Source organism: Protobothrops mucrosquamatus, unplaced genomic scaffold (assembly GCF_001527695.2).
Source record: "Protobothrops mucrosquamatus isolate PMUCROS unplaced genomic scaffold, P.Mucros_1.0 scaffold1019, whole genome shotgun sequence".
Lineage (NCBI taxonomy): Eukaryota > Metazoa > Chordata > Lepidosauria > Squamata > Viperidae > Protobothrops > Protobothrops mucrosquamatus.
The window spans coordinates 1-52,500 of record NW_015387255.1 but is presented as its reverse complement, the minus strand read 5'-3'; the positions used below and the strand labels follow the sequence as shown (position 1 = coordinate 52,500).

The window sequence follows — 52,500 nt, the reverse complement described above, 5'->3', positions numbered from 1 at the left end:
GGCACTCTGTATTAAGCCTGCATATTTCTAACACTCTCTTGAGGAGGCAAAAACATCAAGGGGGAATCTTTATTACATTTGTGCTGGAGAAAATGGGGCATAAATGTCCCATTTCCAGGGGAAAGAGCACTGAATGCACACACAAGAAAAGTCGCTGATTGCATACTGCTACTGTGGAAACTGTCTTGTAGCACATGCTCAAAATTGCCTTTTTGTTACAATTTAGCTTTAAAATAAAGCTTCCCCCTTGTTGGCAAGGTTAGATGTGCTGGTCCTGTCAGGAAGGGCTGTGGTAAGAACTGAAACAATGTGCTTAATAATCTTTTTATTTGATCAGTAAAAATAACTGGATTTCACAAATCAACTTCTATATCACCACAAGACTGTGATCCTGGCAGGCAACATCCATTCCTCAATGCAAGCTGTGCTACACACCAAGCTTTCATCAACACACTGACCAGAACACACAGGACAGACAAGCAATTTGGCTTACAAAACCGAGAGCTTTCTGTACTATGCACCAAGAGCAGTAACTCTTTTTCTGTATTCAACTGTTAAATACTCTTATTCTGAAAATTATTCAATTGTATTTCAAGGTGGCTGTAGCATTCTCAATAAAATGAAGCATGGTGGATTTGCACTGCCAGGATTTGTTCTTTCTGCGTGATTTATTGTATACAGTACATCTTTCACAGAAGTTTAACTACTTACCTCACTCCGTGTATCAGGAGCAGCTTCCAGAGGATGCAGACAGGCATGAGTAACCTTGATGACATGCTCTAATTTTCGAGGTTGCTCCTCCACCTTGGCTGCCAAGAAAAGGGCAGCTGGTGCCACAGCCTTTATAGAGAAGAAATGTATTAAATATACCATACCATCTTTCAAATAGCAAATCACACTACTCAAATGTGCAAAGGAAAAGAAACATACATGTTAGAACCGAAGGGGAAAAACTGTTTGCAAACAGCTGAATTAGGAATGTTTCATCACTTTGAATTTAAATTAGCACCTTTTTGGTCTGCAAACTTTTTTTTTCTCCTTAGAGAGTAAGTTATTAGGACAAGTTATAAAAATGCACTGTGAGCATAATTTTGTGAGCATATGTTGATTATTGAATGAGAATCACAAAATATAATCTTAAAGAAAATAAAATCTTATAAAATAATTCTTAGTAACAACATCTGCACAAATCCAGCTAAAAGTCCTAAGTCAGAATATGCAGGTTTATTACAAACTGTTTATGAGAAACCATAAACCAATCATTCTCAGTTGCAATGTTGAGAATTTAAGATGTTTCCCTCAGAAAGTAAATTTCCTTGTCAGGCATCCAATTAAAGTGTCAGTGCTCTAGCATTTTATCAGTAATGCCTGAAAGTTTGTCACATATTGTTTGCCCATTGTTATTGTTATATTCTAAAGTAGCATTGTTTATAATTGTTTCCTTGAAAGCCTCTTACTTTTTTTAAAAATAAAGAACCTCATTATCACTTGTAAGCATGTAGATCTAAGCATAACTTTGATGGAACCCATTTCTGAAGACTTCACAGAATATTTTTTTCTATTAAAGTTCTACTGCTTCCATATTATGCACACACACACACACACACACACACAATAAATCCATTCAGAACTCAGCTGAGAAACACAAACTGTTAACATACTTACATTTCGATGAAAGTGGGTAAAGGACTGAACCATGTAGAATCGATGCATATAAACAATTGCAGTATTAATAGTCAGTTGAGAACTATGGTTCATCATTAAGGAAGATGTTAAAATTTAATAGTGCACGATTCTTCTTAAGGAAAGGTTATGTGAAAGCTAAGTATTATAAAAGTTGACTTTCTTAAACTAAACCAAGAATAGAACTGATTTTTGAGTAAAAGTATACATGGATTTACACAATTAGAGAGACTCTGACTTAAGACCTAAGACCCTAAATATTTTAGCCAGTGTTACAATATTATATAAATATATAAATATAAACACTGCAAATATTTTCACATTAAGCCTGCTAAATTGTGTCTTTAAAAAGTTGAACCAAGCTTTGTATTACGGACTTCAAAATTTATTCAGCCAAAACTGTTAAAATACCAATAGGCTGGGGGGAAAAATGAGGCTCAAGAGTAAATTAATATTAGCGTTCAAATCAAACTCACGGGGGAAGGATGGCTCACTTTTTCTCCCACCTCAAAACATCACATTTCAAAATTACGTTATCTAAATAATGCAACGCGCAGACAAATGCCCGTTAGTAACGTGTTACTAACCGGTCTCTTGTGCTTTTGCAAATCAACTGAGGACCACTTCAGAGCCCATCCTTCAACCTAAACCGTAACAGCATCCCAACACCCTGCACAACATGTGCGTTTAACATTCCACAACCACCGAGCAAACCTATCTGTTTAGCACAGGGGTAGTCAACCTTGGCTCTTTTATGACTCGTGGACTTCAACTCCCAGAATTCCTGAGCCAGCCATGCTGAGGGGAAAGGGAGAGGTTTCCAAGCTGAGCCATGCTGGCTCAGGAATTCTGGGAGTTGAAGTCCACGAGTCATAAAAGAGCCAAGGTTGCCTACCCCTGGTTTAGCAGTTCCAAGTCAAGCTCCTTCGGAGACATGGCCTAAGGCGCTCCGGCCATATAAGCACTTCCCTGCCTACAGAACGACGACCGCGAGCCCCGTCTCTTTTAACACTTCGATTCCCCCCGTTCCCGGTAAGCTTCAACCTAACAGGCGCCCAAGTAGTTTACGAGAATCTCCGGCGGGCCTTGTCCTCTTTCCGTAACCCTACCCAGCCCCAATCCCTACTGAGGCGCGGCCTAGTTGCCGAAGGGATACACATTGAGGCGCTGGCCCATATCCTGAAGCAGGTTAGCTGCCTGCTGCCGGTACGATAACTCTTTGTCCGGGTCGAGTCCTAAGCGCCAGGAAGGACTCCGAGCGAGCTGCTCGCGGGTGAAATACCAGCGTCTTCCACCCCCCGCAGCCGCCGCGCTAGACACCGCCATGATGGCCGTCGTCGCCGTCGACAACAGCGCATGCGCTGGGCAAGGCACGCACACACCGGCCAGCGTTCACGTGATGGCGTCTAAATCCGCCGACGCGCGCGCACTTCCTTCCCAGCACCCAGCAGGGGGTGGAGTCTGCCTACCGAGCTTCCGGTTTGGCCTTGCCCAGTTCATTGGAAGGCGATCGGTCTTTTTTTCACCGTTGACGGCTATTGATTTGGCTCCTGGAAGGATGAGAGAGAGAGAGAGAAAAAAAAAACTAAACAAGGCTTCGTGGTTATAATATTCTTCAGCCAGTTTTTGTTTTCTGTCTCCAACTTCCCTATTCTCTATGCTTTGCTCAATATCTAGCCCCATAACATTTTCTGGATGAGCTCACTGACTTATTTTGTAACCTTTGGGCTCTTAAAAAGAATTTTTAAAACTCAATGGACATAAAAGACCCTGATTTCCGATGAGATTTGGCAGCCATTGTTGCTGTGATAGAATCAGAAGATGGCTGCGTACAGCAGAGTCCTAGATTCGAGCTGCTTTGGGCAAAGTTGGATTAGATTTTTTGGCATTTGGTAGCATTGACTTGCTCCAGAGACTCCTGCACAAACTGATTGGATTCAGCTTTCAGGTTATTGGATATTTAATAGAGTCAAATAAAGATTCCCTCAAGACCAGTGTTTCTCAACCTTGACACTCTTAAGGCATGTGGACTTCAACTCCCAGAATTCCACAGCCAGCAATGCTGGCTGTGGAATTCTGGGAGTTGAAGTCCACATGCCTTAAAATTGTCAAGGTTGAGAAACACTGCTCAAGACAGAACATGAAACGTTTGAAACTAGTTGCTACTGTCTTTTTCCAAGATGCTTAGTCTTGCCTGCAGAGTTACAATTTCCTGGTAACCTTTCTTCCAGTGACTGACCAGGCCCAACCTTGCTTCACTTTTCTGAGATCAGCCAAGGCTGGCTAGGTGTTGCCAATTGGCAAGCAAAAGAAATATGATCAACCTTAAATCAGCTGGGAGTATTTTTGTTCATCCTTTGATGTTGTATGCAAATAAGTGCAAGTTGATGACACAACAATGGGGAATGGAGTTCCAAAATACATAATTTCTTAAGTTATATCAGATTATATTGCCTTAAGGCTTAAGGCATCACGAACTGCTTACTTAGGTAATGTACTAAGTTCAGCAGTATATCACCATGGTAACAAAGCAAACATGCTTCAGATGCCAGGAAATAGAATACTGCAGTTGGATACAGTTGAATCTAAGTACTAAAACAAAGCTCAGGTAATGGCTTTCTTTGGATTAACTTTTCTAGGTCCTCAGGATCCCTTTCGTGATAAAAAACTATCATTACCAAAATATGAAGTGCCAGGTAAGGACATTATCTAAATAAAGTTAGAAAGGTTGTCTTTTTCTTTCTTAGGATTTATTAAGAGCTGTTATTCTGCATGCATACCTGTGCACCCTTCAAAAATTTAAAGCAATGTAACCATCGCTTACAAAATTACTGTATTCAGATCAGACAATGTATCATTAATTCCCAGAACCACAGTTCTGGGAGTAATCACAGTTGGTGCTATTCATCTTTCTAGGCTAGGGAGTCCGTGTTGTTAAAATGAGTTACTCACCAACATAAACTTTAAATTTGGAGCATAAGTACTGAGTATTCAATAATTTGTATGTCCATGACATGTTTTAAAAGGCGAGATTTCAACACAGAAAATATCAATCAAATTATATTGGTAAAATTGTTGTTCCTAGGCTGCAAGAAACAATTCTGAAATTCTACTATTTAATACTACATGTGCACACACACACACACACACACACACACACATTTATACATACATCTGTGCACTGAAATATTTTAGTGAACGAGAAAGTGGATGAGTTTCATTCTTCAACACAGATTTCAGTTTTTAATTATGAATACGTTGCTATTGCTAGTAACTATAGCTACCTTCCACATTTGTACTGGTGCAAAAAAGAAGGAGGGTCATTACTATTGCCCAGAGGATTATTGGCTGCCTTCTCTTCCCCCCAGACGAACTGTACAGTTCCTGTTGTCTTAGGAAAGCTCAAAATATTCTTAAAGATCCATCTCATCCCATTCTTTTTTTTGAACTATTATCATCTGGCAGACGGTACAGGAAAACAAAAACAAAGACAAATAGGTTGAAAAATAGTTTCTATCCCAGAGCTGTAACCATATTATATATCACAGTATACTGTGGTGCAACATTGAAGTGCAATATTAGGGGCAGCGCAATGGTGAATAGAATGTGAAGGATGTGTGTATATAATGTATGTTCTTATTTGTGGTTTTTATCTGTGTTTAGTGTGCACTGTGGACAGCACTTAATTTAGTTGTGAGTTATACAGTGACAATAAAGATATTCTATTCTATTCTATATATATATATATCTCAGAAAAAATTGTTAAATTTTAGATTATAAGTCTGTCAGACAAGGGGCTTTATTCAATGAAATTGATACTATATAGACCAGCAATAAAAGTGGCTAATCTATAGTGGATCATGTTAATTAACCCCCAATTTGAATATTACTATTTCATGAACATGTGGAACAGCATGACTAAATAATTATAGTTTTTAAAACCCTGCAATTGGAAGTCTAGGGGAAAGGATTTTAACCAGTATTTCCCCTCAACTCATGAGTTTGCTTCAAAATTGCAGTTGCACACAGGAGATTTTTTAGGTATATTTTCCGCTACTGCAATCTGGAATACTGCATCCAGAAACATCTGAAGAGTAAATATCTAGACTAGGCTTCAGACCAAAATATGAATATTATCTAGTACAGCTGTATTTCTGTTAAAATATATGCATTCCAAAAGTTGTTAATTGCCATAATGATACTATGGTCTTTATTTTATAATTAACATTTAAAAATGCCTTGAAAAAGTTAACTGTAATCTGAGTAGTGGTATAAACAGGTTTTCCAGACAGTCTCTTATTAATATTCTTACTTTAAGAAATGGTACAGGTAATCCCCAAGTTATGAGGGTTCACCTAGTGCCCAATTGAAGTTACGCGATAAGCGCCCCCTAGTTCTTATGAGCTAGTTCCCAAATCATGAATCATGCAGCACCACGGCCATCGTTCGACCATATGAACAACTGCAGAGCCTCTGCAACATTTACCCTATTTCCCCCCTCCCCACAACTGCTTTGCCCTTCCTTCCTACCGCTCCGGATTCACCTTGCAAAAATCCTCTCTGCCACGGTTTCTTTCCCTTTGAGGGAGAGAAGAGACAGCTTGGAAATGCTTTTTGCGCCGAGAATGGAAGTTTCTGGAGTCCATGATCTCGTGTGAGTGTTTGAAGTTGCACCAAATCACGGACTTCAGAAACTTTCATGCAAAAGGTGTTTGCAGTGCCTGTTTCCTGCTCCTGCCCCCAACTCCTCTCTGCCTTACGGCAGGCCCAAAGCCTTCAACTGAGGGAGAAGGCCAGGCTCCTCGCACCCACATCCAGCCTGCCAGAGCTCGCCGTGCCTGGGGAGGAAGTGACCCCATTGTCCCCGGAGCCTCAGAGGCCTCCTCCAAGTACTCTGGAATGGAGGCCGGGGGAGGTTTTTGGTAGGATCCAGGCCTCGGAGGCATCCTCCAGCCTGCTGCCGCCTGGAACGGAGGTTGGGGGTGGCTTCTGTTTCTGCTTCTTCTCCCCCGACCTCCGTTCCGGGCGGCAGTGACCTAGAGGAGGCCTCTGAGGCCTGGATCCAACCTCCGGAGGCACACAGAAGCCTCCCCTGGCCTCCTTTCTGGGGGCAGCAGCCGTCTGGCTCCGGAGGTGGGGGTAGTAGGAGGCAGGCACTGCAAACAGCACGAGAGTTCAGGCACCCATTTGCCGCAAAACAGGATTGGTGCCTGAACATGTGCAATATTACGGCACCCAGGAGCTTCCATTGACCAAAAGCAGAAACCGCGGTAGAGAGGAGATGTATTTTTTCAAGATGAGTCAGGTGCGGCAAGAAAAGAGGGGGAAGCATGAGGTATCTTAGTGGGTCGGGGAGACCTTGGGGGCCTGTTCCATCACTAGGCCCCCCCCCATGGCCTTCCCGACTCTGAGATATCTCGTGTGCACTTAACGAGCCACGTGCATCTTAATGAGCAGGGAGTGATCTCATTCGAGGTACGAGATTCGCTCCCATGAATTTTCGAGTTACGAATGGAATGGGCAGGCTCCATTGCATTCATAACTCGAGGACTACCTCTATTATATACTGCAACTTCAACATTGTTGAAGTATTACCATGTTTTCACGAAAATAAGACTGGGCCTAATATATTTTTGAGGGGACCAAAAGACCCATTAGATCTTATTTTCGGGAGATGTCTTATTTTGCAGCTGCCCGCCCGCTCCCTCCCACCATCTGCTTGCCCACGGCCGCAACGGCTTACAGGGCTTTCCAGGGCAGATGCACTTTTCGCCTGGATGGAGAAATGACAGAGACTGGAAACTTTGTCTACTCGCAAATGAAGCATTTTGAAATGGAGCGATTCACAAGCAGACGAAGCTTCCAGTCTCCCTCTGGGCAAAAAGTGTGCAGCGGAGCCAGACAGAGACATCGGGGGGGGGAGGCAAGCGATCCAGATGTGCTGTGTGGCTCACGGGAGGCTTGCACAGTGGCACTGGCAGCAGGCTGAGGCAGAGGCATGGTGGGAGGCAGGCGATCCCGATGCACCACCCACTCCGTCCCACCTTTTCTTGGCTTACTTGCAGCCAGGCCGGGGTCACCTGCCTCCCCCGTGCCTCTGCCTCCGCCTGCTGCCGATGCCACCATGCAAGCCTTCTGCGAGCCTCCCATGAGCCAGGTGGCTGTGCAACATGTCAGCATCACCTGCCTGCCCCCCGCCTCTGCGCTCGGACTTACCTGCACTGCGCCAAGGGGCCGGCAGGCTGCGGCTGCTGTCGGACACCATCGGTCCCCAGGCAGTCACTGCCTCTTGTGTGGCCATGCCGATCCCCCCCCCGGGCTTATTTTTGGGGTAGGACTTACATTAGACCCACCCTCCAAAATCAGGCTAGGGCTTATTTTCAGGGTGGGTCTTATTTTGGGGGAAACACGGGTATGAATAGTAAAAAAAATATATTTGTGTAACTTGCTCTGAATCTTGTCTGGGAATTGCTTTCTTACGGAGTGACATTTTTTTCTGTCCATCTCCAGTGGGAACAATCCCTCCGAAATTGGAACTTTTCTACCCAAAGCTCCCACCCATAGGACAATTTGGGTACAATGACGACACTGAATACCAGGGTAGCCATCAGAAATATCAAGAGGCTATCAAACAGAAGAGGCTCAAGAAATGTAGGTGAAGAAATACCAAGAGTCAGGTTTAAATCAAAGTTTCAGTAAATGCAGAAATGCTCACAGCAGGAACAGAGGAACCTATGATTCGTCAGAAGTTTAATCACAACTGGCATCATTTGTGATCGTGCAGCTTATTGGCCATGGGTGAAAGAACCCCATAATATCTGTAAGGCTGCTGGTTCCCTGTTCCCCCAGGGAATACACTGCAGAGGGGTAACCGTACTCACAATTGACAATATACTTCAAGTCTTTTGGGTTAAGAGCAACAGCGTGGACAGAGACAACATAGTTCAAGAGCATGCTAGGAGACAATGTGGACTGAACCAGAAGAAAACCAGATGGTCCCTGGGTTTCCTGTAGGAGAGCAAGTCCCAAAAGTCCATCTTGTAGCTCAGTCCTTCTGTATTCACTGCCAGCTATTTGTGCAGTGTGGGAAAGAGGCAAAAACCTTCACATTGACATTCACTTCCAGTTAATTGATCATTAAATAATTTAACAATCAGCTGCAATAGCCTATAAATAAGTCTTCTTTGAGCTGAGCTCAATTCCTGGTGACTTCGTGACGTATTCATAGCAGAGAAATGAAAATTGTTTGCCACCGTTTTCCTCCATACTACCCCTATTTTCTGGTAGTTTCTTATCCAAATACTAACCACCCCTGACTATTCTTAGCTTCCAAACCAGAAAAGGTTAACCAGGTGCTCTCATCTTTTAAAGCTACCCATAGATACCGGGTTGAATACTAATTTTTAGCCAGCTATTTGAAAAAAAATGAAACCATCACCATTAATACTAAAAGTATTAATGATGCCATACTAGGTCTAGCAAGTCTGGCAAAATACAGGAAAGAACAGCCCTGGATTTCCAGGGAATAAAGCAGTTAGATAAGAAACAGCAGGAGGGAGAAGGTCGCTTCAAATAGTAAAGCCATGCTTGGTCAAAGGCGGTTTTGTTTAGAGATCCTACCTTGCCTTGCGTACAGTGTTTAGGCCAGTGATGGCGAACCTTTTAGAGACCAAGTGCCCAAACTGCAACCCAAAACCCACTTATGCATCGATGGGTGCCGGGTGGGTGTGGCCCATTGGCTGGGTGTGGCCAATTGGGTGGGCGTGGCTGCAGTGGTAACGGCTGACTGGGTGGGGCTAAAAAGTTCAATCAATCAATTCCAACTTTGCAAGATCTTTTTTTTTCCGCGAGAAGTTGAAATTGACTGATTGATTGAAACTTTTTTTTTTGTACATGGCGGCGGAGGCCTAAAGCGAAAAGGTTTTATAAAACCCAGCTGAAGGCCTAGGACTGGGGCGACGGTGCGCGTGCCCACAGAGAGGGCTCTGAGTGCCACCTCTGGCACCCGTGCCATAGGTTCGCCACCGCTGGTTTAGGCCTTTTCCAAGCAATCAGAAGGCTTAATCTCTTTTGTAGACCCCAATCAAGAATACAGGGTACCACTGACTTGTGGACAAGATATTGGTTGGTGGCAGCCCAAGAATTCATCAATCAAGCCAGAAGATACATTACCTTGGATAAAGGTGCCAAGGTACCCACTGATGCGGAGTCCCATGACCAAGTAAGCATCCAGTGAACAGCAAAGAATTAATTCTTCCGTCTAGTCTAAAATGGGCACTCTAACTTCCTTCCCTTCATCTGAAACTGTTTCAGTATAATATGTGATTTAAGACTGCTTTTCACATTTTTTAGAGAAATCTAGTTAAGAGTCAAGGCCACGGTACTGGTAAGCTTAAGTTCATTAGTGAGCAGACAAGAAAGAGATAACTTGAATATATTGAGCCATGCATCTTGTTTTAATTCAATAGGAAGAAAAACTAGGTTCCCCCCCCCAATTAAATAGTTGCACAAAGATTAGAAAAATCCTCACCTCCAGACTTGGGGGGTGGGGGGTGTCATTTATGTGTGTTGTGCAGGTTTTTTTTTTAACAAGTAATATATTTCTTGGGGTAAAAAATGTATTTTTATCAGAAGCACGAAGGCCCATTTTCAGTGTTATGGTTATGTTAAGAGAGTGAATTATCAACAAAGGTAGGGTAAAAGACCAAATATGTAAGAAAGGCAAAAAAAACATATCATTTCTATTTGGGTAAAAAATACAGTTCAGACAGTGTAAGTTGTGCCAAACTGGTAATGTAGTGGCAAAGTGAAATTAACAAGTATATGTAATTAAAAGGACAATAACTTTCTGCACTGAAGTAGCAATTTCAGATTTGCCTTTAGTTTGACCGAGATGCTCAAATTAAGAGATATGTACTGAGAAGAGACCAGATTCAGACTGCTGCTTATCCTGTCACACATGCAGGAGTAACTAAATGCTTCTTGTCTATGGAGATTTTCAATCATCCAGGACCAGGTCATAGTTGTCCCAAAGGTGCTTTCTTGGTTTATTTTGGTTTTCAAGGAAAAAAACCAAGAAAGTCCACCTGTCTCTTGAAAAAGCATCTTTGGGACTAAATGCTTCTTGTGCTGCAACAAGAAGTCTTATATACAGTAGGCAATTCATTGACAGCATATCCATGAAATGCTTTTCTTAGCCTAATAGCCCTCTGACTAAATATGTTTCTCTCATCCCTATCATACTGTCCACCAGTTAAAAATGGGAAAAAGAGGAATTGTAACCGTTTATCTGTGAGCTTGTGCTTTAGAAGAGAGCTCCCCAACCGTTCCGGGTTGGCGGCCAGGAGGGAAAGGGAGGAGCAGGGAAATGTGTGCGTGCGCACGTGCGCAAGCAGGTGCACGCATGGTGGCGACACTAGAGCTGCACACATGTGCGAACAGGCCACTAGCGCCCGCGTGACGCTGGTGGCAGTGCGCACATTCGCCAACCATTCCGGTGGCCAACAGGCCCCAATACTGGGCTGTTGGAGACCTCTGAAGATACCGTAAACATTTGTTCTCAAAAGATACAGGTAGTCCTTGACCTAGGACTAATGGAGCCTGCTCATTATGGTCACCTGTTGTGATGGTTGTTAAGCAAGTTCACCTCACTAGATGACCCCTATTCTCCCTTATGTGGTCATTAAGCAGAGTGCCGCAGGAGAGGGGGAGGCCCTGGGAGGCCTAGTGCAGGAGCAGGCCTGCCTACCTCAGGCCTGCCCCACTCCTAGAGACACTCTGTGCTCCGCTTCCATCCCTCGGGGTCGCCACACCCCTACTATCCCACTCCACCAGATCCCCACAGGACTTTCCCCACCACCACCAGGTCCCTATAGGCCTTTGGCCTGTTTCCCTCTCTGCTGGGCCCCATATCTTCCTCCCCACCCACTGTCACTTTTCGTGCACTTACTTTTCAAACATGGTCCAGTGACGTTGAGGGACGGAGTAGCCTGCTTTCCTTCCCCAACGTGAGGTCCGGAGATCTTCAAAGGGTAAGTGCGTGATGGGTGACGGAAACTGGGGAGAAAGTCCAAGACCTGAGTGGACTCAGTGAGGAGAGAAAACAGGCCCAAGTTCTGCAGGGACCTAGCAGGGCACAATAGGGGGAGGAAGGTAGGCAGGGCAGATGCTGCAGCATCCTTGTAGTCTGTCATAAGGATGAAGGACCACAATGTAATTAGGATGAAGGACCACAAACAGAGGTAGGTGCCAGAGCACCCGTAACTTCAAAAAGGGGTCATAAATAGGTTCTGGGAGGAGGATCTGTCATAACTTCAAATAATAACTAAGCAAGGACTACCTGTACACAATTACAGAACAAACTTAAATTGTAGGCTAGAATAACTACATCAACTTCATGAGACTGTCCCAAAATTAAAGGGCTTCCTATCTTTTGCAGGAAAGCTGAGAGAATAACGTTGCTTTCATTCTTTTAAAAGGAAACTAGATTTCTTGCCTCTTAACTGCAAAGCTAGAACTCTCACAAAACCAACATTGCTTATATACATACTTAAAACTAGTTTAAAAGATTTATATGAGTATTTGTACTTTGGTAAACAAAGAACAATCCTGATTTAAATGTACTATATTTTGCTATTGCTTAAGGCTAATGTTGGATGATAGAACACCTCGGGTCCTGATTCCTTAAACCTACATTCACATAATCTACTTAACTAACCCATTTTCCGGGTTTAGATAAGACATCACCATAAACTGATGAAAAAGTCTGGGTTTGCACAACATGGCAAGTGACAAAAAAACCCCACCAAACTCTAGCAAAAGTTAAAATTGACCAAATTTAGCTTAATATACTGTATCGTACAATCAATTCATTATATCTAATTCAGCATGTTGTGTGGGAAAATGTATACAGGACAGCATTTTTTTCTGGATTGTAGCCAAGGGCTGTATGTCTGAATTCAAGGGAGGGAGATTGGGGGAAAAAAGAAGCATGTCAGAGCAGCTATTCCCAACCCCTATAATTATGCCCGATTCTTCTCACAACCAAGAAATTCAAACGAACTCCTTCTCCTAAGCAGCCCAAACCAGCAACAATTCTGTTTTGTTAAATCTGACCGTCAAAAAACGGTCACTGAGTGCACCTGCGCGGAAGGACCGCCAGGGGGCATAAGGCATGCCGAATAGCTTGCAAATCTGTGGTTTCCCATCACGATATTCTCGTGCGTGTGTACGTAGACATACACGTGCACTTTTCATCATACTACGGTGAGATAGAGGCTCTGCAAAAATGGAGGGGGGGGCATTGTTTCTGAGACCTCTTGACTCCCGTCTCATCAGCTGTCCATGCAAGGTATCTTAAGGGGGTAAATATCTACTCCGGAGAAGCGGAATACGGACCAGTATGTCTTACCGTAGCAAATGAACGAACAGCTGCTGGCACCGGGCTTTAAAAACACCCTTCGCCCGGATCCGACCCCAGCGGCTCAGCAAGTCGGAGCGATCTGAGTTGGGGCAGCGGCCAGGGTTAGGGGATCACATGACACCCGGGAGCCCTTAAAGAGGTACCGCGCCTGCGGGGAAGCGCTTCCTCCTTGGCTGGACTGAGTGCGGTGGGGTTGGCGGATCGGGTTTGTGAATGTAGGTTTAAGGAATCAGGAGCCGAGGTGTTCTATCATCCAACATTAGCCTTAAGCAACAGCAAAATATAGTACATTTAAATCAGGATTGCTCTTTGTTTACCAAAGTACAAATACTCATATAAATCTTTTAAACTAGTTTTAAGTACGTATATAAGCAATGTTGGTTTTGTGAGAGTTCTAGCTTTGCAGTTAAGAGGCAAGAAATCTAGTTTCCCTTTAAAAGAATGAAAGCAACGTTATTCTCTCAGCTTTCCTGCAAAAGATAGGAAGCCCTTTAATTTTGGGACAGTCTCATGTAGTTGATGTAGTTATTCTAGCCTACAATTTAAGTTTGTTCTGTAATTGAGTACAGGTAGTCCTTGCTTAGTTATCATTTGAAGTTATGACAGATCCTCCTCCCAGAATCTATTTATGACCCCTTTTTGAAGTAACTGGTGCTCCGGCACCTACCTCTGTTTGTGGTCCTTCATCCTTATTATACTATGGTCTTTCATCCTTATGACCAACTACAAGGATGCTGCAGCATCTGCCCTGCCTATGAAATCACTTGTCCCCTTTGGATGGGATTGACTTGCGGGGTACTGCCTTCCTTTTTATTAGCCCAAATATGATTTTCATTGCTCAGTGTTAAGTTTTAAAAAATACAAGTACAGAGATGTTCTGCAGAACAAATTCTCTTGGCACTGTTATATTTTGTTCTGTGAAACAGTGCACTTTAATGATTCTAGACTAAGAACAGGAAAAGGGAATTAACAATTCCATTTATTTTTTGGCTGTAGGTTTATAGACTACATGGCAGTCACTGATCCTCTCTTCAGCCTGTTCTGAGTGAAGGTTCCTGAAGCCTAAGAAGAAGCAGGAGAGCCGGTTGACTGGATAATAAGTGGAATTAACAAGTTTGTTCTCTCTCTGTCTCTCCTGTGAAAGGGAGAGGGAGACCTTTTTTTGGTGTTTCAATAAACCAGAGGAGAACACAATCCAGCCTCAGTCCAGGAGGAGGGATGTTTTTCCTGCATTAGAAGAAAAAGACATTTTCATAGCACATCACTCATTACAGCAATGATCCTTATTATTTACTTATCGTTTATCAAACTTATGCCCCCATCGTAGGGTGATGATTCTCAATGGTTTACAATGCATTCAGTGGAATAACATTTAAATATTGATGGCAGGGTTAAAACATTTTAATAGAAAAACAAAAAATGGTACAGGAAAAGATGGTTCAATGCCATCTTTACCCCATCAAATGTTTTAAGGTAGAAATGTGGATGGCGAGTTTTATAAAGTTTCAAAAAGATCAGACCATTCTCTCTGCTTTGCTGATTTCTGGTTTACTCTGTTGAGCCAACCTGCTGACAGTCAGACACTTGCTTCCCCATGACTACTAAGTCCATATGGTTTTAACAACAAAAGTAAACTTGGGTGTAAAATCATCTTGCAAGGAGACCATCTTTAGATAGTCAAATTGCAGGCTCACATTGCCCTTGCCCTCAAATGGCTGTATTTGCATGTTCTGTTCATTAATGTTTAAAAGTCTGTCAGCTCAGAAGCCCTTACCTGCACCATTGACTAAAGCATGGGTGTCAAACTTGATCGCATCACGTGATGTATCGTGACGTATCACAATGTTTTTTTTACCTTTGCGGAGCCAGGGTGGGTGTGGCCTGTGTGTGATGCATTTGGCCTGTGGGCCGTGCCAGTTTGACACCCCTGGACTAAAGGTAAAGTCTCTTACCTGGCAGAATAGAGGTATTAGGTGGGTCCTATGTTCATTGTATTTTAACGAGCAGGTAATCGTGCTCAAAATTATCAATTCTCACCATAGCCACAGATAATATCACCCAATCCCAAATACTCATTTGAATCAAGCTCAGTTCCTGATGACTTCATCAACTCGTCCATTTAATTGTCTTGGCAACAATATAGACATTATTTGTCCCTACCTTCTTTTGGATTATTTTCCCAATCAATCCAACAACCATACAATATCTTGGTAATCTCCCTTTCAAGGTCTACCAGAACCAACCCCACAAGTAATCAGCTAAGGCTGAAGTAGATCAGGGTTTTCCAAACAGTATTCTATAAAAACTGGATAGGGTTTCCATAAGAGATTAAAAGTGGTGGGTGGGAATTCACTTGAATACAACTGTGTTTCTCTGAAAAGCCTGGGTCTTATATTTATTTTTGGTCAAAAAGACCCATTAGGGCTTATTTTCGGGGGATGTCTTATTTTTTTACCACAAGGCCCAGCCCGGCTGGCGCCCTGCCCCACAGGTGACTCAGGTTTCCCTCGGTGGGGGAGGAAGGCTTTGGAAACTGCCTTTTCATTTACATTCATCATCAATATTGTAATCCGTCTCCTTATTTTTCAAAAAAATGATTTGTATTTACCATTATTAGCCTCCTTGAACACCAATGGGAAGGCGCGGTGTGAATACTGCGCATGAGCCGTGGAAATACACTCGCACCCTCAAAACTCACGCAGCTTCCTTGCTTGGAGTGCACCACTGCTTTGCAGGTGCATTCTATTTTGTGGCTCAGCTAAACTCTTCAGCTGCGGCAGGCCGCAGTTCCCATCCGCTTAAGGAAGCCTGGGCGATGGAAACCTTAGGCCAGGCTCCTCACAGCTGAAGCAATCAAACTTGCCCAGGGTCAGGTTAGCCGTCATGGGAGGCGTGGCCCAGCCCCATCCTCCAGGTCCACCGCACATGCGGGACGAGCCTCCATGACAGCCAACCTGACCCTGGGCGAGCCGGATTGCTTACAGGGGGAGCCTGTGCGTTGCAGAGGACGACTGCAAAGGGTGCACCCAGATAACTGCAGCTCCTGGAGGCTCCGAGTGCTGTTTTTCGTGCTGCTGTTTTTGGCACCGCATCTGTGTGTGCATCTGCCTTGCTGTTTTCAGCAGTGCTTTGGATCAGCTGCAGCACGCCATGGAGAGGATGGCTGAGGTTTGGGGGATGGTCTATCCCCATTCGTAGCATGGCTGCCGTCCAAACGCCGCACCGCCTCTCGGGAGGGCAGCATTAGCTGCCAATGCAGCGGCGGGGAAGGTGGAAGGCAATCCCTCCCACCAGATCAGCCTGGTGGGGGTGGGGTAGAGTGGAAACCGAGCTGCGCCAAAAACAGCGCTCGGAGCCTCCAGGAGCTGCAGGGATGGATTACAATATTCAGTGCTTTTTTTCTAAAAAAAAAAAAAGTGCCAGAACTCTCACATGTCATACAACCCACCCTGCCTACCCTATAAGGTTCCATCCAAAAAAGGTGCCGGAACTCTGTTCTGGGCGTTCTATGAGAAAAAAAGCCCTGACAATATTAATGATGAAAGTAAATGAAAAGGTAGTTTCCTAAGCCTTCCTCCCCCACCGACGGAAACCTGAGTCGCTTCTCAGAGTGGGACGTCTCGGGATGCCCAGCTTTCTTTCCCGCCCTTCCGCAGAGGAAGAGAAAGTCGGCAAAGCCTGCGGGGCAGTGCAGGCCACCTCCGGAGGCACTTCGGGGTGAGGGTGAGAAAGAAGCTGATGGTTGAGGCCCCGGCCAATCCCCACGCCCACTTGCCCGCTGGATTCCCCAGTCCAGGGCAGGGATACAAAAGAGGCAGCCTCTGCTTGCCTCAGGCCCTGGCTGTCTTAACGTTCAGGCCATCTCACAGTGGCGGCACTGGCAGCAGGCAAGGCGGTGGGGTGGGGAGGCACATGATCCGGCCTGCCAAGAAACCTACTGTGGAATGGAGTGGGCGGGGTCTTAAGTAGGGCTTATTTTGGGGGTAGGGCTTATATTAGGCCCAACCCTAAAAATCAAGCTAGGTCTTATTTTCGGGGAAACAGGGAAGTTTGCTTTTTGATTCTTGGTTCCAGGATTTACTTATTTTTGAGTTAGCAGGTTCTGCACCCTGAAAATGTTTAAGCCCCCCCCCGAGCAGTATTGCTACTTAGGTACAGAAAGTACTAATGTGTTAATGACTTTTCATGTTGCTTTCAGTGAAAACAAAGTGCAATTTAGTTTGATATTAAAGGGCAAAGGTTAAGTTATAGAACGTGGAATAGGGAATTGAAAGATTTTAAAATACAGGCAACATTCCTACCGATGGGTCTTACTGAATTTCCATTACAGAAAATATTAAGAATTAACACCAGTTTGCTATCACAATTCTGCACCTTTGTTGCCAGCCTAATCTCCAATACAGCAATATGCATTCACTCAGCTTCAACATTATAGGCTGAAGATAGGATACTGTGAAATTTCTCTTTTTTATCTACTATATTTTTCTGTTATTTTCCAATCAGAGTATAGGCTGTATGATCACTAACTCATACATTAGGATTAGTGGGGAGGACATGAGAAAAAGATACCCACCAAGCAGGATGTAGAATTAGGACATCTAGACCAGTGGTTCTCAACCTTTTTAATGCCGCGACCCCAACCGGTCGTAAGTCGAGGACTAAACCGGTCGTAAGTCGAGGACTAAACCGATCGTAAGTCGAGGACTACCCAGCCGGTCATAAGTCGAGGACTTTCCCTACCCGGGAGCGCCGCGCATGCGTGGTTCCGCCCCCTGCGCCGGCCGAGGCATAGCTGGCAAGCGGCAGAGACGGAGCAGGCCGACCACCAGCTGGCCCAGCCCAAGGGAGGTAAGGCACCTGCCAGAAAAGGGGAAAAAAATGGCGGACCAAAAAAATGGCGGACAAAAAAAATGGCAGACAGCCTTGCTTGGCGTCCCCCATGAAATGGTCGATCGACCCCAAATGGGGTCCCGACCCACAGGTTGAGAACCACTGATCTAGACCCAGAGGTTGTCTGTGGGGTTTGAGGCCTCCAATCCCTCACCCTATGGATTCAGCCATACTGCTACACTAGCTTGTTACATAAATATTCTATATAGATATAACATTCGTCATATACTTGGGACTTCTTTCAAATGTCTAAGAGTGGAGTGGAGACATTCCTTCACAACTCAATATTTTATCATGATCTAAATAGATGCTATGTGTGTTTTTTGACTGACATCTTTATTATAAACAACTTTAAACAACTGGATTTAATGGACACTATTGGCTATAGCAGTGATGGCGAACCTTTTAGAGACTGAGTGCCCAAACTGCAACCCAAAACCCACTTATGCATCGTCTAGTGCCGGGCGGGTGTGGCCTATTGGGTGGGTGTGGCCCATTGGATGGGCGTGGCTGTGGTGGTAAAGGCAGACTGGGTGGGACTAAAAAGTTCAATCAATTCCAACTTTGCAAGATCTTTTTTTTTCCCGCGAGAAGTTGAAATTGACTGATTGAACCTTTTTTTTTTTTGCACACGGCGGTGGAGGCCTAAAGCGAAAAGGTTTTATAAAACCCAACTGAAGGCCTAGGACTGGGGCGACGGCACGCGTGCCCACAGAGAGGGCTCTGAGTGCCGCCTCTGGCACCCGTGCCATACGTTCGCCACCACTGGGATATAGCCAGAATGATAGCTAGATTTAATGGTGATGTTTAGGAGCAAATATTAACTAAAAAAGACATATTTGTGACCATCAGTACTGCATTGCAAAAAAAAAGTGTGCACTTCTTCCATTTGGACATTAAGAAAACAGCATATTATAAGTGGTAATAATGTTGAACAATAGCCTTTTGGGGTTTAGGATAGATGAAATGCTTGAAAATTGCAACTCAGACAAATAATTCCAGTTGTTCTTTAAAATTTGGTTTAAAGACACGCACTGAAGAATGGCTAAGAGAATGGGAAACCAGCAGCTATCTAGATATTGCCAAATTAAGAGTCAGGGAAGTCAGGATTTGTATACAGCAATATTTAGGACCTAAAAAATATAGCAAGACATAAATCCTGGCACAACGTACTAGTAGTTATACCCCATTGTTAATAATCAAGCATGATTTGTAATGTTTTAAAGGTTAATAAATTATAAAATGGAAAATTATGTTCTGTGAATAGCCAGGATTTTAAAGAATCCTTGCTGTTGCTGTAGCTACAGTCAGTTTTTAAAAGTCTTCACTGTTGTCATAAAATAGCATTCTACAGCTTAATCACAATTTACACTGAGCACAACCAAAGTGGGTAAAGATGTAACAAGTGCAGTTGCACTTTAAGCTTTGTTAATTTTAACCTTAGTTTTTGAGGCTCAATATTGGAAGATAGAAAGTTTGAGGATATATCATCATGGAGAAAATCTATGTTGTTGCAAAGAGTTAACAGCAATTTGATGACACATAATCAAGTTTTGTGACAGCATGTGGTGCTAACCTAACCCAATTGGTTAATAATCCAGTGTACTGCGAGGGCTAATTCAATAACTAAGCCAGGTGTGTGGTGCAAACATATTCCCTGGATGGTAATGGGTGAAAGGCTTATGTATGAATGCAATATGTGGTTAGGGATTGAGTTCCTGTATGTCTCCAAGTGGGATATGTGTGAGAAACAAGAAATCAGGTGTGAATGGGATCACTTAAATTAAATCTTAATTTCCTTAAGTCAGTTTTTGAATAAACTAAAATCGTCTGGCTTCACACATAACGCTAAGCTTTAAATTACAGATTGCAAGCCAAAAATACCCATGGTTCACAAACATGTTCAGCTAAAAGTTAGCAAGTCACTCTAGGTCTTAGCGTGAAGCTAGTGTGCACATCTGAGATAATGCGATGGAGGCCACATGTCTAACATACCTTCCTGCTACGGTGAGCTTCCTCTTCATACAGGACCAGTTAATTCAGCCTTTGATGTCAGCAAAGATTGAAAGCCAGTTGTTCCAATTAGCAAATTATCACAAACTATTTAATTTCCCACCTGTACTCACTGTTAAATAACTGCCTTAAACCATATTAATTGTATAACATGATATGAATTAATAAGACTAGCTTTGATAAGATGTCCATTTTTGAGAGGGTTTATTTTTGCCATTCATTTTATTTTGTTGTTGTTTGTATCTGAAATACAGCTTTAAAAGAGAAACCATCACACATATAGTAGTGGCCAAAATTGTGGAAACCTTTTGGGAAAAGTGTATTTTTGAGGTTTGATGGCTAATAACACCACTTTTTTTGGAGTAGTACCATAAAATTATATATCAATGGAAAGATAATTTAATCAAGAATGTAATGCAACCTAGTTTGTTCAATTATCTGTACTGTATTCTATGAAAAGTTATAGCCAAATAACCAGAAAAAGGAAGCACAACTTGCTTAGGTTGATATCGGGTAGCTTTCCTTAGTCTGATTGTAGCCAATGAGCATGAGTGTTTAGAGAGCCAATCAGGTGTCATCTTGTTGTGGCAATGAGCCAATCAGATCACAGTAGGATTCAGTTATTGATGTCATGTATTGAAGCTGAGAGGAGGACATTTGTCAGTGTGTTATGTGATCACTATCAAGTTGGTTGGGGTTTTTTTTTGTGTTCTTTCTTTTAGTGAGCTTGTAAAACGTAATAAAATTAAAGTAATGGTGCAAAGAATTGGCTGATTGCCCAGAAAGCGATGTAAAATAGTATTATTAAGTGAACAAGGCTACAGTTATAAAGAAATTAGAAGAAAAACTGGTGGAAATGTAACCAAAGGTGGCATTTCTACTGTATACTTTTCCCTAAAGGTTTCCACAATTTTGGCCACTACTGTATAACCCTTTAAATGACTTACAGTATGTGGCCTTAATAGGTTAGGCCAGGGGTAGTCAACCATGACTCATTTATGACTCATGGACTTCAACTCCCAGAATTCCTGAGCCAGCATGGCTGGCTCAGGAATTCTGGGAGTTGAAGTCCACGAGTCATAAAAGAGCCAAGGTTGACTACCCCTGGGTAAGGCAATAGATTTTTAAAAACAGGTCTTTTCATTTTAAAATATCAATCTTCAAAAGCTGATGTCTCCACAGATGAGTCTACAATAGGTAAAGTCCTCAGCCTTCAGGACCACCAGATGGATTGACTAGTTATTGTCAACATTCTGATATTTGATAGGAAAAACTCTTGAAACTAGGGATGGGGGTGCAGAAAGCAGTTACTCCATCTATCCCCTTTCTCTTCCCCATCTATCTCATTAGAGTATGCCTTTCTTCCCAAGGAAAAGAATGTGTATACATCCTCTAAATATCAAGAAGTTTTCTTATTTAAAACTGTTTATGACTAGTTACCCAGTAATATTGTCCATAATGGCTATGATTTGGAGGCTGAGAGAAGGATTGCTCAACCATGCCATGTGAGATGAAGGAACATTGTTCAGGAGACAGGCCATTGGGTCATTAGGGAAGTTAGGAACTTAATGTTGGCTCCATCAAGACCAATCAGGCAATCTGCTCAAAATGATCTATTTTAACAGGGCTTTGCATAACTTTAAGACTCGTGAACAATGAAGGGTTACCATCCTCTTCTTTTGAAACTGTTTTTATCATGTTGCACATGTTGCAACTGAGGTTGCATTTGAGTTTTGGGAACCAGTGGAATATTACAATATTAAAACAAGCTTTGTTAAATTTACCCAACCTATTGTGCCCTTCAACTGTTAACACTCAGGGAATTGCAGACGCCAAGCATCTTCAGAGCACTTACAGTTAGTCCTCAACTTAGGACCACAATTAAGCCCGAAATTTCTTGCTAAGTGAGACAGTTGTTTATCCCATTTTACCATCTTCCTTGCCAGCGTTAAGTGAATTACTGCAGGTAGTAACAGTAACGCAGTTAAGTAAATATGGCTTTCCCACTGACTTTGTCAGAACATAAAAGTTGATCACGTGACCCCAGGAAACGGCAACTGTCATAAACATGAGCAAGTAGCTAAATGTCCGAATTTTGATCACGTGACCCTGGGGCTGCTGCACCGGTTGTGTGAAAATGTCATTTCATCACTTTTTTCAGTGATATAACTTTGATCACTAAATAAGTGGTTGCAGGTTGAAGAACTACCTGTATTTAGTCAGCCTCATTAGGTTCAATGTACTTTCTCACACAGAGGCAGACATGGCCTTACAACTTGGAGCTTCCTAATTGTATGATGAAACCGGTAACAGTGTGCAAGGATGCCTGTCCAATTAAATCATACAACGTTTAACGTTGCCGTCTCCTTGCTCATAATTTCATTCTCAGGCAAGTGTATATATTGTGTGTGCATAGGACAGAGGGAAGCAGAGATGATGGATAAGTAGACACATTGAAATTCACTACACAGAATAAAAATGAAACAGCGTAATAGAAAGTGCTTTAATATATAATTTATATATAATTTATATATACACACACACGTGTGTGCATGTGTGTATGTATGTATATGTGTGTATATATATATATACACATATGCACATACACACGCAAACAAAAAAAAAGTACCAAATAAATGCCATAATCACCTACTCCACTTATTTTTCTCTCCTTGGAACAAAGCTGAGCCATTTTAGCATCAGCTCTAAATGGAGTAAGTAGATATGGGCAAGATGCTTTTTTACACCAATCACTTTTCTCCTCCTCCAGAGCCTGTCATCAAGATGGGCACTAATAACACAGAGACTATGCTGAGAGGCAATTGTCTTCCATTAAAAAGGAATTCTTTAAAAAATGTGAAGCCATTATTTTTAAATCAGCAATTTAAAATGGTCACCATCTCTCCAGCTTGCTTAAAAAAAACTCCTTCGTATCAATTCCCCCCCTCCTCTGCTTCAGAGAAACAAAACTGTTACTTTATCTTACCAGCCCATTGCTTGGATGTTCTCCTATTACCTGCCACTTCTGATCAAATAATTGACACCCCACCACACACACCATTGGTTTAAATGTGCCCACGTTGATGGGGGGGCGGACAGGTGGGGAGGGAAGCTGCAATGTGCCAATTGTAGACTCAGCAGAGGCAAGAACAAAGCAACATTAGCAGAGCCCATCTGTAAAAATATGCTTGCAGCCAGTAAAATCCAGAGCTGCTATGAGAAAGAGTTCCTTCAGGCAGAATCAAAAGAAAGTTACCGTAGTCTCTTCAGGGGAAAAAGAAAGTTGCAGGCACCATGGAGATTACAATCATACCCTCTCCATAAAGGAGAAAACAAAGGCAAAAAATAAAGCCACAGAACTGAAGCAGGCTTCATGTCTTCATCATCCGGCAAGTCTCCTTCCCTCTATTGGAGTTAATTCAGTAATCAGTAGAAGAAATATTTTTAGAATTGAGATTCATGCAGTACCAAGTCCCACTAAGTGCAGAATTTCCATCGCTGGATGGAACCCTTTTTATCTTGTGCGCTTGCCCTTCTCCAAACAGTACAAACATTTTTTTTTTAATTTGTACTGCAGTACTCAAGCTTAGCTTCTCCTATCTTCAAGCAATCTTTGGACATAGAGAACCTCAGGGCCCATCCACATTCTCCCCAATTTACACTAGTGTGTAAGATTGGCTCTTGTTGCTGATTTGTAATCCTTTTCCTCTTCCCTCCTCCTTCTCTTCCAAGGTTAGGAAGGCCAATTCAAGAAGCCGTGACATCTCAATCCTGGACCGCTCAATGCAAACATTGCAATTCCTTTCCCCAACCTAATCAGCCTATAAAAAGAATGTCAGGAAGACAATCAGAAAGGGAAATTTGAAGAAAATTGTTAGGTGGATGGGAAACAGCTGTAACAAAAGGCCCACATGGAAGGAACAGGTTCTGTCCTCCACACTTAGGAGCTAACAATTGCCATTTCTTTTCTTTGGGGGACTTCCTGCAGAAAGTGAAAGAGGTAAACCTATCAAACCACTTCCTCCGGTCATAGGTCAATCTCCTCCTTTTGCTCTTCCATACAGTGGGGTGATGTCTTTCTCTGCCTATTTTGGAAGGGCAGGGCAGGTGGAGGAAAGAAGCTGCGCCACCCCACTCCTTTTCTTTGGTATCAAAGCCAGAGTCCCAAGGTCCCTTTTTCTGAAGCACCTCAAACCTCATCATTCTTCCCTCACATTCCAGTCACAGCAGTTTGGCAAAAAAAGAACTGTACCCTCCCCTCCCCAAACTATCACCCCTTCCCAAGAAATACGCATTCCTGAACTTCACAGTGACAAATGTGTGTGCACGGTGTGTGCAAAAAACAGACGAAGCAGGTGTTGCTGTGAGAGATGCAACATTCAATAGGCATTTGAGGCAAGCAGTGTTGATGAACTTCCCAAAGTTGTGGTAAATGCCACCGCAAGAGAAATACAGCCTCTTCTCAAGAGCTTCCATGTAACCCTGGGGAGAGGCGAGTGGGAGGAACAGCCCTCTTCAGAATTAAAGTGAAAATATCAGCTTTCTGGATCCAGAGATTTATAAATCGGTGTGATTTTTAACCACTGCTATCGCTTTCCCTCACCAGATTGTTTGGTCAATGCTAGAAGAGGAGTATGTTGTACAAGAACAAGTTTGTTTTCCTGATCCCAAAGAAAGGGCCCAGCAGTGGGAGGGGCACTCCAAGTTAGGCTTTGCTCCCAATAAATAAAAAACAAGTCTCTTAAGGGGCAGAGTGATAACACCCATCTTCTCTTCGTCAATACCGTCGAGGATGCCATGATAGAAATAGATAAGTATTCTCCTTTCTAGAAGTTTGGTTCTAAAATTCAGATCAAACAGAGAGAACCAATCAACCCCATGCTGTTTAAGCCCAGCTTAAAAGTTTCCTTGGTTTCAAAGGTTCTTGCTAACTGGTAGGGCCTCCATTCAAAAAATAGGTGGTCATCTCGCCTTTGCCCTTCACTTTGATGACTCCACGGCACTCCAGCTGATAACCTTTGGCAGCTAATACCTGATAGAGGTCAGTTGTCACCTAGGAAAAAAAAGCAGAGACAAAAATATCGATTAATCAGCCAAAGAAATGTGCACTCTTAGGGTATCAACATTTCTACTTGGTACCTCTTCACCATGTGGCTGGTGTTCTTAGAACACATGGCTAAGCTCACATAGCCATGAACTTACAAATCCATTATCATAAGATATAGCCAAAGGCGCAAAACTCAAAGAACTTTCATCTTAATCCAGTCTAAAACTGTATAGATAACTGCATCCTGTCACTGCCTTTCTAAATTCAAATGAGTATTTTCCTGGGACCACACAGCTATCCTGTGAGCCTAGGAGAAACAGTTGTTGATTCATATAATAACGGCCTCCAAGTCAAATCCAAATAGAGCACATTTATTTTTATCTTCGAAGAAATTTCTGGTCCGGGTAAAAGATATACCGTTCTCTAAAATACAAAATCAATGCGATGCTTCACTCTTTGCAAAATCCCATCCGATTTTTTTTTAAATTAAAAGTAGGTTGTAATTAGTGTGAGTTTGAATAATGTGATGTTCAATTTAGCGCAAACGTGTATTTTAAGGTTAAGTGGTGGTCATTTTATTCATGATGGGAAATGGTCACACTGTAACTGGTCTCACCTGAATGCGGTCAGGGACGCCAGTGCTGTCCATACGGCTAGAAACATTTACAGTGTTGCCCCAGATGTCATACTGTGGCTTTCGGGCTCCAATCACACCAGCCACTACTGGACCAATGTTTAGTCCTAGAAGGGAGGAAAGAATCTCAAAAAGTCATGATTAAATATCAACTTAAAATACTTTGAAACCTCTCTTTTCCCCCTTGCTACTTCCAAGACTTTACTGACCAATTTTCATTTGAAAATTATTGAAAGAGTGTTCATTGATATATTTCATCTGCTCCATGAGCCTCATGGCATAGTCGGCCAGCGCAGTGATGTGCGAGCGCCCCTCTCGGTCATAGGTGCTATCATTTAGCCCCGATGCTGCCATGTAAGTACTTCCAATTGTCTTGATCTTCTCCAGCTGCCTGAACGGTTCGTCACTGATGATCTACGGACAGGAGGAAGGTTTTATATCACCATTTAAAATATTCCCAGATAGGCAGAAATGTGGCCCTGCTCCTAAAATTACTTCTTATGCTTTTGATACAGGGTCAACAAGACAGGGCAAACTTCATAAATGTGCTACAAACGTGCTTCCTTCTTAGCCTTGGACGCCTTTGTTGTGATGCTGTGGGGAGGCACTGCTACAATCTATGGCTAGTGCCTGCCAGCAGCCTTCCCTTTTGAAACTCCTGGATGGTTAGACCTCCTACCCATCACCTGGGCTACCAGCAGTGTATAATGCTGAAGGTTATCTGCCAATAATCTGATCCCAAGTTGCTCAGGGCTAAAAACAAGACCTGACTGATCCTGTCAGGAGTCATGGTGGTGCGGTGATTAGAATGCAGTATTTCGGACTAACTCACTGTTCACTGCCAGGAGTTCGATCCTCACCGGCTCAGGGTTGATATCCTTCTGAAGTTGGTAAAATGAGGACCCAGATTGTTGGGGGCAACATGGCTGACTCTGCAAACCACTTAGAGAGGGCTGTGAAGCACTCTGGACCAGTATATGAGTCTAAGTGCTATTGCTATTGGTGTCACAATAGCCTAGAACAGGGGTAGGCAATCTTGGCTCTTTTATGACTTGTGGACTTCAACTCCCAGAATTCCTAAGGCAGCATAGCTGGCTCAGGAATTCTGGGAGTTGAAGTCCACGAGTCATAAAAGAGCCAAGGTTGACTACCCCTGGCCTAGAACAACTGAAGGTTGAAAAAGGGCTAGTACAGCCATTGAATAGTCAGGCTGAGAATGCTGATGGAGCTACCTGGGTTGCAAAAATCCAGAGGTCAGCAAGGAGCACAGGTGGGCCTTGACTTATGACTATTTGTTTAGTGTCCGTTCAAAAAGTATGATGGCAGTTAAAAAAGTGACTTATGACTGATCCTCACACTTATGACCATTGCAGAGAGAAACACAAACTAACATTCACCAAGATGAATTGTTGTCCCTTTTAATACAATCTGTGACAATGGAGAGCACATTCAAGCAAGCAAGGCTTTAGAGATAACTCTTTCTTAGAAACTAATCTTCTTGATCCTTTACAATTTTCAGGGAGAAAAGCATCATATTTTTTCTCTATTTGGAACTTTGAAGATTCATATCCGTATTCAGACAGCTAGATTCTGTGCCCTTAACTAATGTTTTTCTATCAATCACAATTGTCTAAATTCACCTGACAACTGAAGGCTGTTCATTGGACCAACTAGATTTACATCTTTTCCAACATGTAGTGGCCCCTGAGGGTTGTCTACCAGACCACTTCAAGCAACTTAGATTCCTTCTGTAGTTAAAAGTGAATGAAGAAAAAGTGTACTAAGGAATATAATTGCAAGATTTGTAGATTCTGCTAAGTCACAGTTTGTTTCGCCATGGTTCAGTCCAATTGGCTAAATCCATAAACCATGCTTGACAAACCACAACATCTGAGTCCACACAATACCCAAACCAAAACATCTGGGCTTAATGTGATGTGTGAAGCCAGTCACTGTTGGATTCGCCAGCTTTCACCTAACAGGTTTCTGCTGCTGTAAAGAGCAGATAGTATTATAGAGGGAAATGACCCATACCATATTATAACATGATCTTTCTATTTTCCCTTCAATGCTATCTAAGGTAGGGTAGGCACTGGGCTCTCCAGCTGTTGTTGGACTGTAATTCTGTAATTCTTTCTTCGCCCATTGCCATACTGCTTAGAGCTAATGGGAATTGTAGTCCAGCAACACCTGGAGGGCCATGTCATGCCACTTCCTGAAAAACTCAAGACTTTTTACCCCACTGAGTTCTAGTGCCTTCCATTTTCCAATCTTCTAAAAAAATGCATACTCACCTCATCAAAGTCAGCAATGATCTCGTTGAGCAACCGAAGGCATTCAACACCCTCATTGTTGGCTTCCAGTTCCACGTAGAACTCAGAGAAATTGCTGATTGAGGCAAACATGACAGCCACACACTCACACGATTGGTGGTACAGCTCATCATTGAGGCGTTCCCGAGCCAGAAAGTGAGCTGCCACATCTTTGGGCAAGATGTTGTGTAACAACCGACGATTATAGGCCTGCAGCTCTTCCATCTCTTCCTTTTCACCTGTAGCCTGGGAGAAATCAGGTCATCACTTATGCAGGAGTTAAACAGAAGGAAATCTTAACTTACGAAGAGATCTCTCGGGGTGACTTACAATGGATCAAGAAAAGTCCTTGATTCTTGCAGTCACAAATTGAAAACTATCCTTTTGCAGAAATAAAATGGGTGGCTGGATAGGCTAAACTGGATTTCTGCACAGAAGGATAGCTTGCTTCATTTAATTTTAGTATTCATTTTTTAAAGATACTGTATATACTCTGTCTATCCTGAGTTATACAAGCTTTGTAATTTATTCATGTTCAATACATTCAAGATTGATGACTGATGACTTGGTGTTGACATTAACCCAGCCAACAGATTCGGTAACTGACTTGGTAGAAATTATTGCACAATATGGGAAAGTTTCTGGTTTTAAGGTGAATAGTAATAAGACTAAAATATTACCGAAAAATATGTCTATGAGGGATAAAGGGGGGGTTGGGGGTGGGAGGGGGGGAAATATTGTAATCTTTATAAAACTTTTAATAATAAAAAAAAGATTAATAGGAGGTGCAGTCCCATTTTACAGAAGCCTCAAAAGTTAACTCAAGAAAAAGTTGAATTCTGTAGCATATAAAAATTCTGTATGTTTAGGTGGTTTACATATGTATCTGCATTGCATCTGTTTCCTCGGAAACAATTTAAGTTAATAAGATAAATTGGTTTTCCCCAATCTGACAGTCACTGTCACATCACATACCATAGTTATTGTCCATATTACTTGAGAATAATGAGAATTGTAATACAGTATTTCACATATTCATCTTGTTCTGGAATATCCATTCAATTTTTAATAGATGGTCATGATCTTTTGATTCACTAGTGATTTAGAAATTAATATGGGGATATATTATTCTGTATTCTGTATACATATTATTCTATATTTGGTGCACTCTTGGAATCTTAAAAAAATTGACAAAAATTTTAGGACAGCTTTCTTTCACTCATATAGATAGTCTTCGACTTAATTTTGATCAGAATTTCCATTGTGAAACAAGGCGGTTGATAAGTGAGTTGTGCCGACTTTTACAACCTATTTTGTTACAGTTGTTAAGCAAATTGCTGAAGTTAAGGGAATCATGCGGTTGTTAACTGAATTTGACTTTTCCCATTGACTTTGTTTGTTGGAAGGTACAGTAGTGGCCAAAATTGTGGAAACCTTTTGGGAAAAGTATACAGTAGAAAACTTTGGTTAAGTTTCCACCAATTTTTCTTCTAATTTCTTTATAACTGTAGCCTTGTTCACTTAATAATACTATTTTACATCGCTTTCTGGGCAACCAGTCAACTCTTTGCACCGTTACTTTAATTTTATTACGTTTTACAAGCTCACTAAATGAAAGGAAAAAAAACCCAACCAACTTGATAGTGATCACATAACACACTGACAAATGTCCTCCTCTCAGCTTCAATATATGACATCAGTAACTGAATCCTACTGTGATCTGATTGGCTCATTGCCAAAACAAGATGATACCTGATTGGCTCTCTAAACACTCATGCTCATTGGCTACAATCAGATGAAGGAAAGCTACCTGATATCAACCTAAGCAAGTTGTGCTTCCTTTTTCTGGTTATTTGGCTATAACTTTTCATAGAATACAGTACAGATTACAGTACAGATAATTGAACAAACTTTGTTGCATTACATTCCTGATTAAATTATCTTTCCATTGATATATAATTTTATGGTACTACTCCCCCCAAAAGTGGTGTTATTAGCCATCAAACCTCAAAAATACACTTTTCCCAAAAGATTTCCACAATTTTGGCCACTACTGTAGCTGGCAAGGTTGCTGGGATGCTGCAACTGTGATAAATACATGCCAGTTGCCAAGCACCGGAATTTGGATCACATGATTGTGTGGCTCCTGTGATGGGCATTAAGTATGAGGACCAGTTGTAAGTCATTTTTTCAGTGCTGTTGAACCTTTTAAAGGTCGCTAAAGGAATGGTTGTATATCAAAAACTATCTGTAGTATGATCTGAAGAAGTTATCTCCGTATCCATAGGTCAACAAGATTATTATTTTTTTTGCCAGGAGTCTTGAATGGTAGACTATTGAAAATTTTTAACTGCATTTGCTATATATTTTAAGCCTTCCATTAAGTATATATCAACCAAAATCAACATATCTTATTTTACTTATATAATAAGAAAGGAATATATTTCACAACGGGGTAATACTTGAGGATTTAAAGTTTCTGTCTCACCATGCTTCAGTCAAATGTTTAAGACCAAACTAGAATTCTCCAGAGACCTTATATCTCAGCTGGTTTCTACAGGGTTGGATGTTATACAACAGTGGTCCCCAACCTTTCCAGCTCTGCGGACCGGTGGGGGCAGAGGCAGTCATGGCGATGGGGTGGGAAGAGGGGATGGTTCCACGTAAGGGCACCCACCACTTGCACAAATGGAGCAGAGCACACAAGCACACGTGTCCCTCACTTGCACAAATAGAGTTTTGTGTGCTCATCCGCTTGTCCGCCACTTGCACAACCCAGTTCCCAACGGACTGCAGCCTAGTACCAGGCCACAGCTTGGGGGTTGGGGATTCCTGTTGTACAACTATATCATTAAGAGCTTGTATGGCAAATATAGGCAATAGGATCTGAGAAGATGGGCTGGCAGCTAACTTTCTCCCTGCCTACTGCTGATAAAAACTCTAAGGCTCTTTCCAGTCCAGACCCTGACAAAGAGAAGAAGGACTGTTAAAGAGCTGGACAAAAGATAAGAGCCAATCACAACTCTGGGTATTCACCAATACTACAAACTCTCTCTTGCAACTTATTTTCAGAATCTCTATTTTGTCTCCAGTACCTGTTGCTTCCAGAGAAAATCAAGGCGTGCTGTTGATTCGACTTGCTGGGCATGAAGATAGAGGGCCAAAGCAAAAAGTAACAGGATAACAGGTGTCATGTACTGCAGAGGCACTTTTTTCTCTGAAAAACTACTAAAATAAATTGGGGGAGGCAGAAAAAAAGAGAGTAAAGAAAGAGCACAAAGTACTAACTTTTCACTTCTCATGAGCCTAACATCTCAGAGCTTTACCCCATGATCTTTGCCTCTTTAACTCAATGAGCATCCCTAATTATGCTGTTGCCAGCTGGCCTTAGATGCTATATTGTTTGTTGTGGGACACAGTGACAGTAAAGATACTCTATTCTATTCTATCCCAACCTGATGTAGTCCAGACTGGTTAGGAACTGGAAGATACAGAATCCCCAACCAGACCAAGTTTTAGTCCAAACAAATCTAGGAGGTTTCAGTCCAAACAAATCTAGGATGGGGAAAGCAGCCATATGCACAAAGGCAGGAGGTGCCTTGGAAGAATAAAAATAAACATACAGTAATGTGAATCTTGAAAGACCTCCACTGGTTTTCAGTTGCTCATTTAAGATCAACCTTTAAAGCCCTAAATGGCTTACAGCCCAGCTGTCTAAAGCAGGGGTGCTCAAACTTGGCAATTTTAAGACTTGTGGACTTCAACTCCCAGAATTCCTCAACCAGCTTTCCTGGGAGTTGAAGTCCACAAGTCTTAAAGTTGCCAAGGTTGACGACCCCTGGTCTAAGGGAATGCTTCTCCTAAAGCCAATCTGTGTAGTTATTTAGTCAGCAGGAGTGGCCATCTTGAAGACATCTACTTGTCAGAAGCTTATCTTTCTATAAAACGGACAGGCCTTTCTCCTGCATGGCTCCCTTGGGTGCTCTCTTGGGACCTGTGTTGGGTCCCCATCTTTCACAGACTTAAAGAAATATTTTTTCCAGGCTTTTATTACCAAAAAAAGTAATATTATTATTCTCAACTTTTTGTATCTTTTTAGACAGCCATGTTTGAGAGTTCACCAGAGCAGAAAGGTAGGATAAGCGTCAACTAAATTATCATCATCATCATCATCATCATCATCATCATCATCATCATCATCATCATCATCATCATCATTTATTTTCTAAACCTTTAATTGTCATTCCTCACTTAAAATAATTCCAAAGTTAGTGCACAACTGCAGTTGTTTACTGTGGTCCCTTGATACAATTTGCTTTTCTCTCTTCTGTTATATTAAGTCCCTCTGGGCACTCCATTCATTCTAAATTTAGATTGCAAGATCCTCTGGATATGTACTTATCTTGTCCTTCTGCTCCTTAAATAATATCAGTTTTGTATTGTTGTTGTAGAACACACAAGATTCATGGAAACCCAAAATTAGGATGAGCAAAAACAAGGGGAACAGACAAAATGTCTCTAGTTTTCTTTTCAGTTCCACACTCAGGGGACTAATGCTTTTTTTTGTCCTAAGAGCATTACCTTTCAAACACGTTTTGCCAAATTTTGGTGATACTTTCACTAGCTTATGAAACTTCTCTATGTAACTCTGTCTCCCTGCCATCAATCCTCCTTCCCCTCATTTAATCCACACCCAATTCCTACTCACCAGGGCTGAGTCTCATTGAAGGCTGGCCTGTTTTGGAGAGGAGGAAAAAAAAAGGCATTTTTAGAAATAGTCCTTATTGAAGTCTGAAGTCTCTTTTCCTTCATTTAATACAGTGTTTCTCAACCTTGACAATTTTAAGGCATGTGGACTTCAACTCCCAGAATTCCACAGCCAGCATTGATTTTAATACAAGGATCTCCAAACTTGGCAACTTTAAGACTTGTGGACCTCAATTCCCAGAATTCCCCCTGCCAGCCATACTTGGAAGTTGAAGTCCATAAGTTTTAAAGTTGCCAAGTTTGGAGACCCCTAGTTTAATAAATACTTTCAGATAACTACATGATTTTGAAGGTTCACCGAGAACAAGGCTCAGAAGAACGAGATTAACTTCTGAATGCCAATATTCTAATTCCAACCCGGCTTCTCTTCTTCACACTTTATAATCTTCCACAATCCCACCGTTCTTTCTCTTGGGCAGCCAGAAGCATTTCACAGATTTGCCATGTTAGTTTTCCCTCCCTTCACAACCTCATCTATTGAATGCTTTCGCTTTATGTGTGAGGTTATATAAATATTTCAAAAGATTCCACCGATTTAATTTAAATAATTAAATAAAAATCATAAAAATTTTTGGAGGTCAGCAGGTGCCATCTACCGCTGTAAAAACCAAAGTTGTATTCTCCTATCCAGATAAAACCCTAACTTAAGGAGAAAAGAGATTTGTATTTTTTTCCCCCCGTTTTCTTCTCCTCCTTCCAGTGCACAAAAAAAAGTCAAGGATATGCATGTGGGCAGGAAGGGTAAATCCCTCACTGTGTGTGTGTGTGTGTGTGTTCAGTCCAAAGGAATAAGCACTCATATGTGGAGCAGCATTTCTGTAATACACTGGAGAAAGTTTATACAAATGTGCCTTTTGGGCCTTCAACTACCCAGAGGCTGTCTTTCAGGATGCTATTCTCTCTCTTTGTCCCTGGGGTCTAGGATTTTCAGAAAATCTGGCTGGGTTTGCTCAACATGCTAACTGGGCCAAAGACAGAGTAACATGTTGTGTAAACACCATAATCCAGGGAAAGTGGGGGGGGGGGGGGCTAGAAAGGTGAATCAATCTTCTAAGAAAAAAAGGCAGGTAAGGAACACCTGAAGAAGACAGAACTCCCGAATGACTGATGGATTGCTCCACCCACAAGCCGCCTACTACTGGTTGGTTGAAGTGCTATTCACTGCCAATACAACGCTCTTCTTAAAGAACATCAGGCACTTACGGGAGGAAGTAGGTAGCAGCTCATGGATGGTTTTTCACCCAGTTTGATGTGTTGCCAGATCTACTGGTAAGGGGCTATCACTACATCACTGGACTGAAGTGTGCTGTACAAACAGAGCCTGTATGTGGTACCTTTTTATTTTGCCCCTCTTTTCAAAGCTGACCGCTTTCTATTCCACAGGGGTTTTTCTTTGCTGGTGCTATTGATAAACAAGGGTGGACCATACATGGTCAAGACTCACATCCCTCCTCCCTTTTTGGCTATCTCCTAGCTAGAACTATTCTGCATCTACAAAAATCTGCATTTCCACATATCAGCAGAAAGTGATGGATACTGGTGTAGTGTCCTGCCAATTTTGGGAGGGAGGGCAAGAAACGAACTAAATAAAAGGTTGTACATTAAGCCTTAGATAAGCTTAATGCTGGTAGATAGGTAGTTAGTTCAAGAAGCCAAAAATCTCATACCTTTTGGGGGCATAATTACATTATTGTCCTCCCATAGAAGCTCTGGGTGTTAAAACTAGTGGCAATGAGATCATTTCCCTGCATCTGAGAAAATACTGTAAAAAGATGGTGCTATATTATCATTACCACTAGTACTAACACTTTTGTAATAGTTTCCAATGCTAGATTCAAGGTAGCACAGAGATGTCAAATCTGATGATGGAACAAATGGTCCTTGGTTAACAACCACTTATTCAGTGACCATTCAAAAGTACAACGGCATTGAATGAGTGATGGTTATGACCGGTTCTCAAAGTTCTGGCCATTCCAGAACCCCTGCAGTCATGTGATCATGATCTTTGGCAAGTAGCTCACACGACAAGTTGTATCATCCTGCAATCACTTGATTGCATTTTGCAACCTTCCCTGCTGGTTTCCCACAAGCAAAGTCAACGGGGAAGCTGGCAAGGAAGGTCACAGGTTCCTCACGTAAGTCTCTCTCACCTGTGCACCCTCCTCAGCTTCTCTGTGTTCACAATGCATCTCCCTGGCCAATTGTGCACTTTCCCCCACCCAGCAGCAAGCATCCAAGCCCCACTGTGCTCGCACCCTGCCTCATGCCTCCAGGAACAGCCACCTCTGGTTGCACCATATTTACACTGTACATCGCCCACTACTCTTGACACCTTCTCTCACCCAGCAGCCATTTATCTGCCTACTAGCCTGCTTGCAAATCACTTGGGTTTTGCTTTGGCTGTGGAAGCTGGCAGAAAGGTGCAAGGTGGTGCTTGCTTGATGACCCGTAATCTTCACTTCATGACGGCAATAGGGAATGCAGGGATTGCCGTTGTTAAGTGATGTGAGCACATGACATTGTCCTTTACGACTGTATTACTTAGCAACAGAAATTCCAATCCCAATTTCTGTCACAACTCAAGGACTATCTCTATAGAAGAATTAGGGAACCACCTCACCCACCCCAAAAGACTTGAGATTCTTCCCACCCCTGGAGAGAGAGATTCTTACAGAGCATTAGTAGCCACCAGCAAGTCATAGTTGTCAAACAGCACGCCCTGAGGGCCCTCAGCCAGTACCAAGTATACCACCTCCATCACCACCAGCAGTGCCAGCTTCCTAAGGCTACTGATGTGCAGGAAGACGGAAGAGGCCAGCAGACTCAGCAACACCGAGTAAGTGAAGTACTAAAAGAAAGAAAGGATAGAGATTTGTAAGGACTCCCCCTTACAAATCCAGATGTGTTCCCAGAAGTTCACCATTACACCCTCAAAGCGTTGCAAACTCTGTTTTCTCCCCTAACAGCTAATCACAATGGATGTTACAAGTCTCCTCCTTCAGTATCAGAGGCAGAAGGCTATAAGCATCATGTTGCTGGGGGGGAACTGGCTCTCTGATTCCAGCATAGTCAGCCAAATGATGGATATAGGCTTTTACTGTTTAGCAACAGTTCAGTTCTCTCATCCAGCAGGCTTCTTACCTCTTGCTCTCCTCCTGCTTCCACCAACACATTTCCCCATTCCAAACTCAAGCAACCTCCATGGCCAAGAGAGGCCAGTCCACCTATCCAGGTACTTCTGGGAGGGCAAAATGAAGTGAAGGAGGAAGAAGGAGACAACCCTTCAGAAAGAAATGCTTCATGTCCCCTGCGCACAAAGCTTGACATCCATCCTCATGCTCTACCCCAGGGGTAGGCAACCTTGGCTCTTTTATGACTTGTGGACTTCAACTCCCAGAATTCTTGAGCCAGCATGGCTCAGCTTGGAAACCTCTCCCTTTCCCCTCAGCATGGCTGGCTCAGGAATTCTGGGAGTTGAAGTCCACGAGCCATAAAAGAGCCAAGGTTGCCTACCCCTGCCCTACCCAAACCCCATTTTCCACACCAAAAGCCTTATCTGATGCACATACCTCAGGGAAACTGCAGGGCAAGTCATCCTTTCCTTGGCAGGGTGGAGTGTCTGATGCCAAGGTATAATTGAAAGCATGGAGATAACAGGGATCTACTGTAGCTGGAGTAACGTTGAAGAATCTAACCACACAGTCTTGGAGCCGGACCCGACTGCAAGCAAACTAAAGGATAGGTTAATTCAGCTAAGGAATTGCTGCTCAATGGTTCTAGAACCCCCTGATCAGTGGTGGGATTCAGCCAGTTCGCACCAGTTCGGCAGAACCGGCAGCTAATTTTTTGTTGCCCAGGCCCAGAATGGACTTCCAGAAGCGGCATCCACACAGAGAACCGGTTGTTCACCTATCTGAATCCCACCACTGCCCCTGATCCCTAGTGTGACTGAGTCCATGACAAATCCCTGAGGCTCCAGGGATACAGACAGGTAATAAAAAGTTCCTGAGATTTCATAGGGAATTGAAAGTCAAAATGCTGCTCACAGCATCCAGAGGCCTTTCCTCAGCTTTCCCTTGCCATTTGGGAATTTTGATGGTTGTAATTCCAACATGTGGGGATGATACCAATTTAGGGGAATATTAATGCACATGGGTTCCTGGTTTTTTTTTCTTGCCCAAACAACATTTTGCATAATTTTAGAAATCTTCAATGCAATAGTTCTTTGATCAGAAAACAGTAGCAGAGGAAGAAAAATAAAACTTCCACATTCCCTCTGTTCAAAACCTAACAGAGTGGAATATGCTAAGTCCTAACAGTGCTAAGTCCTAGTATAGTTTATTTGAGGTGATATACAAGATCAGCTAATTGTGGTTTGTAAAGCATGGTTTATAACTTGGCAGGTCTCTGTAGTTCACTTGTAAACTATAGCATCTGGTAAATATATCCTATAACTTGCTGTAATACACGTAATCCTCGACTTACAGCAGTTCATTTAGTGACCATTCAAAGTTACAAGGGCACTGAAAAAAGTGACTTATGATCGTTTTTCACAGTTACGACCTTTGCAGCAGCCCCATAATCACACGATCAAAATTCACATGCTTGGCAACTGACTCATATTTATGACCATCGCTGTTTCCCAAGATCATGTGATCACCTTTTGTGACCTTCTGCAAAGCCAATAGGGAAACCAGATTCACTTAACAACCGGATTACTAACTTATCAGCTGTAGTGATTCACTTAAGTGTGGCAAGAAAGGTTGTAAAGTGGGCCAAACTCACTTAACAATTGTCTCACTTAACAACAGAAATTTTGGGCTCCATTGTGGTCGTAAGTCGAGGACTACCTGTATTCAGACTCTATCATTGGTCATCTCTGCCTAGAACAGGGGTAGGCAACCTTGGCTCTTTTATGACTCGTGGACTTCAACTCCCAGAATTCCTGAGCCAGCATGGCTCAGCTTGGAAACCTCTCCCTTTCCCCTCAGCATGGCTGGCTCAGGAATTCTGGGAGTTGAAGTCCACGAGTCATAAAAGAGCCAAGGTTGCCTACCCCTGGCCTATAGCAATCTTTGTTGCACAATTTACTGACTACCACCTGAACAATCTTGTGCATTGAAGACCTTTGCCCCTCAGCCCCCCTCCAGCCTCTTTTCCCCTCCCTGCTTCTCATACCATGTTGACAAAAGCAGAGATGAAGACAAGCAGGATGGAGACAACGCCAGTAATGGTGCTGTTGATTCGGGATTGGATGATCTTGCGAGAAGCACGCTGCAGAGCGGCAGGAAAGGGCTACAAGGGATTGGAAAAGGTTGAATGAGTAAAGAGGTGCTGGTATTACCATTCATCACTTCCAACTAGTTCCAACTATCCCCCTTAGCCTGAGGACACCAGAGCCAGATACCAGGAATCAAGCTTATAGCAGCCTTTAATCTAGAAGATTCTACAGTGGGGATTCAGGCTGTCCACTAAGAAGTTGAATTGTGCTCAGCAGGCAATAATAATATAATAATGATACTGTAGACAATATTATTTTCCAATAACACTGGATAATAATACTGGAAACAATATTGGAGATGGATGAATAATCTGGTCTGATATAAGGCAACTTTCGTTTTTCTATTTCCCCAATCTGGCAAAAAAGAAGAAACTCCAAATCTTGCTTGTTTACTGGTCCAACACCAATTAGTACTCTCCTCCATCTGCAACTTGGCAGGAGCCAGTGCAAAAGTGAAAACACCGTAATAAAACTCCATAGGTTCTGAAATGGCTTTCCAGAAGCAGGTGTTTTTCAAGCGTGTTGTGGCTGGCTAGAAATTCTATGCAGTGTAATCCCAAACGCACCTTAAAGGTACCCACCAGCTGGGGAAGAATGTTCCACCTGGAAAATTATACACATCTCTCTACTCTTGATAAGGAGATGTGCCCAAGCGGAGTCCACAGCTGGTGGAAACAAAGTCAGAACGAATCAAGATTTGCCCATTTGTGGGATTTGGGAAAGTGTAACTTACACCAAGGCAGGAATAAATGGCACACACAAAAAGAATGGAGGCCAGGATGATGAAGATACTGATGTAGGCACCAAGCATCAGAGAGGAACTGTGGAAATAAGGAACGCAGTTAGTCTGAGAAATCCGGACGCTGTCATTAAATTAAGCTTTTCAGTACTTGCTAGTGTACAGGCCTGACTTTCCCCAACTTGAGCCCTTTAGGTATGATGGAAGACTATTTCCACTATCCCCACACATCCAATGTTGGCTGGGTGGTCATAACCCAACATATTTGGAAACATCAGATTAGGAGGGTTTACATAATATTATTAAAGTACATTGCCCCAATCTTGCACTATGATGCTACAGCACTGAAGTATGTTTTGCAGCTATGTCACAAAGCATCTGGGACTCCGTTGCTTCAGAACGACTTTCACTTTGATTTGCTCAAACATTAGCTTCAAAACAGTTCCAAGGGAATGCACCACTCTCCTTCCCGTGGTGCTATTTCTAAATTAATCTTTCTAGTAGACGATCCCTTCATACGCTAATAATATTAAGGCAAAGCTGGAAATCCATGTAGTTTGGTGTGTGCGCATGCATGGTGTGTGTGTATATATACAACTTGCAATTTTTATTTGGATGATTTTGTAGTTGTTTGGTTGAAGCAGTCTCCAAACTTATTTTGAACTTTCTGCTTCCCTGGAGCATTAGAAGTTACTTAATATTGCTTCCAGGAACAGCATATTTGTTTGTAGCAGAGTATGGTATATGCCAGGGGTAGGCAACCTTGGCTCTTTTATGACTCGTGGACTTCAATTCAGGAATTCTGGGAGTTGAAGTCCACGAGTCATAAAAGAGCTAAGGTTGCCTACCCCTAGTATATGCGATGTGGAATTCGGGTTTCTGCATCTGTTTGTATTAAAGCACATGGCTACTTTGGCTATATATGTCCCAAATACAGGCACTCCTCAACTTACAACCACAATTGGGACTAGAATTTATGTTATTATGCAAGGCAGTCGTTAAGGAAGTCGTGCCTAATTTTTCAAGGTTTTTTTTGCCACAGTGAAGCAATCGCTGGAGTTGTTAAATGAGTCACATCATCTGTAAGCAAATCCAGCTTCCCCATATTGACTTTGCTTGTTGGAAGCTGTTGGGAATGTACCAAACAGCGATCATGTGATCCCGGGATGCTGCACCTCTCATAAATTCATGCTGGGTGCCAAGCCTCCCTCGAAAGTTGATCAAATGGCTATGGAGATGCTCCAGTGGTCATATATGTGGTGCTGGTTGTAAGTCACTTTTTTCAGTACAGGTAATCCTTGATTTACAACAGTTCATATAGTGACCGTTCAAAATTACAATAGCATTCAAAAAGGTGACTTATGACTGTTTTTCACATTTATGACTGTTGCAGCATCCCCATGGTCATGTGATCAAAATTAAGATGCTTAGCAACTGGCTCATCTTTACGACGGCTGCAATGTCCTAAGGTCACTGACTTCTGACAAGCAAAGTCAATGGGGAAGCCAGATGTGCTTAACAACCGTGTTACTAACGTAACAACTGCAGTGATTCACTTAACAACTGTGGCAAGAGAGGTCGTACAATGAGACAAAATTCACTTACAATTGTCTCTTAGCAACCTGGGCTCAATTGTGGTCATAAGTTGAGGACTACCTGTACCGTGATAATTTTGAATGGTCCCTACACAAACGGTTATAAGAAGGACTACCCATACTGGGTACATTTAAGATCTTTTCATGGAGGTATCTTTTCATCGCGGACGTACACATGCTTATGTATATAATATGTTTGCAGAAAGAGTACATGAGAACGTACTCTTGTACATGTGTCACTCACTGTGGGAAGATGACTATCTGGATACAACAAATGAAGCAGAAGACTAGCATGGTGCAAGCCACATAACTACCAAAGCGGGTATCCACCTTTTTGGAATACTATAGGATTAAAAGAGAAGAAAAAAAAATTACCAAGGAATTGAGGAACAGATGCCTTTGTGCCCAATTTGAAATCTCAATTCTAGACAGAGAAGGGAAATACCTTTCTCTCCAACTCAGGTTTCTGGAAAGTGAGCAGAAAGCGTTTGACATGATCCTTACGCAGCTGGTCAATGCTTCGAGCATCGATGGCCCTGCCCAAGAACTCATCCACCTCGTCTTCAGGATTTAAGGCTTCCTGTGTACTTCGGCTACGGGAAAGCAAAGTTCAGGTTGGAGAGTAAAGAGAGACACGAGACAATTTATTTAATTCATTTGTATTCCTCTTATTATTCTTATAAATAACTCAAGGCAGCAAACATACGTAATACTCCTCTCTCCTCCTATTTTCCCCATAACAACAATCCTGTGAGGTGAGTTGAACTGAGAGAGAATGACTGATCCAAAGTCACCAGCTGACTTTCATGCCTAAGCTGAGAACTAAAACTCACACTTTCCTGGTTTCTAGCCTGCTGGCTTAACCAGTAGACCAAATAATGTGCCCTCTCTGCAATTGATGCCATCTTTCATATATTGTCACAAGATAGTTTAGGGCAGGGGTAGGCAACCTTGGCTCTTTTGTGACTCGTGGACTTCACCTCCCAGAATTCCTGAGCCAGCATGGCTCAGCTTGGGAACCTCTCCCTTTCCCCTCAGCATGGCTGGCTCAGGAATTCTGGGAGTTGAAGTCCACGAGTCATAAAAGAGCCAAGGTTGCCTACCCCTGGTTTAGGGACTCTGGCTTGAATAATTTTCTCCATCCCTACTGTCAAAATCTCAAGGAGGTTATAAAATGAAGGCACTTACTTGTCTTTGCTGGAATCATCAATACCCTAAAAAAAAAAGAGACAGAGAGAGATAGGGTATCATGTTCAAGAGCACACAGTATACATTAATTTTGATACTAAATTTCAAAAAATGCAGAAAAATGTGATAATTACAATGAATACAGGCAGTCCTCATTTAACGATGGTAATTTGGACCAGAATTTCCCCTGCTAAGCGATGTGGTCATAAAATGTGATGTTACATGACCGCATCGCTTAGCAATGGCAATCCTGGTAGTTCCTGTTGCTGTTAAGCAAGGATCGTTGGTCAATAAGCATGGACCTCCTCACAATTTCCTACCGGCTTCCCACAAACGGTGGCAGTGGGAAAGGCGGCAAGAAGTTGCAAGTCCCAGGCAGCTCGCAAGCCAGGTGGGGAAGGGTATCTGGGTGGATACTGCAGCATGCGCAAGAGTTTTCAGGCCCAGGGATGGCTGTTGCCAGGTGGGGCAGACTTACCCGAATGACTTACAACCTTCCCTGATGGTTTTCCCAACTGAAAGCCAGCAGGGAAGGTCGCAAATGGTGATCATGTAACTGTGGTGCTGCAACTGTCGTAAGCACGAGTCAGTTACCAAGCACCCCGATGACTGTGGGTGTGGTACAACGGCCAGAACTTCAAGGACCATTCATAAGTGGTACTCATTCAGCACCGTGGCACCTTAGTGGTCAGTAAGCAAGGAGTACCTGTATAATTTTATATGTGGTGAAAATTTGTAATAATGTGGTTACAGTATTCCTCAAACTGAGACTACAACTCTCAGTGTGCTAGTGGCTATGATACCAGGAAACCCAGAAATTGTAATTCTGGTATCTTTGGAAAGCAGCAATTTTGGGAAGAGCGGTCCTATTAAATGTTGCCAGCAACATAGTTTTCAATTAAAAAATTTCTCATTTTTTTTTGGGCAGACATTCCCTGGACATACTTGGGATTTTAAGTTTCCATACACGTATACAGGTAGTCCTTGACTTACAACCATTTGCTTAGGGACTGTTTGAAGTTACAACATCACTGAAAAAAAAGTGACTTATGACTGTTTTTCACACTTACGACCATTGCAGCATCTCCATAATCAAAATTCAGATGCCTGGCAACTGGCATGTATTTATGACGGTGGGCAGTGTCCCAGGGTCACGTGTTCATCTTTAGTGACCTTCTGACGTGCAAAGTCAATGGGGGGAAGCCAGATTCACGTTAAGTAACCACGTTGCTAACTTAACAACCACAATGATTCACTTAATAACCGTGGCAAAAAATAATATAAAATGGGGCAAAACTCGCTTAACAACTACCTCGTTTAGCAACAGAAATTTTGGGCTCAATTGTGGTTGAGGACTGTCTGTACTAGGGGTAGGCAACCTTGGCTCTTTTATGACTCGTGGACTTCAACTCCCAGAATTCCTGCGCCAGCCATGCTGAGGGGAAAGAGAGGTTTTCAAGCTGAGCCATGCTGGCTCAGGAATTCTGGGCGTTGAAGTCCACGAGTCATAAAAGAGCCAAGGTTGCCTACCCCTGGTCTGTACCAGATCAGATATTCCTGGCAATATTCACTCAAAATGGATAAGGAAGGGTGATGATGATAGTGATATTTGCAAGCCTGTTTTTTTTTAAAAGAACATTCAAAGACAGCACCTTCTAAGGCCGCCCTTTTTCTCTCAGCTCCAAACCTCTGTAATGCTGAGAAAAGAAACATAATAAGCTTGTTGGCTGTGCACTTCATTATACCTGCACAGGGAACAGAAGCAGAGCCCTTCCCTGGACTCTCCCATTTCAAACACACAAAAGGTAGGTGCAATAAATTTGACTGGCTTGGGCTGGCCTTTGGCCAACAAAACAACATCACCTTACAGCTTGTCAGAGAATAGTTGAGATTTACAGCTAAGCAGCAGGGCGGCCTGCTGGCTGGTTAATGCTCAACTTAATAGGTGTGGGAAAGAGGTTCACAGAGACTTTGGGAGGCGAGAGTGAGTTTTCACAGAACAATCATGGCCAATCTCTACTACCTTTAAAAAAAGGCTCCTTTTTCGCGTTCTGTCTCTTGACTTCAAGCAAGTGAGACATTTGTTAAGTGAGTTTTGCCCCATATTGTGACCTTTCTTGCCACAGTTGTTAAGTGAATCACTGCAGTTGTTAAGTTCAGTTACGTGGCTTCCCCGTTGATTTTGCTTGTCGGAAGGTTGCAAAAGGTGATCACGCGACACTGGGTCGCTGCCACCGTCATAAATATGAGTCAGTTGCCAAACGTCTGAATTTTGATCACATGGCCAGGGGACGCTTCAACAGTCGTATGTGTGAAAAAGGGTCATAAGTCACTTTTTTCTGTGTGACTGTAACTTTGAATGGTCCCTAAATGAACTGTCAGTAGAGGACTACCTGTACTATATAAGTATATAGTCTGTTGCTTGAGCCCAAAAGCCTTCTAGAGTAATCATCAATTACAATTATTTTATAACTGGAATTCATCATTAACTAATTATTTTTAGCTGAAGAATGTAACAGAGATAGATGTTATAACCACATCTGATCAGTAAGGTGAAAGTAATAACGGCTAGAAAACCTGGGCTAATTAAAAATATTCTTTAACTGCCAGATAAGAAAATCAAAGTTGGCACCAGGTGTGGACGGGGTCCAAACCATTCAAGAAACTAAAAACGTCAGAACATAGTCATACTTAAAAATGATTGGGAAGCCACTGCCTTAGTTTTAAAATTAGTGAGCTATGATCAAACCATCCAGTCCTGATCAACAATCTGTGTATTTTGTAGCAGCTAAAACTTCCAACCTGTCTTCAAAGGCAGTACTACCTATGATCCATCATTAGGGTAATTTAAATGGGATGTTATCTTAGCATACAATATTGCAGCCAGGCTACCTTTGTGAAGAACAGACATATTTAGCATACCACTGAAGATGGGGAAAGGAAAATGTATACCACGGGATCTGCTTTGAACTTCTAAGGCAAAGTCAACTCTGTGGTAATACCATCCCAGAATGGCAAATGCATTCCTTATGAAGGATACAAATTGTTCCAAGGCAGACTAAAACACACCTGTCCTTCTCTGGTCATAGAATCTTTCCATTTTGCTTAGACTGAACTTCAATTCTTTAGGCTTTATTTACTCCCTGATTTATCTTAAATGCAAGTTCAGCATTTTAATTATGTCTCCTGAATTAGATGAAAATGAATATGGTCGTAGACTTGGATGGTCTCTGTGCACTGACAACATTTTATTCCAAAGCCCCATATGACCTCAGGCATTTCAGGCGCGCAGGGAGGACCAGGAAAGGGACAGCCTAACTGCTAGCAACAGAATTTCAGAATCACCTTCTGAAAATAGCTGTTGTGGTAAAGCTGAAACCATTGGAGAGAAGCCCTTCCCCATTCTTCCCGCCAGTTAGCTGCTCCAACAGGATATTTTGACTGAAAGATCCAGGAGAATCAGCATTCTTCCTTCTCCCAATCTAAAACAACATATTCTTTGTGCCAAAAGTGGGCCAGAAAGCACACTGAAATGGAACCCTAAAAATCAGTTTCATTGGACAGTGACTAGAATAATGTAACAAACCTCTGCCCATTTTCAATCCCAATCTTACTTTCACTAGTTTCTCCCCTAATTTGCTCCTATTCTTTTCCATTTTCAGAGAATTATTGCACTGATGATAGACAGACAAGATCTCGATCTATTCACATAATTTTGTCCCAATGTTCCATTGCGTTGGAAAGAAAAATAAATGCCACTCAAATCCACCAAAGAAGGCTGAGAAATTACTGTAAGGTGCCACTGTGCCTTGACCACAGGATGGAGAAGGGGAGAAAAATCTAGAACTCTCATCAATGGAAACCATCCTGCAGCTCCAGGAAAATCCTGCAGTTTTCTCTGGTTCTGCTCAAATGCACAAGAGAGATTACAGAGACTGATGGACATGACTCACGAACAGCTTAGGGATAGACTGTCATGGGGGAAAAAAATCCATGTGCTCGTTAGGAATCAAAAATTACTTCATGGCACATAATCGATCAGTGCGTATGCGGACATCATCTTCATCTCAAGCCTCCTAGGATTAAGCAACAATGCCAGTAGAAATGGGTCTGAGAAATCTGGACCCTGTTTAAATGAATGGGCTTGGAACCCCTCTTTCAGATCCTGCCATTCAGTGGGGCAGAATTAGTGCTTTAAGGCAGCACCGTAAAGAGATATAAAGCAATTTGACTGGGATGAGGGCATTAACACAAAAAGCTATTTTTTTAAACAAACTCAGATTCCTACGTAGAGGGCCATAGGGTTACCTCAAAGTATTTCATTAAACAGTAACGCATAACAGATAGGATCCTTCCTCATTTTAACAACTAACAAACTATTCCATTGCAATGGATTAAATAAGCCACAACAGATGCCCTGTGCTACAGCCACTACTACCAGGGGCAACAAAAAGTTGTCAAGACGATGCCCATCAACAACTGGCAGCACCGCTATTGAGAAGATATCAGTGGAACTCCCTCTCAGATGCAAGCAGTATCATGGCAACAGATGCTAGATTACCAAATTTCATAAACAATCTGTGCCATAGCAACAAACTGCCTACAACAAATCAAAAGCAACCTGGAACAATGAATGACAGGGGACTAGGAATTCTTGCTTAGCAACCATCAAGAGTGCCACTAATGAACAGAAAATTACCCCCAAACGTGGTAGGTGAGGGCGATTATCTTATATTTTGCTTGGATAGCAGACTTAATTTGCATCCTGACACTGAAGTGAAGAACCTGCCAAATGAAAGGCTTGAACAAATTCAAGATAGAAGAAGTAAAACAGATGATCAAAAAAAAAAAAGAATAAATATTTTAACGAACCAAATTCCTTACAGAGCTGATATTGACTGGATTCACTTATCATGCTAAAATACAGTTTGCTCTGCAGAATTGGGTGGTTTCAGTAAGACCCAAAGCGTATTTTATATATCATAATGGCTAAGTTTATACAATATACTAAGTCAAAACTAAACAACCATATCCTGGCTGAGCAAAATGTTTGAAGCCAGGCAATCTGTTTAAATCCCTGACAATCTGAAACTAATGCAGGGGAAGAACAGAAAATCTGCTCATTTAGGATTTTCCAGTTCTAAGGTATGCAAAGGAAAGGAATAAGGCCCTGAGAAAGAATCGGCACCTATTGTGATTCATTAAAAAGAACTAATATTTTTTATATTTTTGAATGCAGGATCCTGGCAATTACAGTAGCTGAAATGCAGTTGTGGGCCCCAACCAGATATAAACTGATACTTAAATTTATGGATTCCATATCTCTGTTATCAAATTCCTCCTCATCTCAGATAATGAAATAAAACTAGGATTCTCTAGATTTTGCAAAAGGCAACGTAAATAACATGAATGGCGAATTTCTATTTTTCAAAGCATTGTTACAATCTTGACCATTTCAAAATATTCCCGCCACCTCAGTCCCATATGGTGTCATACTTTCACATGCTGCTACCTCTTACACTGTGTGTGTGGTTATGTTCCCGTAATCCATAGTTTTCTTCAGCAAAAGAAGCAAAAAAAACCGGGGAAAAGCAGAGAGTGTAAGGAAGCGATGGCAGGAAGGAAGAAGGAAATGCTCAGGGGAACTAGATCCTACACCACCTAAGAAAGGCCAAGGGCAGCTGGGATGTGAAGGAAGGGAAAGTGAAGCAGTGGGTTGTTATGGGCAATAGAAACAGAATGTGGAAGGTTCCTTGTTTCAAATTCCTCTTTAGTTCTGCTTCCTATATGCAGTGGAAAGCTGTAAAATAGATGGGGGCAGAGTGAGAGCTTAATTTTCCCCCATGTTAGAAAACTTCCTGCAAATAAAAGAGGTGTACAGCACTGCAGGTAATAAAACTGAGCTCTTTCAGATCTATTTCTTTCGGTATGGTTGGAGAGCTTTCATTCTTGGCTTGGAGTGAAACAGACCATTTTATTTCCTTGGCATAATTTTGTACATTGATAACAAGTTCAGTGCACTGCATGTTAATTCTTATGTAGTTAAAACATGGCCACAAGAGAATTACAACTCTTGTGGCAGTAAAAAAAAAAAAAAAACACTTCACACACACCGAGGGCAAAAAAGTTATTTCCTAGCAGAGAACGAAAACAGCCCAGAAAGGACTGTTCAAGGCCTACAAGTGGATTGTGGCGGGTATAGTGGAAAGTGCGAAACAAACCAGGGAAAAAAACCTGGATCAGTTTTCCTCCACACCACTAGGAAGACTCACGTGTGTATGGGTGTGATGTATGTGTGTGTGCAAAACCAGCAATCCTCATTCCTTCACCTAAGCGAAATTGCTCCAAATAATTCAAGCATGAAACGCATAGTATTTTCCCTTGCTAATAAGCTTGCCTCATTATTAGAGAGACATCTACTTACAACCAAAATTTCATTTGAAATTGCATCTCCAAGAATCCCGTGCTTTTAAATGGCTGCTACCCACCGTGGCCAAAGCTAACTCATTCAGAGAGGAATCAGATTTGGAACGCTCCCAGCTGCCAAACATCTCAAGAGCTCCTCATACCAGGAACAGTATATGCCAAATGGCAAGGCTAAGCTCTGATTGGATGATTCCTTACAAAGATGGAATGTTCATTTAAGAACTGAAGAAGAGCTAGATCAGGTGTCTTCAAACTTGGCCCTTCTGGACTTCAACTCCCAGAATTCCTCAGCCAGCGTTCCTGGCTGAGGAATTCTGGGAGTTGAAGTCCAGAAGTCATAAAAGGGCCAAGTTTGAAGACCCCTGGGCTAGATGAATCAGAGCAGACCATTGCTGCTGAAATATTCTGCTCTTATAGTAACCGTCCAATGGCCTCTTAGAAGCGAATACATACGTATATAGAACAAAAGAAGTGAGAAACGCACCCTCCTATTCACTTCCCCCAGCAATACAGTATTTCAGGGCAATACTGTTTCTTGATATTGGAAGTAAAGTACAGTCAAAGTACTAGCCACTGATAGCCTTATCTTCATAAATTCATCTTACCCCCTTTAAATCTATTTAACTCAGTGTCTATCACTGTACTTTATGGTAGCAAATGCCATAATTTAACTATACATTAAAAATACAGGTCTCATCTTTCCCTAAAATGTTTATTAAAAAGATGTTCAAATGCGCAAACCAGCATTTTATTTCAACTGACTGCCCTCTCCAATATTAAGAAAGAGAATTCCTTTAAACATTCATATGGATTTAGATATTAACTGAGATCATACATTAAGCCACAAGTATGGTTTGTGAGTAAATGGAAATTATATTCTCTAATATTAAAACATGATACTTCTTTAAATTGTCATGCTATTCTAAACACTAATTAGTTCTTGACTCAATTTTAACCATGTTTGTTAAATAAGCTGCAATGGCTAGGTTCCTTTATTACTCTAAGCCACAAATGATCATATATCAAAAGCAGTTACATTCAAGCATCGCATTAAAACAATACAATACCCAGATTATGTTGAGTGAAATGCAGAAACCTAATCTTTGAATATTTATAATAAATGTTCTGATCATAAATCTGATCATAAGCTTTGTGAGTAAGTTTCAATCAACCTTAAAGAAGTTTAAATATATTCAAGCACTTGACAATTAAAATAAATAATTTAAAAAATCAGCACAATGTTAAGAAAAAAAAGCTACAGACAAAGCTTCTCGTGAAACACAGTGGGTGAAGGAATACTCCACAATATTTTAAGAGACAGAGGTGGATCAGAAACTCCCTAAAAATGCATGTAGCTTCATGGAGAACGGGACAGAAGAGTATCTTTCATATTGTCTACTTTTCAGGCCATCAATTTATGCGAAGTGTTACTTAAACACGTTTTCCCCAAAGCTTCCAACTGGAAAGTTATGGGTGTGGGCGCAGAAGAGAAGGTTCTACTGCTGAGTATGAAGGAAATAAGAATTACAAGGGTGGTGATGTTACTTTTTTTCTTTACTGCTCAGGTCAACAGCAGTCTATTTTTCACAGAGACAATATAAACTCTAGCTCTACCTTGTTATATGTATAGTTTTATTGACAGTTATCCTACTATATTATACTACTGTAGTTTTATTATTGTGGCCTTAAGCAATTTCCCCCGTCCCATTCCCTCAGCCCTGCATTCAAGGCTAATTTTTTGAACCCATGAGAGCATTCATGTACTTTAAGCATCATCCTAGGCTGCAAACTCCTTTTAGGTTTTGTGCCTATAGATTCTGGAACCAGTATCTTTTCCCCTAGTTTTTTCCTTTGCTGCATAATAAGTGTCAAGGTGAAGAAAGAATACTTCATTTTACTTCCTATTTTTTTATGTGGAGTTGTGGGGAGACATCTTCAAGAGCTGCTTTCAGTTTGAGTAGACAACTCAATGTTGACAAATCAGACATAGGGCACTGCCTAGGATTTTTTTGCTACCTTTTTTAATCTATTCCGTCAACTTATCTCACATTCAGGGTTATCCTCCTTTCAGCTCAATGCCAAGAAAGGTATGCTCTATAGCAGAGGTCCCCAACCTTTTGGGCGCCAAGGACCAGTTCTGTGGAGAGAGGTTTTTCCGTGGACCAGAGGGTGCGTGGTTTTGTGTGCTGCCTGCATCTCACGGATGGGGCTTTGCTTGTTTGTGAGGACCGGTTGCTGGCATGCTACGGCCCGATACCAGTCCATGGACTGGGGGTTGGGGACCCCTGGTCTACAGTGTTGTTAACAGGAATGAAAGAACAAAGCAGAATCCAATAATATGTTATGCCATCCTACCTGCTTTCCCAGGTACAGTCTCAAGCAAACCCAAGACTTACCATCTGTCGTAACGCCTTAGAGTCCTTGTTCCGTGGAAATGAACGCTCGGGGACCCAGCGAGGCACCAGCCCTTCTGTGGAATTTGCCTGGGCTCGCTGCAGCTTGGCTAATATTGCTTTCTCTTCTTTCTATTGGCAGAAAGGGGGGGAATATGGAGGTACAAAACAGAAAGAACAACAAATGGAAGCAGGTGTTTTAAGACATTACTCCCTAGAGTAGGAATATCTCGTTTTAGAGCCTCCATTATTTCAGCTCCAGGGACCATAACATGAGCCGTGGTGGCACAGTGGTTAGAATGCAGTACTGCAGGCTAATTCTGCCGACTGCCAGCAGTTTGATTCTGACTGGCTGAAGGTTGACTCAGCCTTCCATCCTTCCAAGGTTGGTAAAATGAGGACCCAGATTATTGGGGGCAAAATGCTGACTCTGTAAACCACTTAGAGAGGGCTGTAAAGCACTGTGAAGCGGTATATAAGTCTAAGTGCTTTTGCTATTGCTATTCATCTCCTGGATAATGGTGATCTCTCTTCCTGCCCCCAAGCAAATTTTAGTCATGTCCCCCCCCCGACTCCCAGGACTTACCCGTTTCTGGCTGCAGCCCACAATGAAGAAGGTTTCAATGTTATGCTCCTTCAGGTAAGCATTGCGCTCACCCCCGTGCCCCGGCTCTACTTCATAGTCCTCATTCAGGTACTGCAGAGTAGCCTGGGTAATGTGGATCCGCCTATCACAGAAATGTTGTCGTTTAACCAAGACAAGTGTTGGAACCCAGTTCTCCCACTCTCCGAGATATACCCCCTCATTAAACTTTGTATAATATCGCTTAAGAATGGAAGAAGCTGCTCTCTCAACAAGGAAGCAATATGGCCCTTGCTTAGCAGCTCTGAGTAAAAGAGCAGGAGTGACCAATAAAAATAAGGTTAAGTAACATTAGCGGTAGTTGGCTGCAGGAATGCAGATAAAATACTGTGGGAAAGCTGGTGGAAAGAAGCCTTGCTGAAGATGGCTTTGCAGGAAAGCCTGACGAACCCATATGAAAATATGGTATAATGCTTGTAAGAAGCTATAAGTGAAGATAATACATTACTTCATTTGGATCAGTAAGTCACATGGAGAAATATAAGGCATTTCCACATGAGAATTTTGATCCCATTCATATAACGGCATTGTGCTTTTATATTCCCATGTTAGCATTCCTGTTGAGCAGCCAAGTCAGTTATTAAGCTTGACTGTCCCAAATATCCAAGTGCCATCTCTTTGCAATCAGAATGTGTTGGGCCAGTTTTCCACTGATAAGAATGTATCTCCAATATGCTCATTCCACAAGGTCTGACTGGGTGGGCACACTCCAGGTCCCTTCCTATAACGTTGCCACCTTGTGGGGCTGAAGCAGCAAACCATCTTGGTAGTGGTCCCTGGCCTAGGGAAGCACCCTCCCCCTGAGATCCAACAGGCCCCTACCCCCCTGGTTTTCTGAAAAGCTGTGAAGACCTGGCTTGTCCCAGAAGCCTTGGGATAGTGCAGGGGTAGGCAACCTTGGCTCCTTTATGACTCGTGGACTTCAACTCCCAGAATTCCTGAACCAGCATGGCTCAGCTTGGAAACTCTCCCTTTCCCCTCAGCATGGCTGGCTCAGGAATTCTGGGAGTTGAAGTCCACGAGTCATAAAAGAGCCAAGGTTGCCTACCCCTGGAATAGTGTAAGGCTGGAGCCCAGTGAAGCTCTAAAGTTTGTTTTTTTTTCTACTCTTCTCCAACGGATAGGTTAACTCCACATTTAATAGAAAAGGAATGGAGCAGAGTAATTTCAAAGCTATGTATGTAAAAGACAGAAGATCAGAGGTAAGACAAAAAGGGAAGAATGGGAAAAAAATGGGGTCACACCCAATACTAGCATGACTTTCCCAATTCCAAACCAATTTTCTTCAAAGGAACATCGGCCATTAGGAGGAAAGGTTTCTCCATCTCCCGTCTCAAAGGAACTACTTTCTATTACAATTCACAGTTGTTTCACTCAAACTTTGAAGGACCTGACTCACCCCGCTTTGCCACCAGCTTCCATATGATTGGCCAAGGTGACATCATTAGACCAGACATCAAACTGCCA

The 52,500-nt window shown here is 42.3% G+C and overlaps 3 protein-coding genes across 3 annotated transcripts in view; 1 reads left to right on the top strand and 2 right to left on the bottom strand.

The window, feature by feature from the left end:
* The window catches only part of CCNT1 (cyclin T1), a 12,876-nt gene extending 9,848 nt beyond the window's left edge, over positions 1-3,028 (bottom strand). Inside the window, exons 1-3 of the mRNA XM_015819920.1 lie at positions 2,840-3,028; positions 1,666-1,747; positions 712-840 (exon numbers count right to left, since the gene is read on the bottom strand). Coding sequence (XP_015675406.1) covers positions 712-840; positions 1,666-1,747; positions 2,840-3,009 — 381 coding nt within the window. The 5' untranslated portion in view covers positions 3,010-3,028. The remainder of the gene's footprint in view (positions 1-711; positions 841-1,665; positions 1,748-2,839) is intronic.
* A 1,214-nt stretch (positions 3,029-4,242) lies between these two features.
* TEX49 (testis expressed 49) lies at positions 4,243-14,624 on the top strand. The gene is made up of 4 exons (XM_029284849.1): positions 4,243-4,379; positions 8,194-8,334; positions 9,760-9,904; positions 14,102-14,624. The coding sequence occupies exons 1-4, from the start codon at positions 4,295-4,297 to the stop codon at positions 14,148-14,150; spliced, it is 420 nt and encodes a 139-aa protein (XP_029140682.1). The 5' UTR covers positions 4,243-4,294; the 3' UTR covers positions 14,151-14,624.
* Positions 14,625-24,823: 10,199 nt separating this feature from the next.
* LOC107290979 (adenylate cyclase type 6-like) lies at positions 24,824-52,497 on the bottom strand (the record flags this gene model as incomplete). Its single annotated transcript, XM_029284848.1, has 16 exons — positions 24,824-25,061; positions 25,672-25,796; positions 25,899-26,103; positions 27,984-28,247; positions 31,097-31,229; positions 32,710-32,736; positions 35,441-35,616; positions 36,338-36,499; positions 37,947-38,063; positions 38,783-38,870; positions 40,628-40,725; positions 40,829-40,976; positions 41,572-41,597; positions 50,394-50,522; positions 50,977-51,118; positions 52,433-52,497. Coding segments are annotated over 16 exons (2,031 nt in total), but the record flags the coding sequence as incomplete, so codon positions are not given.
* Between the last annotated feature and the right edge of the window lie 3 nt (positions 52,498-52,500).

Excerpts from the sequence above, each read along its gene's own strand:
- TEX49 (XM_029284849.1), top strand. The coding sequence starts at position 4,295 with ATGGCTTTCTTTGGATTAACTTTTCTAGGTCCTCAGGATCCCTTTCGT. Across the intron at positions 4,380-8,193 it reads ACCAAAATATGAAGTGCCAG|TGGGAACAATCCCTCCGAAA; the intron begins GTAAGGACATTA and ends GTCCATCTCCAG. Across the intron at positions 9,905-14,101 it reads ATGCGGAGTCCCATGACCAA|GTTTATAGACTACATGGCAG; the intron begins GTAAGCATCCAG and ends TTTTGGCTGTAG.